Source organism: Pantherophis guttatus, chromosome 5 (genome assembly GCF_059756535.1).
Source record: "Pantherophis guttatus breed Tessera chromosome 5, ASM5975653v1, whole genome shotgun sequence".
Taxonomy (NCBI): domain Eukaryota; kingdom Metazoa; phylum Chordata; class Lepidosauria; order Squamata; family Colubridae; genus Pantherophis; species Pantherophis guttatus.
In genome coordinates this window covers 89,517,417-89,589,505 of record NC_142067.1, presented here as the reverse complement: position 1 = coordinate 89,589,505, position 72,089 = coordinate 89,517,417, and the positions used below count along the sequence as shown (strand labels likewise).

Sequence of the window (72,089 nt, the reverse complement as noted above, 5' to 3'; positions counted from 1 at the left end):
TAATAGAGATGGAAGTAAGACACCAGGTGATCCTTCCTCTGTTTGGAAGCAATTTAGCAGATGGGAGGAATGTAGTAAGGCTGAAGTAAGTGTTTTGGACTAGCTAACAGGAATATGCAGATTGTTTCCAATCAAATGCAAATTGCTGAGTCAGTCTAGATCATCTAGGGAACGGGTGTTGTTCTGTCCCCCTTCCCCACACAGGCAAACACACAACCAGGCACACCTGCCAAGTTTTTATTAAGCAATCAGACTAGAAACCCTTGCAGATAAGAGTTTTGGCAGTAAACTACGAAATGCCTGCCAAGTCAGTTTTCACTCACAGTAAGCAAGAGAGAGTTTATCCTCAGTCCGATTCAGTAGCAAAAAGTAATCCACGAAGCAATAGTTCTCCAAGGTCCAATCCAAATATGCACAAGCCAGATTTCAGGTAACGCGATGTGACTCTCAGGTTTTTAACTTTGACCGTCACAAAGCCTGAAGAGCAATCACACCCACTTTTATTCCTTGTGGGGTGTGGCTCAGTGACCCAGCTCAATCTCTGGCACTCTCATGCCTCTTTTGTTGCTGCACATGCTCCTCCCTCTGACCCTGCCTGGGATCAAGCCAGGATTCATTATCCTTGCTCCCTATCTGTTGTTGTTCTGATATGCTTTCCTTCTGGCATATCCCAGGCTGTTCCTCTTGGCCTTCGGATGGAACCTGAGGCATTGCCAGAAAGGAGGGTCCTGGAGAGGGAGGCCTTATCAGTTCCTCCCCATCACCTTCAGAGTCCTCTTCCTCTCTTAGGTCAGGCTCAGGAGTCAGGGTCACAACAGGTGTCAAACTGACAGCCCAAAGCCAAATGCCTTAAGTGCAGGCCATGCCCGCTCCAACTACGCAATGGCAAAAAAATCATGATACATCGGGATATGTCACATGACACGATTGAATTTTGACACCCGTGATATAGTGAAATTGATTCAAACCAACATTCAATATTCTTGGCAGTCCACAAAGCAATTCTTCTTTAAGATTTCTAGATTAGGTTACTTTAATTTCATCAACTGAATTACTATTGTGATGGCCTTCTGAGTATATTGCTTAAAACATAATGTCAGCACTGCAAAGAATGAACAACCAGGCCCATTAACAATGTACTGAAAATATGTCAGGTAGGATCACTGGAGACATATATTGGTAACATCAGCAGTGCTTGAAAATGGATCCACAATTCGCCAAACTCTCAAATTTATTAACTATAATTGAGATCATATTTCACATTGTTTCTGCTGGAATTCTTTTTATTAGCATTTTGTATTCTTTTCTAATTTCCAAATATTATTACATTGGGCATGATATCTTTCTTGTGTTTCTCTTCCCTTAAAGTGGCATTCCTTATCAAACAATGCCTGAATAACTTCATTTTAAAACCTTATGTATCTTTCCTCTTATTGTGATAGAGACTGCTTCAGTTTATTTTTAATGTTCCTTCTCTCAATTAGCAGTCTGAGTGTCTATTTCCCAGGCAACTGAGTCTTGTTAACTGCTAATGTTCTCCAAAGCCTTCTCCTGAATTCATTTCAGATTATAAAGAATTATTACATTTCCATTTCAGTCAGAGGCATCTGTTTAGGAGTTCAGTCTGAATCAGCAATATGATTTAGAAATCTGTATTTTGTGTGTGTGTATGTATGTGCGTGCGTGCGTGCGCGCGTGCGCGTGCGCTATATCCAAAAGATGGGAATTACATAAGGGAAAATGCCTTTGGAAGAAGTTGATGCTGAATACCCTGGTTTCTGTCCATGGTGGTGGCTCCAAATGACTCCACAGTAAGAAGGGCCTTGGGAAGAACAAGCAGATCTTGGCTTTAGGAAACTAATAGACTGTTAAATTACAGTATAGTTTATTCACCTCTTTGTTCATATTGTCAATATTTTTTTTAAATTCCAAACATGATACCCCAATCTTGCTACCATTCCCCCCCCCCACAGCTTTATGTCATTTAAGAGTCGCGGTGGTGCAGTGATTAGAATGCAGCACTGCAGGCTACTTTTGCTGACTGCTGGCTGCCTGCAATTTGGCAGATTGAATCTCACCAGGCTCAAGGTTGACTGAACCTCCCATCCTTCCAAGGTGAGTAAAATGAGGACCCAGATTGTTGGGGGTAATATGCTGACTCTGTAAACTGCCTAGAGAAGGCTGTAAAAGCACTGTGAAGCGGTATATAAATCTAAGTGCTATTGCTATTTTCATGTTGACTTCAATGAAGAGGCTGGGTTTCCTGGTATTGATTTCAGAATAAATAATAAATATTAATTGTGGTGCCAACCAAAATCCAGTTTCTTTTCAAATTTCTTATAAATATTAATAAGCGTAATTTGTTTTACCCTTTCTGTTGGGAGTTGTGGTTGACAAAGGTTAAAGGGGATAGCCAAGCATGTTTGAGAATCTGACTTCCTTCTTTTTCTTCAACTTCCTTTTTCCTTAACTTAAAAAAAAAATGCTCTTCACACATGTGCATGCTTACAGTGGCTCAGCATTGTTCCCCTACACAACTGCAATTTTGGGAATGAATTAAAAAAACTGCAAGAAAGGGAATATGAAAAGCTAAAAAGGGCAGAGTAAAAGAAAAGGAGAGAATGTTAAAAAAATAAAGGAAAATGTTCTTTGTTGAACTTCCAGATATGGATGCATTTCCTTTTTAAGAATCTTACCCCTCCACATTTCACTTATTTTCACAAATGGGACAAATTAAACAGAGCAAACAGTTTATCCAGTATTAATTATTACTGTTCAGAAGGCTGCAGTCAAATACTTAGAAGGTTTCACTTTTAATTCTAATCCATGTGCTCATATTATTTAGTGGAAAACAGGATTGGCACTGCTAGGGTCAGCCACTAACAATTTAGCATTTGGCAATGTAATTCAAAATCTCATTTGTGTTTGGAGCAGCTACTGCTAAAACTTTGTTGAATATTCATGATTGAATTACTTAATGAGCATGCTAACAAGTTAAGGATAACTGAAGTGTGACTATTTTTTAATCTCATACTAATAACAATAATAAAAAACCCTAAGTGGCAATTTTAGAATCTTGCTTGGCTTCTTAATAGCATTTTAATTTAAATGACAATTTCCAATAATGTCCTGTCAAGACCTTTAAACAGGAATTATCACACATGCATATAATCATAGTCAGTTGATCAACAACAGTCAACTCAATTACATACTAAGGATTTGGCTCTGTTATACAAAAGTGGCATTTGAAAGAACTGTCATACATTTGTGGATATTGAAAACATTCTTCTTTTCTAATTAGTGAGTGCAGCTACTTTTTTTCTGGTTAGTTCTATTGCTACATGTACTCAAAACTAAACAGGAGTCCAAGTTGTATAGAATCCCTTTGTTTTATATGCTATGAGTCTGGATCTAGTAAATCTGATCATAATAAACACAATTTTGTGGCTATAACAAATGGCTGCGAGGATGAAAGTATAGTCATATTGAAAGAAATTTAGAAATGCATACTCTGGGAGAAATACATATTTCAAAATACCATTTAAAATAAATGTAGTGCAAACATTTAGGAAGATTATTTAAAAAGCTGGACTAATATAGATATACTGTAATAAGAAAAAGACAAACAGATGAAAAATAGGTAAACTAGACAATCCATAGAATTCATCACTTCAGCATTATTACTAAGCTTATATTAAACAGTGAAAACTTTAATCCGCAACTGTTGGTTTTTCTACAACAGCCTTTACTATACACAGGATGAAAGCATAGTCATGAACAGATGTGATGCATGCTTGATTATAGAGAACAGCAGACAGAATTCTTTTATTAATCAAATTGTTTCAAACAGAACAAGGCATTGGCCGTGCACAATGGATGGTATAGTTCTTTGATTTAGGAGAGTCATCAGATTTTTTTTCTTTTTCTGTATTATCAAACATCTGCTTTAAAAGAAACCCAACTGAATACTAGGTTAGTTAGAAATGTAATGTTTATGTTCGATTTTATTTTTTTATTTGGTGCTAAATCTATATTTTTGAATTACTCATTTCAAGTGTTGAAGGACTATTCATAGTGTGACAATTCCAAAAGGAAATGAAATATATAGTTGAATTGCAGGGAGAGCCTTAAGATTTTCATAGAAATCAGTACATGGTGGCTTCTAAATAAAATGGCCAATGGTTTGATATAATGGTCATGGTTCTTTAGTATACAGAAATGTAAAAAGAATGTAGAAATTTAAAAAGAAAGCAAACCAAAAATTCCACCCCCAAAACCATTCCAACTCCCCAATTCCTCCAATCCAAAACCAACCATAATTAACAAATTTTTCCTAATAATTTTACTCAATATTATAGAAGTTGTTCCTGTTCCTGCTCTGTCTTTGTTTATTACAGTTTCCATTTTTTATTGATTTTTAAAAAATATTTTTGATGGTTTTAGAGACTTTTAGCCATAATCTAATACCACAGGAAAATATGTATCATAAATACATGACATATACATTGTTTTGAAATGAAATCTTAATGTAAATCAAATGAACTATAATGTAAGATAATGGAGAATATTATATATCAGAACATTTCAAATGAAATATTAATGTATAGCTAAACTTTTTTTTTTTTTTAAAGATGATTATTAGAGAGGATGAACTAACTCCATTCCTATTCTCCAAAGCACCTGAAGGCAGAACAGGAAGCATTGGATGGAAATTAATCAAGGAGAGAACCAACCTAGAACTAAAAAGAAATATCCTGACAGTTACAAAAATTAATCAGTGGAATGACTTGCTTCCAGAAATTGTGGGTGCTCCAACACTGGAGAATTTTTAGGAAGAGAAGAGATTGGACAACCATTTGTCTGAAATGTTGTAGGGTTTCCTGCTTGAGCATGGGTTGGAGTAGAAGATTTCCAAGGTCCGTTCCAACTCTGTCATTCTGTTAACTTGAAATTTTCCAATCACAGGATTTTGCAAATTGACAGAAGCATTTATAAGCATGCTCATTTTGGGTTTTTTTTTAAAAATAAAATTGGTTATTCATTGACAACATCACAGGACATCATGGTTTGTCAAACTGAAAAAGTTGCTGAACCCTGACATATGTTCCTAATTACCATTCATTTCTATGTTAAAATGTATGTTTTCTTTTAAAAAAGAAACTTTGCTCTTTTCTTTTATTGAAGCACGATTGACAAATGTAGTCTGGCATGGCTGATGAATGCAAATATGAATCACTATTAAAGAATGAATAACTGCTGCATTCAGTATGAATCTGCACATATGATATCTTGAGTCGCTAAAGGGAGATTTGCTTGGATGAAGGTCATTGTGCTGATGAATTTAAATTGAAGCCAATTCATTACAAGCCCAATTCTTTGTGATTAGCTTAGACTTTCTCTGCAAATAGAGTCTTTATTTACCACACAATAGAATATATACCTTTCTCCCTTTGACATTATATTGAAGTTCTATGAACCCTTCTCCCATTTTTTTCCAGGAAAATAAAAGAAAATGAAACAAACCAACCAACCAAAAATACTTGCATTCTATTCTTTAAAGTATTCTGTATCCTTGGACGGATAATGCCTTGCTCATTCTCATGCAGTACTAGAATGCTGCTGATTGTTGATCTGAAATCTTTTAATGTCTCTGTTGTCACCTGGGAAATCAAGGTTCATGTCAGGTGTATTGAAACCTGCATGTTTGATCAGAACTTGTGATTGGATATGGCTGAGCTTAGGAGGCAGGGAGCTTTTCAACTAAATAGGAAGGGTATTAAGTAGCTCACTGATACTGCTGGATCTGACAGAGAATGACCCCCATTCTGTCCAATTGTAATTCTGCAAAAGAAAAAGCAAAGGCTCTAAGCTGTGGTTTAAGTGTTTACCACCATAAATAAATAGGGAGGAATGCTCTTTCCAATGTTTAGACCCATAGTTTACTACTCAATGACAATAGCTTTCTTTGAGTATTTCAGTGTAAAAAGAGTTGGTTGGCATCTATGATCTCATAGAAAATAAAAAAGTATGTTAACATTTATAATATTATAAATATATAATATATAATGACTATAGCATAGTCATATTACACCAAATTCTTAATCTAAACCTGACATTAAATTATTTGAAAGATGGAAATATGGTACTGATAAGCATAAGCGTGTTTTTTATAAAGTAAGAATACTAAAATAATTTTCCAAGATGCAGCCTAAGTTTGGTTAGTATTACTTCTGGTTGGTTTTATATCACTCAGTGTATCATGCAAAATTTTCTTTCTTTCTTTCTTTTTGTTAACTTGGAGTCCAGTGTATTTTATGAACACAGAAGAAAGTTGTATTCAATAATGCAAACAGTATCTTAATTGATAAAGCTATGTTCAATTTGAAAATTATTCAGAAGAATGCTTCAGTCCTCATGGGAGCCTAGCTCCATCATTCTGTTAGCACCATGTTTTCCCAAGCTTCTGACGGAACGAATGTCTATGGAGATTCTCAGTCATCGAGGTCATGGTTGTCCCAAAGATGCTTTTTTCAAGAAGCAGCTGGACTTTCTGGGTTTTCTTTGAAGACATTTCAAAGCAAAACGTCTTCAAAGAAAAACCAGAAAGTCCAGTTGCCTCTTGAAAAAAGCACCTTTGGGACTTCTGACGGAGCCTAGAAAAAAATATTGATCCTTTAAAAATTCAGAGCCCTTAAAGCAGTAGCATGTTTTTTTTTAAGAATTATGTAGCATGTTTTTTTTTAAGAATTATGTAGAAACCTGACAGTACTTCATCTCAGGAAATATTGTAAGAAGCAACATATGTAATTATATTTTATTTTATTTTGAAAAATAAATGCAATTAAACAAGATAATGTTTATAATGCTATAAAATCACCTGCAGAAAGTTCCTTCCTTTCATGCTTCCCTCCGTCTCTCCTGTTGTGAAATACTGCAAGCTGTATTTTAGTGAGAATTTTTTTGTTGTTATTGTTGATATGCAAGGCACTTCTCTGAAAGCATGAACTGTCAGCATGCAAGATATCCCTGGATTACAATATACTTGCAGGACAGCTAAATAAAATAGCATGTATGTATTATAGATAAAGATAGTAGATGTAATCATGATAACTTGCAGTACACCACTATGATTGTCAAACACATTGCTTGAAACCAAGAAGGTAGCTCCAAATGCCAGGCATAAAAATAAATGTTTGTATCAGTTGTGAATTAATATTGTCAAGATTGCATAAATTAATCTGCAGAAGGCCCTATTTATATTCTGAAATATTAATTTGTGGTATTCTTTTTGGAAGTGTGTCTTAGCAACAAAGTTACTTTATCCAGACACCAAAAATAAAGAATAGGTGGAACACAGAATTTGAGTTTCCTGTATGTTTTTCTTTCATCTACTGATTATTCAGATTTTTGTACTCCAGACATAGGATGCTTGAAAACAGCTACAGCAAATATTTCAGCAATTAAAAGCATTTTAACAGAGATAGCAAGTATCTATTTCTTAGGTCTCTTTGTGTCTCAATTGTAGTTCTTTTATAATAGTGATGAATATTGAGACAAAGCCCATTTTATAGAACTTGTATTTAAATAAAGGTTTTTCAACATAGTGAAAGAAAATACTTGCATTATGTTGTGTCAATGTTGAAAAAGAAAAAGAAAAAGTAAACCAATCAAATTTGTTGGATTAGGAACAAAGTGGTCCTAATGGAAGCTCATTGAACAATGTACAGTAGAAACTCTGGTCACAACCATAATTCATTCCATAACTTTGGTCACAACCCGATTTGGTCGTGAGGTTGCTGTTGTTTGGCGCTTACAAAAAAAAAAATGGTGTGGAAGGGGAAATCGGCCGCAGCCGTGTTTGATTGCCACCCGAGTATGTGTTCGTGACCAGATTAAAAAAAAATTGTGAATTTTTTGGTCAGAACCCAATTTGGCCATGGTCAGAAGCATTCATGACTAGAGGTTCTACTGTACAGTACCTTATCTTCCCAAAGTAACACACAGGATTTTGGTGGTGGGGAAAAAATACAAGGAGGGAACACCATATAGTTTTGAATTTCTGTTACAAAAAACTGGAGTATACAGTAAATTTAATATATTTATTGCATTCTTATAGTTTCATAGTTTTGCTTTTTTTCCAAGGAAATGCACGACTGGGTTTCTTTACTCTACTTTTTGTTTCTGACATTGCAAAATGAGAAAAGGCAAAAAGAGAATAACATCTAATCTTTCTTAATAGAATTTCCAGCGCCATTATAAAGAGTAGGGGGGACAGGGGGCATCCCTGTCTGACTCCCTTTTGTATCCAGAATGTCCGTGTCCTATCCCCGTTTATTAATATACTTTCTCTCTCTGTGTTATATATATTTTCAATCATCTTTCTAAAATTTGTGCCGAATCCCATCAAATCAATTTGGTTAATTATGAATTTCCAATTTAAATTGTCGAACGCCTTTTGGGCGTCCAAAAATGCTAGCGCCAGCTGTTTTTCCGGGTGCTGTTCATAGTATTCCATAACATCTATTATTGTCCTCACATTATCCCTCATTTGCCTCCCTGGGTGGAATCCTTTCTGATCACTATGAATCCAGCCATTTAAAATTTTTTTTAGTCTCTCCGCAATTATACTAGTAAATAATTTATAATCTGAATTTAACAGAGAAATCGGCCTGTAATTTGCTATCTGTTTTGGGTCAGCACCTTCTTTCAAAATGAGGGTAATATAGGTTTCCTTCCAGGAGTCTGGGATTCTTGTACCGACTAGTACCTCGTTGAATATGTCCAACAATTCTAATAGTAGTTCTTGCTCAAATTTTGTGTATATTTCCCCCGGGAGTCCGTCTGGACCTGGTGTTTTATTTTTCTTTATTTTAGCAAGCGCAGATTTAAGTTCTTCGATTGTGATTTTATTATTTAACATTTCTCTCTCTTCTTCTGCTATCTGTGGCAAGTTAGCTTCCATCAAATATTGTGCAATTTTGTCTGGGTCAATCACTTCCTCTTTATATAAAGGCTTCATAGAATTTTCTCGCTCTTTCTAGCTTATCCATTTCTTTTGTCAGAATGTCCCCATTGATGTCTTCTAATATAAGAATCTGATTTTTTTCCTGTTCTTTTTTTAATCTATATGCTAGCCATCTTCCCGACTTATTGGCGTTTTCAAAGTGATAGTGTTTTATCCTCTTGATTTTTTGTGCCAACTCTTTCTGATCCAGAACATTCAGGTTATGTCTTGCCATCATCCATTTTTGTTTGGCCATCTCGTCTCCCGGGTTTTGTTGTAATTTGCTATCTGCTTCCTCTAAATTCTTATTATATTCGTCTCTAACTTTTCTTTCTTCCTTATTTTTAAATGCTGTATATGAAATCGCTACTCCTCTCAAATACGCCTTCATGGTATCCCATACAATTTCCTTCGCCGTATCTTGCCTGCCGTTCTCAATGAAAAAGCGCTTAATTTCTTCATTTAATTTTATTATGAAATCTTTTTCATTCAAGAGGTTAGATCTTAGACTCCATCTTTGTTGTCTCCTCTTGTTAACGTAATGCCAATGTATTTCCAGAAGTTTATGGTCTGTCCCAGAATTTATACTTATATCTGCTTTCTTAATTTCTAAACCTAATTTTCTAGTAGTCCATACCATGTCAATTCTAGACCAGGAATTCTGTGGGTTTGAGAAGAAGGTATATTGAGAGTCGTAAGGATGTAAAGTACGCCATATATCAATTAAATTGAGTTCATCAACAAGATCAAAGAAGCTTTTTGGCAGCGGTAATCTTTTATTCCTTTTTCTCTCACCACTTTTATAATCTTTCAATGGATTAACAATTCCGTTAAAATCGCCTAACATATATATTTCCAGATGGGCCCAGTTCCCTAATTGTTCGTGTAGTTTTTTATAAAATTGTCCCTGTTTCTCATTTGGAGCGTATACTCCCACTAACAGCATTTTTGCATTAGCTCTCCTAATTTCTACCATTAAGATTCTCCCTTTAGTATCTTTATGTTTTAATTCTGCCTCGATTCCCTTTTTCACATAAATCGCCACACCCCTTTTCCTTTTCTCCGCTAATGACACAAATAATTTACCAAATTTAGTAAATTCTAAGCGATTTGCCTCATCTTCTTTTATGTGGACCTCCTGTAGACAAATTATATCTGGATTCTGTTTTATCAATTTTGATAGAATTATCTTTCTTTTTTTATGGTCGTTTAAGCCGTTGACATTTAAGGATATAATTTTTAGGCCATCCATTTCTTATTTTGTGTCCGGGTTCTAGTTTTTATTTGTCTTTAGGGTTACCGCTCTTACTGGTCTGGTCTTTTTTCCTTGCCCTTCCGCTTCTTCTTTTTTCTTCTCCTCCTCTATATCTTCTTTTGTAGTTTGCTCTTGTGAGGTCTCTTCTTCCGTATTTGCTGTATCGAGCTCTTCTTTACTAATCTGTTCTTCTTCTCCTCCTCTTATTTGTTCTAGGAAGTCTTGTGCTTCAGATAGACTATCGATTTTAACTTTTCTTCCTTGCCATGACACAATCATCCCCTCTGGCAGAATCCATCGAAATGTGACATTCCTTCTATTTAAGTGGCTCGCCAGGAACCTATAGTTTTTCCTCACTTCCCTCACTCTTCTAGGTACCTGTTTTAGGATATTCACCTCCTTTCCTTGGAATTCAATCTTTTCTTCTCTCGCTATGCTAAGAAGAATATCCCTCACTTTCTTCCTGGCGAACTTCACATGGACCTCCCTGGGAAGTCTATTTCTTCTAACAAAGTTCGTTTGAACCCTGTAGACCTCATCAAGTTCTTTAATAATATCTTGTTTGTCCTGCTGAAGGACATCTGCTATCAATCCGGCTATTTTATCACTTAAGTCCTCCTCCTTCTCTTCGTAAATATTTTGGAGGCGAATGTAGTATGAGGCCTTATCCATTTCCAGCTGTAGCAGGGACTCTTCAATTCCTTTGTGTTGTATCGCATATGTTCGGTCCACCATGTCTAATTTTTTCTCACTTTGATCCATCCTCTGTTCTACATCTTGGATTCTCCTTTCGTTATTCGCAATAGAGGCCTGAATCTCAGTCATTTTTGCATCCAGAACATGAATATCTGTTTTAAGTTCGGAGTGACTATTTAGCAATTTCTCCTGCATTGCAAGCATGGTTTCTTGAATCATAAATAGAGAAGATTGTACTGTTTGAAGAGTTGGAGTTGGTGGTGGCTTATCTGACTTTTGCATACCTTCTAAGGGTTTCTGAATTACCGGGGACAGTGTTGTTAGCGTAGGGTTAGATGGAGCTTTTTTAACTGATTTCAAGATTGTCGAAGTCATTGTTGCCATTTCTTTCAATGTTACCTTTTGTTCTTTTATAATTTTCTCAATGTTTTTCCAGATGACCATTCAATGATTTGCCCTATTTACTTTATCGGTTCCTCTTCTTAAATCTATTAAGGAGTTTGCTATCTTAATTAGTTAGCATCGATTCCTCAGTTCAACAAGCTATCTTCCTTAGATCAAGGCTTATAGATATTATAGTTGTTATGTAACTAAATTCAAATCTTTATATAAGGATTAATATAAATCTTAAATATAAATATTCAAAGCTTAATATATGGAGTTAAGATGGATAGATTGATAAATATTGTAAATATTGTCTATAAAATAAGTACTCTATAATAAATAAATGTAGCTAAATATAACTAGATAGATATTAATTTAAATAACTATGTATATAATATAAATATAATAAATGTGATTATATAATTAATTTGTTAATTTTAAATCCAAATTCTTATATATAAATATATGGACAAGTAAATATATTCAATAACAGCAAAATAAGATCAGTGTTTAAATTCTATACTCTATATTCCTTAGCTATTTATAATTAATTCTCATTCATACAATTATTCAGAAGATAATCAAAATTCCAATATTAGAGATCCAATTAATCAATTAATCAAAGGACGTAAAAAATGGAAATCAGAAAGTCACCAATTATGTATATCTTTAGTTATACAAGAATGGTATCAGCCAAGTTATAAATCTTCTTCTCTCCTCTCTCCACCTGCTTCCAATACGTTCCGGCAGTTCTCTATGGTGGATCCTGTTGCTAGATCGTCCTCCTGTCAATCTTCTGCTAACTCCCTCCTCCGACTTCCTGTTTCTTTGCAATACTCACAGGGATAAAAATTCAGAGGATCAGAGTCTCAGTCTCTTGCTTGGTTTTCGCTCCGCTTCCAATCACAGCGCCAGCCACATCAGCACTCGCCCTCCTCTCCCTCTCGCCACGACCTCCAGAGCTCTTTATATAAATGAAAACTGCTCTCTGCGTATTCCTGGTCAGCTTGCCAGGTCTCCGCCAATATAATCCGCTCCCACTCTCCGTCGCCGCCTCACTCGATCGAGAACTCCTCACCCGACTCCACCAACCTCTCTCTCCACGCCAAACGCTTCAATGTATGGAAAGGTGGTAACCAATCTGGCACGGCACCTCAGATCTTCCTCTTAGCTCCCGTCTTTTTTGCTGGCTATTGCGGCTTCAGGCCAGCCATTAAAGGGCCGGCTCGCCGCGTTGGTTCGACAGAGCTGCCGGGTCCAGCGGGGGGTGGTTGCGCCCCACACTCTCGCTCGCCCGGCTCTCTCTCTTGTCCGCAGGTCTCTCCGGGACCTGCGCCCCTAAAGGGTCTCCAAAACGCGGTGTTAACGAGTGAAAGGGAGCGGCGATCGCCCACCTAACACCCTGTCGCCTCAAGTCGCCAAGATTAGAGACAACAAAGAAATTAAAGGATTACAAATTAAGAAAGAAATTTTTAAAATACAAGCCTTCGCGGATGACGTGGCCTTAATAATGGAAGATCCCTTAGAATCTGGTCCCAAGGTACTCCAGGAAATACAACAATATGGTGAAGTAGCTGGTTTTAAACTTAACAAAACTAAAACCAAAATCTTAGTAAGAAATATGGAGGAGATGAACAAGAAGCGGTTAGAAAAGTCCCTGGAACTGCAAATAGCAAAGAAGATAAAATATTTAGGAATCTGGATCACTGTAAGATATTCCTCCTTAAAAGAGGACAATTACAGTCCATTACTACAGAAAATAAAGCAGGATATAGATAAATGGAAGAAACTAAAACTATCCCTTACAGGTAAGATTTCAGCAATTAAAATGAATATTCTTCCCAAAATCATATTTCTGTTTCAAACCATTCCGGTGAACCTGGATAAAAAATATTTTTTAGATTTGGAAAGGAAGGTGCGAGACTTTCTGTGGGAAGGGAAGAAGGCAAGAATTGCATATAAAACGCTGCAAGGGAAAAGAAACATGGGCGGTTTCGGACTACCGGATTGGCAATTATATCAGAACGCGGCCAAATTAGTATGGATTAAAGATTGGGTCACATTACAAAATAAAAGAATTCTGACATTAGAAGGCCACGATCTACAGGCAGGCTAGCATGCTTATCTATGGGGCCCAAAGAACAAAAAGAAACTTCATTTTCACAGACACAAATTAAGGGAGACTCTGATCCAAACATGGGAAGAAATCAGACAAAGATTTTATACCAAAATTCCGATTTGGCTCTCAATTATGGAGGCGCTGCTTGCTGCTAATAAAAGAGACATTGGAAAATTTGGCACGTATAAAGACATATTAGATGGAAATGGTACTCTTAGATCTCGAGAAACACTAAACAATCAAGGCTTTAATTTGGACTGGTGGAGTTACATGCAGATAAGCTCTAGATATCAAAAAGATAGGGATCAATTTGGGATAGAGACGAAGCACAATAATTTAGATAAAATTATGCTGGGGATTGAAAAGAAAATGTTAGCCAGATTCTATAACCTCTTATTAGGCGAAGACAGAGCAGAAGGGATAGCGAGAAACCAACTAAACATTTGGGAAAAAAATATTGGCCACAGACTAAATTTTAATGATTGGGAGGAGGCTTGGAATAGAAATTATAATTTTACTAAATCAGCTACTTATAGGGAGAACCACTACAAACTACTTCACAGATGGTATCTAGCCCCAGCTAGATTAGCAAAAATATTTCCTAATGCCTCAGGAATTTGTTGGAAGTGTGGAAAGGAGATTGGCACCTTCTTTCATATGTGGTGGTCTTGCTCAGAGACAAAGAAGTTCTGGACAAAAATACAAACTTGGCTGCAGGAAATAGTGGAAGAAGATATAAAATTCTCTCCAGAAATTTTCCTACTGGGAATGACAGGAGACGGGCTCTCTAAGGATAAGACACAACTAATAATACATATCATAACAGCGGCCAGATTAACCTTCGCAAAATATTGGAAGGATAAACAAGTTCCTCCAGAGGTGATAATAATAAATAAAATTTTGGAATGTGCAGAAATGGCGAAATTAACCAGTATGCTTAAAGATGAGGAAAATTCAAAATTCAAGGCAGTATGGCAAAGGTGGTACATATGGTGGAATAATAGAATATGATTATAAGGATATACTTATATCTAATAACGATTAATAACAATGATTGGTTTGAAGATACTTGCTGTGTATATACTGTATATATGTAATTGCACGATACCTCAGATGTTACCTGAGATTTGATATTTTCTTTTTTAAAAAAAACCTTTTTAAAAAACTCAATAAAGTATATTAAAAAAAGAGAGAGAGAGAATAACATCTGTATTATGAATTTTTCATATATTGGTTAAAAAGAAAGTTTTGGATCTGGCTGATTTAATTTCAAGTCAAAATAATTTGCTGTGAAATAAGCATTAATTAACTGAAAATTCCTTGTTCTGAAAAAGCAGGAAAAGCATTATTAGTGAAAGTCAGCAAATAAATGTTTGGTTTTAGTCAGTCCTCTTGTCCTCCATTAGTTTATACAAATACTGAAAATTACCTAGAAGCTAATTATAGATTGCTTACCTAGATCTACTACACTCTGTTATTCCATTAAAGAATTTGCCTCAATTATTCTAAGTAAATACTTTAGGAAGAAGCATGGCATATTGTAATGCTTCCATTACTTTATACACCTAAAATCTATAACATAAAAAGTCAATCAAATTACTGCTTAACCCAAATTATGTCATTTGCTGGCACAATATCTTTGAAAGGAAACTAAAGCACATTAATGAAAGATGACCACGTGTTCTTTTTCCAAAGTTGACTATGCTATTCTTTTGCTGAGAAAGCAACAGATTTGTAGTGCTTTAAATATCAACACATTTATTACAACATAAGATAGGTACTGTGTGGAGTACTTTATAAACTCAACAGAATTCATGGTAGACACTCATTCTCTCTCTCTCTTTCTCTCTCCCTCCCTCCCCGTCTCCCTCTTCTATCAGTCATGTGAACATTGTACAGTATAGGCACAGTTTTTGTTGGGATGGAATGGATAAATTGTCAGAGTGCACAGTGTGACTACTTTGAGACAACCCAGGAGCAAAATATAGTAAACAGAAGTTTGTCTTTCAAATAGTGGTTTATCTACAAGGAATATATACATACACATACTAGGCAAAGTCAGGCAATCAATCAATCAATCATCAACGATAGCACGGAAGCTCTTATAAAACAGCCTCTTAAAGTGATAACAGTTAAATAACTTATTCTCATTGCATCATCATTTCAGTATTACAGCATTACAGCAGCTGTTCAGTTATTAAATCATTACCTTAACATAAATGGAGAGGCAAAACATGATAAATACCTATACTGATCCAAAATAGTTAAATGTCAATCAATTAGAATATAGCTGGGACCTTGGAGATCTTCTAGTCCAACCCCCTGCTCAAGCAGGAGATTCTATATCATTTCAGATAGGTGGGTGCCCAGTCTTTTCTTAAAAACCTCCAGTGATGAAGCACCTATAACTTCTGAAGGCAAGCTATTCCACTGGTTAATTATTTCCACTGTTAGGAAGTTTCTCCTTAACTCCAGGTTGTTTCTCTCCTTGATTAGTTTCCATCCATTGTTTTTTATTTGCCTTCTGGTGCTTTGGAAACTAAGTTGACCCCCTCTTGTTTGTGGCAGCCCTTCAAATACTGGAATACTGCTATCATGTCACCCCTAGTTCTTCTTTTCTCTAGACTGGCCGGACCCAATTGCTGCAACCATCCTTCATATGTTTTGTCTCTAGCCTAATCACCTTAGTTGCTCTTTGCACTTTTTCCAAAGTCTCAACATCTGTTTTGTAATGTGGTGACCAAAACTGGATGCAGTATTCCAGGTGTGGTCTTACTAAGGCTTTTTAAAGTGTTACTAATATTTCACATGATTTTTATTTATGCCTCTATACAACCAAGAATTGTATTATCTTTTATGGCTGCGGCCGCATACTGCTGGCACATGTTTAAGTGATCATTTAAGCCAGGTTTTGCTTACTCTGTACTTGTGCCTTTGGTTTCTCCTGTCTACCTGTCTAAAGCCTTGATTTTCTCTGCATTAAATTTCATGTTGTTGGATAGGGCCCATTGTTCAAGTCTGTCAAGATCGTTTTGAATCCTGAGCTTGTCTTCTATGGTGTTGGCTATTCTTGCCAGCTTAGTGTCATCTGCAAATTTGATGAGTTCCCCTTCTATTTCGTCACGTATGAAGATATTGAAAAGTATTGGCCCTAAGAGGGAATCTTGTGGTACCCCACTGCTTACTTCCCTCCATGTAGACTTAGTACCATTAAGGGTTACTTGTTGAGTATGGTTTGTCAGTCAGTTACAAATTCATCTGGTGGTAATGCTGTCTATTCCCTATTTTTCTAATTGACTAAGAAGTAGGTTGTGGCCTACTTTGTCAAATGCCTTGCTGAAGTCTAAATATACTATGTCCACAGCAGTTCACTGGTCTACTAATTTAATCACTTTGTCAAAGAATGAAATAAGACTGGTTTGGCATGATCTGTTTTTAACAAACCCATGCTGGCTACTAGTTATAACTTTATTTCTGGATGTTCACAGATCTGGGTTTTTTTTATTATTATTATTCCACTATCTTCCCAGGAATTGATGTTAGGCTGATTGGTTTGTAGTTTCCATGGGCCTGTTTGTTTGTTTGTTTTCCCTTTTTTGAAGACGGGAACCACATCAGCTCTTTTCCAATCCTCTGGTAGTTCCTCAGTGATTCAGGATTTTTTTTAAAGATATGGTACAATGGTTCTGAGATAACATCTGCCAGCTCACTCAGAACTCTGATGTAATTCATCAGGTCCCAGTGACTTATAATCATCAAGGTCAGACAGGTGTTCTCTTAACCATTTTTTGTTTATTTTAATTTTTATTTCTAGTCTGTCATAAATATTATTGTGCTTTGTAGGTAGCCAGCATTCATAGAATAAAAATACATGAGCTTTGTTCAGTTGTTGATAAGTTGTGTTAAAGCTTCTAATTAATTTTAACTTTGGTGCTTCTGTTGAAATTAGTCCTTCGAATACCTTTCTCAAAATGGTTCTATAAAGTGGCACAGTTTCTTAGCAAACAGAAATGACACCCCGGTGATTGTGAAATATTATAATTTCCAATTGCATCTATGGTTACTGAAACTTTTTCTCAAATAATATGTGTTGAGGAAACAGAACTACTTTGAATCATAACATACTATACATTTTGTTTGTGTCTTAGTATGTAAATATATAAGAGCATTGTTTATGTTCTTGATGAAAAACATAATCTGAGGCAATCTTGAGAATCATCTTTGTTTTACTTTATTTGAGAAGATTCATTTTCAGTATTCTATGCTTAAAGTTCAATAATGATATAATAAAATATGACATGATTCAAAGGATTACATATTTTACTAACACCTCTTATAAAGAAACGGATTATGGAAAATGGAACAGAATTTATTATCATCTGCATCTATATTTGAAACTAGTAGACAGAAACATATATTCTGCTGAAATGACTAAACAGGGCGATCCTATATACTGTATGTTACCACTGTGATATTTTTGTTACTGCTTATTTATTGTGCCACATTCCACCCATATTTATGTCAAAAGGACTCTTATTGATTTAAATAAAACTAATAAACCAGACAAATTATAAGGAAAATAAAAAGGATATTGAAATATTGTGTCCTGATATTTCAAGAAACGGGCTTATCTCTTGGATCTAGGATAACTCGGCATGGCCAGTTTGGTGTGGCCAGTTCACTGTTGCCAGTTCACCACTGCTAAGTTGCCTCTGCCAACTCACCACTGCCAATTCATTGCAGGACAACTCAACATGGCCAATTTGCCATGGGGATAATTCATCATGGGAAGCCAGAGGGAAAGGCAAGGGGGTGAGCAAGCAGGTGGCAGAGCACAGAGTGGCAGTAGCAGCCAAGGACTTCACACCAGAGGGAGGGCCACGCAGGTGAGCAAGCAAGCAGGTGGGCTGAGTATAGAATAGCGGTGGTGACTGGGGGCTTCCTATTTTCACACACACCCACTGCCATCACTGCCACTGCCACTCTGCCAAACTCTGACCTGTTCGAAGTTCAGGCCATTTGTTGTTCGAGCTATTCAGTGACAGCAGCAGTCAGCAGGGTGGGCAGTGATGAGTTGGCAGAAGGACTTGGCAGTGATTTTCTAGCAGCAGATGTTCTAGCCATGCTGAGCTGGCTGTGCCAAGTTGTCCCATTCTATACCTCTTACATAGGCTTTGGTTTCTTTCCTTGTCCTATTACTTTGCTCATTCAAACAACTTATGCATACACAGATCCTATATCAAGTAGTAGCAAGAATTACAGTACCATATCTGCTCCAGATCTTCATTATTTTCTTAGCTACCTCCAACTGTACCACAACCTTACATACTGTTTAATGCTTGATTATCATTTGTTTACTTGTTTACCAGATATACAAACCACTCAACTCCAGAGTGATTTCAGGTGGTTTACATTTCAAATAGACAATCAAAATAACAGAAAGTACCTAAGCATTTGCATAAACTACATAACCCAGGGCTTCATAAACAGAATAGAATAGAATAGAATAGAATAGAATAGAATAGAATAGAATAGAATAGAATAGAATAGAATAGAATAGAATAGAATAGAATAGAATAGAATAGAATAGAATAACAGAGTTGGAAGGGACCTTGGAGGTCTTCTAGTCCAACCCTCTGCCTAGGCAGGAAACCCTACACCATAAATGGTTATCCAACATCTTCTTAAAAACTTCCAGTGTTGGAGCATTCACAACTTCTGGAGGCAAGTTGTTTCACTGATTAATTGTTCTGTCAGGAAATTTCTCCTTAGTTCTAAGTTGCTTCTCTCCTTGATTAGTTTCCACCCATTGCTTCTTGTCCTACCCTCAGGTGCTTTGGAGAATAGCTTTGCTTCCTCTTCTTTGTGGCAGCCCCTGAGATATTGGAACACTGCTATCATGTCTCCCCTAGTCTTTCTTTTCATTAAACTAGATCTACCCAGTTCCTGCAACCGTTCTTCATATGTTTTAGCCTCCAGTCCCCTAATAATCTTTGTTGCTCTTCTCTGCACTCTTTCCAGAGTCTCAACATCTTTTTTACATAATGGCGACCAAAACTTGAATGCAGTATTCCAAGTGTGGTCTTACCAAGGCATTATAAAGTGGTATTAACACTTCATATGATCTTGATTCTATCCCTCTGTTTATGCAGCCTAGAACTGTGTTGGCTTTTTTGGCAGCTGCTGCACACTGCTGGCTCATATTTAAATGATTGTCCACTAGGACTCCAAGATCCCTCTCACAATTACTACTATTGAGCAAGGTACCACATATATTGTACTTGTGCATTTTGTTTTTCTTGCCTAAATGTAGAACTTTACTTTTTTTTCCATTGAATTTCATTTTGTTAGATAGCGCCCAATGTTCAAGTCTGTCAAGATCCTTCTGTATCTTGAGCTTAAGTTCTGGAGTGTTGGCTATTCCTGCCAGTTTGCTGTCATCTGCAAATTTGATGAGTTTCCCATCTATCCCCTCATCCAAGTCATTGACAAAGATGTTGAAGACTACTGGGCCTAAAACAGAGCCTTGGGATACTCTACTGCTTACTTTCCTCCATGTAGATGCAGTTCCATTGAGGACTACACATTGAATGTGGTTGGTCAGCCAGTTACAAATCCATCTGCTGGTGATGCTGTCTAACCCACGTTTTTCTATTTTATCTAGTAGTAGGTTATGGTCTACTTTATCAAATGCCTTACTGAAGTCGAAGTAAATTATATCAACAGTATTCCTTTTGTCCACTAATTTTGTCACTTTGTCAAAGAATCCAATAAGATTAGTCTGGCACGATTTGTTTTTGACAAACCCATGTTTGGTTATTACAATTTCCGAGGATCAATTTATTAAGGCAGTTTCCTATAGCCTTATGTTTCAACATTTGAAAATATTGAAGAACCTGGTTTTTTGTTTTTTTTTTCATTCTTTGCTTCTTTCAATATGTTCCACGTTTATAGTGTTGGCAAAATATTATTCGAATTCTTACTTTTACCATTGTAATCAGGAGACTTAGCCTTTGTTCTGCATTTCTTTACAAACTTTGGCTTGCATATAGTTAATCATGCAATGATTAATTGATTTAAAATATTTCTGTATTGCATACTTATTTTAAAACAAACTCCAATTGATATACAAAGTTGTCATTTGAGAGAGAAGAAGAAAATTAAAATGCACCCAAATCAAATTAAGACTCCCACATACATTTTATAAAAATAGAAAGAAGAAATGACAAAAAATAATTCTTAACATTTACATAGAAAAGTGATAGGTTTTCAATGGGTACTTCAAAACTAAATCATAGGACATAGGATTGTCTTGAAAATATGTTCCCAGAGAAGAGACATTTAAACATAACTAGAGATGGCAATTGGAAAGCTGAAGCAGCAGAAACAGGACTTCTCTAAAAACTAAAGCAACTGTCCAGATTTATATTAGGAAGATTGATTAGAAACTCAAAACTCAAGTTTTTCGTAATTAAAACTTTATCCTGTTTCTGCTGCTTTTAGGGAGCTAATGCAGTTGCTTTGATATTGTTTTAATGCATTCTTGGCCAAATGTTCCACTTCTTAACCAGTCTTCTCCAACCCATGTATGGCCTCCTGGTTTCAAATATTATAGAAATAGTTTTCAAGATTATCAGCATATCATCTTCACTTTTGCTGACTGGCCATAGCTTCATGGGCCAAATAGTGATTTACGATACACTCCAGCATAGTTGCAAGATCACTCATCATGCTGTCCAAGACTGTTTGGGAGAATACAACTGCTATAAGATATTGATTATCTACTCATGTAGATGGTGCAGGAGATGATTGTAGTTACTTCTGTTTCCCACAGGTGACCATCAAACTAACCAAAATAGCCCAAAGTCAATTCTGTAGTCAGACTGTTTCTTACTCTCACTCATTTCTAAGCAGGTTCCTAACATCAAGGAAACCTTTATTTACTATCCATGTGTAATATATGCCTATATAAACATTTTTCTTCTTCTTCCCAGCATTATTTCCACACTATGGCAGGGTCAGCTTGTTGGCAAAACTGTCTCCATTTGGGTCAAACCGGTGTGTCTTCAGGCAATGTCCACGCATTTCATGTCCTCTCTGATGTGATCCATCCATCTTTTAATGGATGTTCACTTGTATGAACATTAGAACAGGCATAAAAGTTAGGGCAATTGTCTAGGCAACTTAGTACCTACCAGTGCAAATCCTGCATTTGAGACCTGAGTGCTGCTGCATGGCAGGGTGAACTTCTGTCCCCACAGGCATTCCCTGGGCAATGGTTATGTCACCGGCTAATCCTTTCAACCCTGAAATGCCTTAAACAGTGCCTCTGACCCAAATGGGACAGGGATATTGAAGACAGCATCTTTTATAATGAAAATTTAAATTATATACACTCTTTACTATCTAGTACTTTTTATATGTGCAGGATTACAGCTTTGTAGCCTTCAAATCATTGGCCATCCATGCAAGGAGTTTTTGAAGTTGTAGCTCTAAGACATCTAAGGTAGGAATACACATACCCACACGTGCACACATCCACACACACACATATGTGTGTGTTTATGTGTGTGTAAATATTATGAATTCTCTTGAGACCAGGGCCATTTGATTGTCTCTCTGAGGGCATCATAGTGGCATGGGTGCCAGAATAAAAAAACATATGCTTCTGAAAAGTGTGCACAAAAACTATTAGCAGACATTTTACATGAATGGTTGTGTAAATAATAATAATAATAATAATAATAATAATAATAATAATAATAATAATAATAATAATAAATTATTATTATTATTATTATTATTATTATTATTATTATTATTATTATTATTATTATTATTATTATTATTTTATTTCTATACCGCCCTTCTCCTGAAGGACTCAGGGTGGTGTACAGCCAATTTAAAAACACAGGACACAACAATAATTAAAAATTAAAATAATTAAATAGATTTGGCCGATTTAAAACCCCAAAAATTTAAAATACCCCAATTTAAAATTATTATGTTGATAGCCCTGCCTGGCGGAACAACAGGGTCTTCAGTGCGCAGCGAAACACCTGGAGGTCGGAGATCTTACGTATTTCCGGGGGCAGTTCATTCCACAGGACTGGGGCTCCCACAGAGAAGGCCCTCCCCCTGGGTGTCGCCAGCCAACATAACTTGGCTGATGGCACCCTGAGGAGACCCTCTCTGTGGGAACGGACTGGTCGGCGGGAGGCTATTGGTGGCAGAAGACGGTCTCGAAGGTACCCAGGTCCTATGCCATGGAGCGCTTCGAAGGTGGTAACCAACACCTTGAATCGCACCCGGAAGACCACTGGGAGCCAGTGCAGCTCGCGCAGGAGGGGTGTCACGCGGGCACAACGAATTGCACCCATAACCACCCGCGCGGCCGCATTCTGGACCAGTTGGAGCCTCTGAGTGCTCTTCAAGGGGAGCCCCATGTAGAGAGCATTACAATAGTCCAGCCGGGAGGTGACAAGGGCATGAGTGACCGTGCGCAAGGCGTCCCGGTCCAGAAAGGGCTGCAACTGGCGGATCAGGCGAACCTGATAAAAGGCCGCCCTGGCCACGGCCGTCATATGCTCTTCTAAAGACAGCCGTGCATCCAGGAGGACACCCAGATTGCGAGCCCTCTCTGTGGGGGGCAAAGATTCACCCCCAATAGTCAGCGATGGCACCTGCTGACTATATCGGGACGCCGGCAGCCACAGCCACTCGGTCTTGGACGGGTTGAGTCTGAGCCTGTTCCTCCCCATCCAGACCCGCACGGCCTCCAGGCAGCAAGACATCACATCAAGGGCATCGTTGGGGTGGTCTGGGGTGGAGATGTACAGCTGAGTATCATCAGCGTACAGATGACACTTCACCCCAAAACCACGGATGATCTCACCCAGCGGCTTCACATAAATGTTGAACAGAAGAGGCGAGAGGACCGACCCTTGTCGCACTCCCCATGCAAGACGCCTCGAGGTCGACCTCTGCCCCCCTGCCAACACGAACTGTGAGTGGTCGGAGAGGAAGGAGGAGAACCACTGCAGAACGGTGCCCCCCATTCCTAACCCTCTCAACCGCTGCAGCATGATACCATGGTCGATGGTATCAAAAGCCGCTGAGAGATCTAATAGGACTAGGACAGATGAGCAACCCCTGTCCCGAGCCCTCCAGAGATCATCCACCAATGCGACCAATGCCGTTTCTGTGCTGTGCCCCTGCCTGAAGCCCGACTGGTATGGGTCTAGATAGATAGCTTCATCCAGGTGCCCGGGCAGTTGTCGTGCCACCACACTCTCAACAACCTTCGCCACAAAATGAAGTTGGAGACCGGACGGTAGTTAGCTAATTCAGCCGGGTCCAGGGAAGGCTTCTTGAGGAGGGGCCTCACCACCGCCTCTTTCAAGGCAGTGGGAAAGGCACCCTCACTCAGAGAAGCAGTTATAATCCCCTGGAGCCAGCCTCGTGTAACCTCCCGGGAGGCCAGTACCAACCAGGAGGGACACGGGTCCAATGAACATGTGACGGCACTAATCCTACCCAGAACCCTGTCCACATCCTCGGGAGCCACAGGATCAAACTCCTCCCAGGTAATATTCTGAAGACCTACCCTCGTCTCCTCCCCTGGACTCACCTAGTCGGAGTCCAAGCCTTCCCGAATCCGAGCGACTTTATCGTGCAGGAATTGCACAAAATCCTCAGCTCGACCCTGCAAGGGATCTTCCCACACTCCCCCCCAAAGAAGGGAGTGGGTCACCCTAAACAGGGCGGCTGGGCGGTTCTCTGCAGATGTGATAAGAGCGGAAAAATGGTTAGATTTCGCCGCTTTTATCGCCACTAGGTAGGTCTTGATATAAGACCTCACCTGTGTCTGGTCGGAATCAGAATGACTAGTCCTCCAAATGCTCTCTAGGCGTCTTTTCCAATGCTTCATCTCTCTCAGCTCCTCAGAGAACCAAGGAGCCAATTGAGATCGGCATCGGGTCAGAGGCCGCAGAGGCACGACACGATCCAAAGCTCCAGTGGCCGCACTCTCCCAGGCGGCCTCCAGCTCTTCAGTCGAGTCGTGTGTCAGAGTCTCAGGAAACGGCCCAAGCTCCGTCAGGAATCTTTCGGGATCCATCAGGCGCCTGGGATGGAACCATTTGGTTGGTTCCATTTCCCTGCGGCAGGGGGAAGCGGTAGAAAAGTCCAAGTGAAGGAGCGAATGATCTGTCCATGACAAGGGTTTAATATCTAAGTCCCCTCTACCAAGATCATTCAACCACTGACCAGAGATGAAAATCAAGTCCAGAGTGTGTCCCCGTATGTGAGTGGGGCCTTGAACTAATTGGGTCAGGTCCATGGCCGTCATGGAAGCCATGAACTCCCGAGCCACCTCTGTCACCTCACCCGCAGATGGAAGGTTGAAATCCCCCATGACAATAAGTCTGGGGGTATCAACCGCCACCCCGGCAATGACGTCAAGTAGCTCGGGCAGGGTCGCTGCTACGTGGCAGGGAGCCAGGTACGTAGTCAGCAAACCCATCTGCACCCCACGGCCCCACTTCACAAAAAGGGACTCACATCCGGCTATCTGAGGAACAGTGGTCTCCCTCGGACAAAGACTTTCCCTAATAATCACCGCCACTCCCCCACCCCTCCCCTGGGCCCTTGGCTGATGAAATGCATGGAAACCTGGTGGGCACATTTCAACGAGGGGAACCCCCCCTCTTGGCCCAACCAGGTCTCCGTAATACCTGCCAGGTCTGCACCCCCCTCCAAAATAAGATCACAAATGAGGGGGGCTTTATTAACCACCGACCTGGCATTACACAACATCAGCCGCGGACCCTGGGCCTGAAACTCTGCACCACCCAGGCCACGATTTGCACATTGGGGGCCGGAGTGCGCAATTGCTCGTAAACAGCGTGTGCGCACCCCCGACACATGATATGGCCCCCTGCGCCCGTCATACCTGCCCCTCCCACTCATTATTTCAATTTCATTGCCCTTCCTGTTACTCCCCTGTTTCCCGGATAAATTTCCTTTCCCGACCCCTCTGCAGCAACCAATCAACCTATCGCCCCGCTCAGTAGCTATCTGGACCCCCCCAGGTCCACTTTTACAACCCCCTCCCTTCCTCCCAGGTCCCCTTAAAATTTTCATTAAAAATTTAAAGAAAAACCCCCTCAACCCCCTTTTCGCTGCACGCCATCCCTCGGAATTCCAAAATCCGTCATCAAGATCGGCCCTCGATAACATGGAGGGCCAGGCCTGCAAGAGGGGGGAGTCTCGCAGCGCGAAGAGTTCAGCCAGTGAATACATCCTATAGTCTGTCTGGGGAAGATGAACGAGTCCAAGGATTCAATGGTGCTGATTAAAAAAGGTCCAGGAGAGAAAAGTTCACCATTCCGGCACGGGTCAACCGGACTCCACTGTCCTCTCACTACAGTGGAGAGGAGTCTCAGGCCGCTGCCCCGGGAAAGCAGTGACCAAGCCACCCTCTCACGGCAGCTGATAATAGCAGATCTTCTTCGGTGACAGCTGCAAAGTAAAGTAAAGGGAAAATTGTGAATATCAATATACTTCTGGTGTTCATGGAACTCTAAAAGAGGGGACTTTTAAAGGCTGAAATACTTCCGATTCAAATTTATAGGGAAGATTTCATTATGTAAGCATCTATTCTCTACTCTTTCTTCTTTTTAATTTACTTCATGAAAGAGCCTCTCATGTTCCAGAAATCTTCTGAAAGTTCAAATATTTCAACTTGTCTTTCATAGCCATGCAACATTGTATAATCATGAGAACCCTTTAAGTAGGAAGAAGATGGAAATAGTGAATTCTTAATTAGAAACACTTGCTATACTGACATTGAGAACAGAACCATCTAGCCAGTAAAAACTGACATGCCTTTCCAAGACCTTTTATGGAATTTGGAGACCTAACTCCTTTAGGATCATGCTGCTCACAATTATTCATAAATTGGAACAAAATCAAAATACAATTTTATTTTTGTTAATTCCATTATAATTTAATAAATAGGAATACAACTATCTTGCTACCACAGACTTCTAATAAATTATATGCCATTTTGGGGAAGATAATCTCATCAAAAAGGCTATGATCAATATGACAAACAGCACCATAGAAATATGAAAAATATGGATATTTAATTAAATAATAGAAGAAAAGAGGATTGCATGTTGTCTGCTCCCTGTATATTTATCATTATTTATAAAATAAGAGTTGGATACCTTAAACAGCTACTGAATGTTTTGAGAACACAAAACATTTCACTAGGCAAAATTATTCAAAGAAGGGATTTTAGCAAATACCAAAATGACTAAAAAAGATTTCTAGGGTAGCAAAAGAACAGGTGAATACATCTATATTTGGATATGATCATTTTTGTATCTGTATCTGTGCTAGTATTTATAGTGCAAAGACTAATAAATAACCTAATCAACATTTTCTTGTTAACTTAACTTTCATGTTAGAAGTCTGTCTTCCCCTGTCCCACTTTTTAAATTTCTAATTGCAGTAATTTTCTTTGGTAACCAATCTTATTCAAGTAAAATGTATCATTGGTGCTGGTTCCAAAATTAATTCTGACTTGACATATTTCTCAGGGTAGCAAGAAGGACACTAGAAACTATATCCATTGACAGGTTTAATCAATATCTAATTACCAGCAGCATATTACAGCATTCAGCATAGATGAGAACCCGCAGCATTGTTTCTAAGGAAATTCCAAGGGTAAATTCAATAACAGCATGAAGATTACTTTTGCTTCTCATTTGCATGCTAACCCTTTCGGAGTCTTCTTTTTTCCAAACTTTTAAAATGATACAAATGTACTAGGGGCCAATCCTTTCAGCAAAACAAAGAATTTTTATTCATATGTTGATTCATCTTATTATTTTCACCTCATCTCTTTCCAAAGCCACAATTAAAAAGCTTAGATGGTGTTTTCAAACTGTCATTCATCTATGAAATAACATAAATAAAATAAATCTAAAACCCAATGGAGGTCCAAGAAACAAAAATCAAGATATTCACACACACCCCACTATCTCATACACAGAGAGAGTGTGGGGGAGAGAGGGAGGGAGGGAAGGAAGGAGAGAGATGACTCAAAGTTTTTAAATGTCTTTCTTTGGCAACTAGATAAATCTATTTTTAACAGTTACTTCATAATTTTTTTCCTATTCAGATACAGATTTCTCAATAATTTCACAAATTTCCTTTTCCATTCTAATATTATATAATATATAATGCATGTTCTTGCATACATTCATTATGCAAGGAACTCCTTTCTAACCAGAATTAAGCTGAGCGCCTAACACTGACTCCCACATATGTTATTATATACTATTGTAAAATGGTTTTTTTTTTTTCTAAGAGGTATTTTCTGGTTACATAAAAATTATCCACCATGCAATATACAACTTAGAAAAATAACTGTTCATATAAGTCTAAAATTTTATTGTTAATACGGAATACATTTGCTTGCAAATGACATTTAATTTTATGAAAGCAAAACCAAAATTTTAAATACATTCTTTTCCAGAAGAATATACATTGAAATCCCTCTATTTATTTCAGTAGTATTTCAAAGGTTTTACCCTATCCAAAAAGTCACTGAGGCACAATTTTAATTAAATTATATTAGAAGGAAAAGGTTACAGTTTTTGTGGACTTTTAAAATAGTTGTTTGGAGATATTATGCATTGAATTATTGAATCTCCTTTCACAACTCACCTAAAGTCTAATCAGATGGTCTCTGAAATGGTCCATATTAAAATCAGTCTTTCTTACAAATCACGAAGGAAAAGTCCAATCAAATTGGGATCAAAGCATATATTAATTTTTACCAGTCATATATTAGATCTGTGGCTACATTCATATGCCCTCTATACACCTTTGAATTAATAAAATAGATGCCTACACTCTGCAAAAAATATAGTATTTTGAATATTGCATAGCTCTTGTATTCTCAACTATGAAAGTAATAATTGCATTTTCATAACTATATTCATAGTAGGGTTGCCAGGTCTGCTTCCAAAAAATAGTGGACAAGCAGGGGGGTGGGTGTTAAGTAGTAAAAATTTTTTAAAAAATTACAATTAAATTATATATTTTCTTACAAACATTTTAACACGTATTAAAATAATCACTTCAAAACTTTACTTAAAATTCAAAACATCAAATATATTATAATAATATGTAAAATATTAAATTACATTTTATTTTGCTGTCGTGTGTATTTTTTATTTGACTGCGCAGCTTTGATCAATTCTTTGTATTTAAGGAATAATTCTTTAATTTCAGTACAACGTTGAGAAATATTAAAAAATATACAAAGTTCACTTCGAACTGATGGTACAAGCAGTCGGTTACATTCGTCAGTCCACAAAATTCCCATGACACTGAAAATGCGTTCAACGTTTGCATTTGATACCGGAATTGATGCACAATATTGGAACAGTTTCAGTAAACTCGGAGCTGGCTCTTTCTTGAAAAAGTACGTCCACTTATCAAGGGATGAATCGCCCTGCAGATGAACATAAACTTTGGTGTATTTGCACACTCCTCTCTTTCGTTTTAAAGAATTCGAAATCTCGCCGCTGTCACTCTCATCACTCGACGCCATTTTAGGTCAGTCGACACAAGCTACAATACATTTTAAAAATGTGAACTGTACATAATTTTATAATATATTTTTATTTTAATCTCATCATTAATTTTTTCGGAGAATCGAGTTCAATGGATATTCGATCTTTGTCTCATTCGAACTTATGAAAAAAAAGACAAAACGCGATTCTCCTATCCTTATTCTCTTAGACTGTAGAGCTTTAGATTATGTACCATTTCATCATAAAGCTTTTGTGAAAAAAAATAGTGAACATAATGTGAAAAAAGCGGACTGTCCGCTCAAATAGTGGACACCTGGCAAGCCTTATTCATAGCAACTTCAGCAAAATTTGTTTCCAGTGGCAATGAAAGCTTTGCTAACCAAAATGTCCTTCATTCAATGCACTGATTTTTCTTTCTTTTAATATTAATTAAAGTGTTAAAACAGAAAAATAAAATATGAACTATTATTGGAGAAGATACATATCATAGACAGGTAAAATCCTATAGTGAAACCCAGATTTCATTTTTATTAGGGTTAATAGAATTAAATTGTGGTGATGCACCAAAATGTCAAATATTTCCTTTGTCTAATGAGTTTGTGAAATCTTGTTTAATAACAATTATCTCATTTACAACTGCAATGGGTGGATGATAAAATGATTTCTCTGAAATATTGAGCTATTTTCTGGAATTTGGGAATGCAACACATATCTCTGTGTGCATTCTTAGGGCACGCTAGTTATATATATAAATTTAAAGAGCTCCTCTTTTACCTGACACATTAAGCCATAACAATCATACTACCCTTCATGATTTCTGGTAGTTGAAGACTATCAATAGATGACTACCTAGTAGTTTTGGTAGTTGAATCCAGGAACATAAATCCCATGCCTGACTGAGAGCAGGAATAAACTATTCAAATTAGTCTGTGAATAATAATGAATTGGTAAATACTAAGATTGTGCAAAACTTCCAAATGGTGGCTTGTTTCATTGAAGCCTTCTGTAAAGCATCTCTTCAAAACTCTTCATGAAGCAATGCCTCCACACTTCTCAAACCAAAGCAGATGCATTGCTTTGCTTCATAGGACTCTAAGCTCCTTGTCCAGCACTTCAAGTAGCTAGAAGTGGCTTCTGTGAACATCCAGATCATACATATAAGTCTCTTCCAGCTATTTCAGCAGCTAATAAAGTGCTAGATGAGAGACTTGAGATAACACAAAAAGTTTTGATGGGGAAAATCATTTGCTTCTACAGCTGCCTAATACAGGCCTAGTAATTGGTGAGCTGATGTTTGGGGAACTGCTTATGCCTCAAACCTGACTGTTCATTCACATTCATTATAAATATATAATTGGTAAATATATACATTTTAGAAAAATAAGCATTGACCCTACGTCTTTAGTGCTTTCTGTCCTTAAAAAAAAGTCCTTCAGAAAGTCTTTTTATTTTATTTTATTTATTTCATTTATATTTTTCCAGTTCTTTTTACTGTTTGAGGATATAAAGAATGACAGTCCTGATCCAGACAACCAACTATATTTTTGAACGGCACTTCAAAAATGAGTACAAATTCAGTTTGACCCTAAAACATGAACACTAAAGAAAGGAAAATGCATTCATGACCACTACATTTCTATTTGAAAAAGAGAGGGAGATTTAATTCTCCCTGAATAACAACCTGTATTGTTTTAGCGAGAGATCTAAAATTAATTATTTGGAAACGATAAGCATCTAGAAAAAATCCATACAGCTATTTCTATGCATGCTTTTCTCCAATTCTTCCTCTTTTATTTTTTTAAGGTCATTTTTATATTCAGCTTGCATGTTTAGATATAATGCTGTTCTAGATCACAACAATTTATGGGGAATTGAAAAAGCAATTTTCTTGGGATAGCTAGCTATTTTCCCTAATTTTCATCTGCCAGAGCCACTGGTATGAATGTTGACTCAATCAGATAAAATGTAGGCTTTAAAGATGTTTGATTAGCTGCCTGGTTTACATTTAGCTATTCACTTAGCATATAAACATCCATATATACACAGTCTTCTCTTCCCATTTCACTGACAAACTATAGTAGACACCATAAGTTAAATTCTATCCTGATATTACTGCATTTCTTCTATATAGCAGAGAACAAAGTTGACATATTTTCCATCTATAAACAGTTTTCATTTATGATTTTCAGAAGTTTAATTCTGTTATATTAAACTAAATTGATATTGGCAATAAAAAAATCTGGGTCTCTCTGTGTATACATATGCATGCAGAAACATAGCAATGGATAATCATACTTTTATTTGGGCAGACTGTTTGGGATTACATTATGGAATGAAATTAACATGTGGAAAGGCAACTTGACTGAATCTTAAATGGCAAAATCAATTGAAAAAGAGAGCAATGGTAGGTAATCTCAAATCCTCTCGCTGTCCAGAAAGAGATTATTTGCTGTCTCTTCATTCCACCATGGACATGCTTTCTTCTTTCTTCAGTCCGCCATTTCTTCCCCAGATGTGTTCCAAGTCTGCCTCTTTTTAAAGATGCCCATTAACTGTTCTATTACTATTCGCACTAAACGTGATTTCAATATTTTTTACCTATCCAGGATGCATTTTAACCTTTAAAAAAGTTAATGGGGTCAACTAAATATTGCATAGTTATTAAAATAATTCTTTCCATAACTCTGAGCTTTCTCTTTTTGAGTAAGATAATAAGTTCTTTTGTGCCCAATACATGAATTACATGTCATAGGCTTATACTCCATTTCCTTGAGGCTTTAAATAATTACCTCATTATTGCAATGCAAAAGAAGAAATAATAAGAAATAAAATGTAATTACTAATGCATTTTCTTTTGTATCCTTTATGTACTTTTACTATTTCATGGATATCCTCCTGAAAAATAACAGCCTCTGAGAGTCTTAAGAAGCAATATACAGCTCTTCATACTCTAGAGTAATTTTTCAATTTGATGTGCAGGAATTTAACCTCACAAGCCCTCATTAATGTTAATTGGAGTCAGTGAACTAAATCCCCATGAACTGTTCTGAATGTTCACCTTCCTGTCTAATAAACAGAAAATGGCTGCTGTGATATTAGCATTAATGTGTCTTTTCATTAAAGGATAGACAGGCATCTGAAATATATAAAACTTGTCTTATAAGCTTCACCCTGGAAAAAAAATAACTGAAATAAAATGTTCATTTCAAAATCCTAAAGAGAAAGCAGAGATTTTTTAAATGTGACAAAGTAAACTAAATGGTACGAGCTGGGTGTTATAGAAAGGTAAAGTGGAAACAGACAATGGCAAACTCATACTGAAATTTTGCCAACAAAACTATTAGGCAGTTGCCAGGAGGCAAAACTGATTCAAAGGCACAAACTGAACCAAATAGGAAAGGGAAGGGTATTTTAAATTACAGTTGGGTGATTTGGAGCCAGGCAGTCTCTCTCACCCTAGACCATCTTATATGGTTGTTGTTGTGAGAAAAATAGAAGGAGGAAGGAGTATTAGGTATGTTCCTCCACTGAGTTATTATAAAGAATAATAAAGATGGGATAATATGTAAAATAAATTTAGGGATTCCATGGCTAGTTACTTCTAATACAAGGGGGTTGGAAATTGTTTATTCTTTACCTTAAAGTTTTTTATGATTATATATTCTCATGTCCATTAAGTTGTCTTTGTATTCAAATGTATCATTCACCATCTTACAATGTTTTCTGGTTGTGGAAAGGAAGGTGTTCATGTTAAGCTCAATTAAAAAGGTCTAAATAACAACAACAACAACAACAACAACTTTATTGTCATTGTACGTGTATACACAATATACCCATACAACGGAATTCATTTAACACCCAAAGATCATGTCCAACACACATAACAATTCCCAAACACACTCCCACCCACCACAATTCCCCACCCCTAAACCACCCAAACATCGATACAACAGACCAAGTAATGCTGTCCAACAGCTCACTGATGGTGGCCCTTTAGTTCATTGTTGAGTGCAATTATAGGATAAAAACTATTCAGAAAACATGTGGTCCGAGTTTTAATACAGTTATAGAACATAAACACACAGACACAAAACCCTTCATTTTCCTGTGAATAATTTCTTTGCAGTACATTATTCATGTTTACATTTTCACATCAGAAAAAAGTACAATGAATCCCACAATCCACTAGAACAAAAATAGAACTAAGTATGTGCAAGCTTGCAAAGTGCAAGAAGAGAACTGAACGTATCTCCAAATAAAGTATGTTTTAAACACAGAGGGTACCATTGGAAAGGCTTATCGTGATCCTCATAGATCTCTGAAAGGGAGGAGATCCTTAAAATTCTAAAGCTGGTTGGAATTGCATGTTGTTATTGACTTTGTTTCAGCTTATTCAAGAGAATGACTTATTTCAGAGATTTTTTAAAAAAACCTGTAGCTGATACATAATCTTAAAAGCTATAGTCCCTAAATTGAAGTTTTTCTTTATATTAATATAAATAAATTAAAATATTATATGCAATATATTTCCCCACAGAAATCTGCTATAATGCCTTAATCTCTTAGGTTGGTTCCTTTGAAACAAGCATCGCTTAGCAGTTCAAAAAATGCCTGATGCTTAGCAGAACAGAGAACTCTATCCTTCATGGAATGTTAATATCTAATACAGAGGAGCAGAACGTAATATTGATCATTTATATCACTTTTAAAAAAGCTATACTCAGGGGACAAGTAAGTTGCAGCCATAGATATTACTGGCTCTCTTTCCTGCTGGCTTATTTATTTCAGTAAATGGAAGGATGATTTACACCTCATCGATGGGCATAAAATTTCTGTGTAATAAGGTTATACAAACTTATTATTGGTGTACTCTTGGTGTGAAGGTGAAAACAAAGAGACCTTTATATCTGTGCAAAGGGCAAAAACATGCTTGCCAATTTATGAATGGCACATGCACTGAATTAGCTTGTTTGCTTGATATTAGCTTCTACAGAACATGTTAACTCAATAATAACTGTCCATCACAGTCACATTTACTAAGGCTTAGCAGTGTTATTCACTTTTCCATAAACTGTCAAAACATGAGTGACAGCTGATTCCTCAGATAATTTTATTATTTTTTAATTATCACATTTTATTTTATTTTTTGCTTTAAATATTCAGAAAACTATCAAAAGGGAGGGGGAGATGAAACCAAGATTTTCATTTATAAAAGCAGCATGAATGCTTGATAATTGCTTTTATTGTCTTTGTTGTTGTTGTTGTTAATATGGCTTATCCAGCATTCAAAAAGAAAGTCAATAAATAGTTTAAAAGCTATTTTTAGAAAATAAATAAAGCCACCCTTCCATGCTCATAAACCCTCCCAAATATAATTAAGTAAAAATGCATCTCAGTCAGCTATAATTTAAAAAGTTATTCCTGTAAAGCATTGCAAACTTCACCTAAAGAAGCTCTGAGTAAAAAACAACAAGAAGAATTGCAAATATTTAAAGGAGTGCTCCGTTAGACCCATTAACATGGATAAGTACATCTGCTATAGGATTTGGAACCACCAATGTTTCAAATGTGATAAAATTATATATTTAATACTAAATAATTGACACTAGAAACACAATTCATTTCTGTTCTGAAAGTGTCTATGGTTAGTCTCCACAGAAATACAAACACAGTAGGCTTATCTCTGGCACCTTCTGAAGGATCATTTGTTGCAAATATCTGAATGATCATTTTGCAAATGCTGTTCAATTTATCTTTGTGTTGGGCATTTCATACTTTAACCAATCTGTTAAAGTATATTCTATACATATGTATAGAGCCCAAATAATTTTGGGGGCTCCCCCTAAAAAGTATCTCAAAGCTTCAGCTGATGCAGAGAGCAGCCACATGAGCCATACTGAGTACCCTTGCTCTGCAAACTGCACCATGTACCAGTTTTCTTCCAGTCCAATTCAAGTTGTTGGTTATCACTTATAAAGCCCTACGTGATCAAGAGCTATAGAACTGGTATTGCCCAACTTCACCAGCCCATCTCACTCAATCAGGCAGAGAAGGTATGCTATAAAAAGAGATTCGACTGGTGGGGTCTAAGAAGAATCCTCTGTTTTGTGGAACATCCTTCCCCCACAGCTGAGGAAAGCCCTCAATCTCTTGGCCTTCCACAAAGGGGTCAAAACTTTGTTCTGCAGTCTTGCATGGGGGGGGGGGGACAAAAGACCACACAACCATGGGACTGGCTAGTTTCTTGAGAGCCCTCCCCCAGTCTGCAATAATCCAATGTTAAATGGCCATTTTAGGATTCCCCCCACTTTTGATGTTTAATCATCATTATTCTATAATTTTAAATATTTTACCCTAATTTATTTTTTTAATGTTAAATCAATTTTTCTACATTGTTTTACTTATCAGTTATATTATTGTAAACTGCCCAGAGCCTCTCTTTGAGGGGGGGAGAGTGTGGTGGTTTAGAAATATGAAATATTAACAAATACATTTTATTCTAATGTTTCTTATTCTAATTTATTCTAATTTCATTCAAATGTTCCAATGTTTCCTATTCAGTTTATCAAATAGGAGGTATTATTATAACTACAAAGGTGCATTATTGTGGATTGCCATCAGTGTTCTATTTGTGTCTCATTTTTTTCATGATCAGATTTTCCCCAATGAATATAACACTTCAACAGTGTGTATGATGAAAAAGTCTGCAGAAAGAAATGACCAAGCAACCATATGTCTCAGTAAAATGAGCTTCTCAGATCCCTACTTTTTATGGAAACTTCTCCAGAGTTACGAAACTTGGTGGTACCTTTTTCAGGTATAAATGCTATAATATTATAAATATTATAAATATTTCATATTTATAAATATAAATATTTGGACTAACTAACCATTAATAATAAACAATAACTTATCATATTTGAAATAAGCACTTCCCCATAAACCAATTTTCTCAGATGAAAGGAAAATCTTGACCCCATCCATATATAGCAGTATTGTCCTGTATTTTGCAGATCTCTGTCATCCTTGTAGCTCACTGTACAATTTCTGGATATTATCCAGTTTCTTCAATTAGCTTTATTACAATTCCCTAATTCAGTTACACTATTGTTTTCTTATTATGTTCTTGTCAAGAAAAGAAAATTTAGAAAGTTTAATAGCTGATCTGAAATGTAGCAAAACATTTACATCTTGGAGAGTGATCTATGGTTACTGCACCAGTACTAGAAATAGGTATGTGTTTTGTGGTACCAAATACATACCTATTTTTAGTACTGGTGTAGTCAAAACCATACAAACTTAAACCATGTATTCAACCAAATATAACATATACTTCACTCACTGTGCAGAAAAGGATTTATAATAAATGATGATGATACACATAAGTGGAACTCTGCAACATATCATTATACATTATACATATTTTCCTTTAAGAGTTTGAAGATCTGTATCTTCAAACAGTATGAGTGGGTTGGTTTTATATATTTTAATTTCATATAATAGGCACCTTTGGCAATCTAAGCTGTTCACGTTTCTGTCTGATAAAGAGCATACACTTCTATGTGCATGTCTCTCTATGAAATTAAAAAGTGAAGAGTCTGCTAAGAAGTTTTGCCTTTGAGTCTTTCAGAAAAGATAAATTTAGCTCCAAAAAAAGGAAGAAAGAACAAATATGTGAATTTTCTGGCATTTTGAACTACTTGTAGAAGCAGTAAGTAAACAATTGTATTAATCTGATTTTATTTTAGATCAGTGGTGGGTTTCAAATTTTTTTACTACCACTTCTGTGGGTGTGGCTTGGTGGGCGTGGCATGGTTTGATAGGCATGGTTTGGTGGGCGTGGCAGGGGAAGGATACTGTAAAAACTCCATTCCATCCCCAATCCAGGGGAAGGTTACTGCAAAATCCCCATTTCCTCCCGATCAGCTGGGACTTGGGAGGCAGAGAATAGATGGGGGCAGGGACAGTCAGAATTTTTACTACCAGTTCTCCAAACTACTCAGAATTTCTGCTACCGGTTCTCCAGAACTGGTCAGAACCTGCTGAAACCCATCTCTGGTTCAAATCCTTTCCTAATTCTTTTTGCTATTTTCCCTGAGGTTCAATCTTCATTTTGGACTATCCAATGTTCTTTTGTTCACACCATATAATTGTTTGCATGTAAATCTAGCATCCATCCCTCTTTGGAGTTGTATGCTCTCTAATAGAGTAAACACTGTTAAACAGTTTTGGTATCAGTTTGTGTCTTGGGGCTTGTAATCGGGTAACAACACCTCAGAAGGCATAGGTCTCTGAAGACTGACTACCAGCATCTGTGCATAAATTTTCAATTAACACAAAAAGAAAGAAATTTTTGTTTCTGTCGGACCACACTTCTATATCCTTGGTTGGAGAGAAGGAAAAGGTTGGCAACTGTTAATGAAAACAGTTGTTGCTGCATTCATAGATAGGCAATTAAAGGACAAACTTCTGAGTGTAGAGGGAAATTAAGAAATGAAGAGAGAGAAGGGAAATTAAAAGTCTACAGTCCTGCTCTATATTAAGGATCTGAATATTTCTTTCAAGAAAAAATAAAATAAGCAGAATCTGCTGCATACCAAATTAACAATGGAATCTGTAGTTTGATTCAAACTGAGTCCAGGAAGGTAAATTTTTTCTTTTGTATGCACTTGAAACTGAAAACAAATAAGAATCAAGTACTGTTCAACTTCTTTGTTATTTTGGAATACTTTTCGAAATGTTGTGAAATTCCTTCTACTGATACTCAGCTTTAGATTAGGAATTATTTTTGTAATTTATTTTCAAGAAAACAAGGTTAACACTTGATGAAAATGCTCTGATTTCCAAAAGCTATATTATGGCATAGTGATAATATATATTTTTTCAACAGATGCATGCCAAAATGCATACGGATGTTTATAAGTATAAAACATTGACTTACAAAACTGGTGTTCATGTACATATTATGTGTATATGTATATGTGTGTCTGTATATATAGTAAACATCATCCTTTTCAAGTCTATAAATCTAATGGCATTGATAACATCAATATAAGGTTAAGCAAATTTGCTTCTGAGTATTAAATGTCATCTTTCATATCTTGATCTTAGGCATATTGATTTTCATTTGATTTATTTGTCTAGGGAATTCATATTTCATTTTTCAGACAGTTTATAGGTAGGGAAGGTGTTTCAAATATTAAACAAGAATAAATTCTGTATGTTAAATCAAATGGCAGATACCAAGGACACAGCCTATTACACTATTTATTTTTTTAAAAAAATATAGGTATGTAACATGATTTTCTAATTGCAGTATCTTTAAATTAGGCTGAAAATTAATGTGTATGGTTTCTGCAGAGAATTCTAAATGGCATTTGTGTTGTTATTTATTTAATTTTAAACATCCCATGGCAATAAATTAATTCTATCAACAAAAAATAAACATTTTCCCCCAGATAAACAGGGACTGAATAACACATTCATGCACAGTTTAATTTATCTCCAAGTGAGATAATAACATTTGAATTACTGAGGCTACAATGTTGCAATTTCATTGCTTGCTCTGCATTAATTTTCCTTCTGCAATTTCTACATCTCAGTGGTTTTCACATTGGGAAGCTCTCCTTTGTTCTATGTACAGCCTTTCCATCCATTCCTTGTTAACAGCAATTCAAATTTTGAATTTAGTATTTATCAAATGGAAACTGCAAATGATATAGGCCTCATGCATCTTGATAACCCAAGAATAAAAAGTTGCATAATTTGGCAAATCTCTCCAATTCTCTCCATATCATTCCATTAACAACTAGTGTAGCTAACACTGTCACACTGAAATTGAGATGAGTGGGCTACAAATGTGGTGTGAGAAGAGTTCAGCCTGGGGAGTGAAAAAACTGTGGGTGAGAATCATGTTGTTTCTTAGAACAGAGTTTCTTAGAATGACAGAATGGGAATGGAGCAGAGCATCTTCTAGGGCAGGGGTCAGCAACCTGCGGCTCTGGAACTGCATGCGGCTCTTTCACCCCTCTGCTGCAGCTCCCTGTCACTCAAAATATGCATCACAACCACCAATGTGCAACACCCACCAATTTATTGGGCTTTTCAACACCTGGTAGGCCAACCATGGATAAATCCAATAAAAGAAAAGTTTCAGAGAAAACAGAACATTTAATTCAACTACATATGTTAGTTTTGTGGCCGCTCAAGAAATAGTCAGGCACGGGAAGGGTTTTGTGGCTTCCGGTGTTTTCTTTTCTGTGGGAAACGGGTCCAAATGGTTCTTTGAGTGTTTAAGGTTGCAGACCCCTGTTCTAGGGTGCAAAGTCAATGCCAGAGAAACATTCAGCGACGGCACTTAAAAGAACAGGGTATGATATGTGAGGAGCCTTGTAGAGGAAGGATTTATTTATTTAAACATTTACAGTATATATCCATCTATCTTTCAACTAGCTTTGGGTGGCTACCTATCAAAAAACAAGAGACATACAAAATCATGTTAAAACCATAAAACTCAACTAATAAAAATATTCAAACATTAAAAACAACAAAAATCTCGTACCAATCAGTTTTAATGTATGGTAATCTAATCTTCTTCCAATGCTTGCGGGGAAAGCCAGATCTTTAAAGTCTTAAGGAAGGTTAAAAGGATTGAGGCCTGCCAAATGTCAGGGGTCAAGGGGTTGCCATGAAAAAGGCATGAATATGATGAAAGATGAGTATACTAAAGATTATAAGTATGTTTTAGTTATCAAGCAGGTGTTTGGAAGGGAGGATATGTATATTCTACAGTTTCTCTGTTTGAAACCTTATAGCTTGAGAGACTGAAATGGGGGGCTGTACCCATGGTAAAAATGAGTGATGATCAAAATACAAATAATATTAAATAAAGCAAATATGGGAATACAAATAAAATAGAAAAAAGAAGAAGAAACTCTAAGATGATGGAGAAAAAAGACTGTGACATTTAGATAAAAAACCCCCACAGTAAAAAACAAAAAACAAAAAGTGGATTACTTCTTCCCCTTTCCTTCCATTTGTATCGCCAAATGTGGGCCCTGGTTTAGATAATTGAGCTTTAGACTAAACATTGATAATTATTAGTTTTTATTTTATTAGAAAGTATTTTAGACATGGCTAAAATTAACATTCATGCATGACTTCTTATTACTTATTAATATTTGTAGATATTTTTATAGAATTAATAGATATTAAATGGTTTTAAATTTCAGGTTTTAATGGATTTCAGAAGGGAGGGAGGGAGGGAGAGATGAAGGAAGGAAGGAAGGAAGGAAGGAGGGAGGGAGGGAGGGAGGGAGGGAGGGAAGGAAGGAAGGAAGGAAGGAAGGAAGGAAGGAAGGAAGGAAGGAAGGAAGGAAGATTCAACCTTAGCATAGTTACAAAATGTACTGTCCTGTATAACCAATGCCTCAGAGCTAGGTTCTATATCATCTTCATTATTCAGAAGACACTAAGGATAATTTTCAATCATGGTGAATTTACTTGTGCACAATAAATTTTAATTCTGTCATTACATTTTGAATGCATAGTTATGTGCCAATTTTTAGTGGATTTATGGTGACCCATAGAACAATAGTATAATGAAGTGGGTGCAGGGGTGAAATTCAGCAGGTTCTGACAGGTTCTGGAGAACCGGTAGTGGAAATGTTGAGTAGTTTGGAGAACTGGTAAATACCACCTCTGGCTGGCCCCAGAGTGGGGGCGGAATGGAGATTTTCCAATATCCTTCCCCCAGGAGTGCGGTGGGAATGGAGATTTTGCAGTATCCTTCCCTTGCCACACCCACCAAGCCATGCCCACCAAGCCACGCCATGCCCACAAAGCCACGCCCACAGAACTAGTAGTAAAAAAAATTTGAATTCCATCACTGGTATATCTATATAGATAGATAGATAGATTATAGATAGATAGAGAGAGAGAGAGAGAGAGAGAGAGAGGGAGGGAGGGAGGGAGAGGGAGAGGGAGAGGGAGAGGGATGGAGGGAGAGGGAGAGGATAGGTAGGTAGGCAGGCAGGCAGGCAGGCAGGCAGATATTCACATAGATTTATGCAAGCACAATTGGCATACTGAATTATTAAACTTCAGTAAAATTATTCCATTTAACTTTGTTTTATTAGCAGGTTTTGAATTTAAGTAAGAACACATAGAGTCCTTAATAATATATTTAACAATGCTTGTTGTATAACTCCAATCACAAAAATGCAAAATGATCAAATATACCATGAGAATAAATTTCAGAATACGTTCCAGGATATTTGGCAGCTGAGAAAGAGCTGTATCACCAAATACTCTTTGAATAGCTTTAGCTTTAGTTGCCAATTATAAGAAGCATAGCTAAATATATTTCTTGGAGCATGTTTTCATGCAAAATAGCCTCTTTTAACTGAAGAAAAGTCTTAACGTTTCAAATGTGATAGTACAATTCTTATTCTCCGAGGGTGGAGGAGAAAAAATATGAACCACATACATAATTGCATCTGGGATGAATGCCAAATACTCTGCCTATAAATTGCAAATATTAATTTATATTATTTTTGCTTGATATTATGTTAGCAAACTGGATATATCTCACAACCTACAATTCCTTAAAGAATATTGTGATCAAAACCTAAATATTTTAATTGCAACATAATGATAAAAACCAAACATATTTCTGATTATTTATCTATGCAGTTCACTAGGTAGCTAGCTGAACTGTCAGCAAGTCTGGAAAAATCTGTTATGAGAAGGAAGACATGTGAAGAAGGAATTATTCAAATATTACTTTCTGTAGGGCAGGAGCATCCAACCTTGGCAACTTTAAGACTTGTGGGCTTCAACTGACAGAATTCTCCAGCATAGCCAGCTGAGGATTTCTGGAAATTGAAGTCAACTAGTCTTAAAGTTGCCAAAGTAGATCACCTCTGCTGTAGGACACATGGGTCTATTCTTCATATTCTGTTCCTCCCAGACCAGTGGTGGGTTGCTCCCGGTTTGCATCGGTTCGCAAGAACGGGTAGTAAAAATTTCTAGTAGTTCAGAAAACTGGCAATAACATAGGATGGCCACGCTCCCGAACCGGTCCCCGCCCCGGTCGCCGCTTGCTTACCCCACCCACCTCTTCAGAGGCTTTTTTTTTACTTTTAAAAACATTTTTTCTACAACCTCTTCAGCCGAAGAGGCTGTAGGAAAAAATATGCCTTTAAAAGCCTCTGGCGATCCCAGCTGAGTTGCCTGATCATCAGAGGCTTCTAAAAACATTTTTTTCTGCAACCTCTTAAGGTTGTAGAAAAAATGCTTTTAAAAATAAAAAAAAAAGTTGGCCATGCCCACCCAGTCACATTACCCCACACCAAGCCACACCCACAAAATAAGCCATGCCCACAGAACCAGTAGTAAAACAATTTAGAACCCACCCTTGCCCCAGATATACATACACATAATTTCACTTTAAGATCATTAGGGCAAATTGTTGCTACTATTTTTTCATATATTGATTGCAGTAAGTTTATGTAAGCAGTGTCCATGCCTTGGTTGAGCAAAGCACTAATTATTGCTTTCCGGAATACTGAGTCAAATGCCTTTTTTTAGTCAATGAAAGCCATGCACAGAGGCATGGTTTTCTTGTTGTGTCTTTCAATAACTTGCTGAACAACCTGGATGTGATCCATTGTGCTTTAACCACTTCTGAATACTGCTTGCTCCTTGGGCTGTACATTCATTCATTTAATGTTCTCAATATTCTTTTTCCTATTATGTTGGGGAAAGCCTTGTAGATGACTGAAAGAAGGCTTATTGGGTGATAGTTTTTAAAATCATCCTGGGCTCCTTTCAAATGGCACAAAATGTCATTGAAAGATACATGCTTAGCATTATAAGACAAGATAGAAAGACATGCACATGGATTAGATAACAAACAAAAGTATATGATATCATCAAGAGAGTAAAAGAATTGAAATGGAAATGGGCTGGTCACATAACAAGGCACCTGCCATCGGTTATCAAGTAGAATAGATTCAACTTGATAAAAAGTGTCCACAGAAGATGGACCAATGACATCAGCAGGTATTGTGAGTCCAATTGACAAAAGAAAGCTCAGGACCATATTGGTTGAAAACATGCAGAAGAGTCCTTCATCTTGCAGTGGATAGACAATGGCTAAAATTGATGATGATGATATGTATTTAGAATCCTTATGCTTAGCAGTCCTGTGGTGCTTAAACTAAGATTGCAAACAGATCAAAAAGGAACATGTGAATATTAATATAATATGAATATTAAATTATACTCTGTAGGGATTATCCTATATTGAAATTTATCAATATAGGAGGAGGGGGAGGGGGAGAGGAGAGGAGCAGGAGTGGGTTCTACTTACCTTTACTACTGGTTCACATGCACAGAAGCTTCTGCACACGCGCAGATCATCCATTATGACATCTGAGCGGGTGGGCAGAGCCTCCTGCTGCTTTTATTACCAGTACACAAGAACCGGACAGAACTAGGAGCAACTCACCACAGGAGAGGAGAGGAGAGGAGAGAAAAGGAGAGAATTAAAACAGTGTGACAGGAGGTAGGTGAAATGAGAAAAAAAGGGCAGAAATGTTCAGGAATTACATTTCCCTCCACATTGCATGTGTGTGTGTGGGGGGGGGGAGGATTTTATATATATATATCTCCCCATCATGATCGTGTTTTCCATTCATTTATCTTCAGGCCAATTTCACTGCATTACTGGTACCAAGCTGGGCATTTCCCCATTTTTTAAAAAGTAACAACAATGCAGAAAGAGAATTTTAGGTAAGTTCTCCTATCTGAGGAGCAGAGTTTTTGAGATAATTTTTTGTTTGCTTGTTTGTTTGTAAGTGGCTGACAGTAGGGGGTCCCTGCATTTTCTCTTTCTATTACACAACTTTCCTGCATTCTGCAGTATCCTCATCTGACTTGACTTCCTGATATAAAAAGCACTCATGGGAATCCTTAGCCTATGATTCTTCCCTTGAGATTTAATTAAAGAAAAGATGGGACCAGTAATGAGAGCATTTAAAATGCTTTTCTCAAAAAGAAAATCAATGACTACATCAATTTCAGACACTGATAGGCAGTTTTCTGCATCAATTAAATCATAGGGAGAACAACATGCTACTCTATCTATGGTATATTTTTAGATCAGAAAGTACAGGTATACAGAGGCTCAATAACAAGGACATTTCTGAAAAGGAAAAAAAACCCATATCACATACTGTCAGATCTGCCATCTTCAGCCTCTATGCTTCGCTGGCATCCTGCCATAAAATGAGGGGGGATGGAGGGGCAAAGGAATATAGAGTACTAAAGTTGAGCATGGGAATGTGAAGATTAATGGTGGGAGGTAGATACAGCTTTGACAGAAACCAGATGTGCTGAGACCAGAATAAACCAGTTGCCAAGTACACCTGGCCTGGGAACGGAATGAGAAACTGCACTGAGTAGTGCCAAACATCCAAATGGTTCTCAAAACATCTAAGCCACCTACTCTTAGACACTGATGGACTGGACAAAGAGGGAAGGGCCATAGAAAGAGGAAAAATATAATCTTTGTGTGGGAATATTCAGATCTAGCCTTGCTTTCACTGCAACCATTAATCCTTAGTAAAAGATCCTATCACATCAACCAAATGGAGTCAAGGGTCTTTCTTTCCTAGGGACCTGAGTGGGGCAAGTCTGACACATACATTTGGTGATCTCAGAAACCTCTCTCGGCTTGCTAGGACAAGCCCGAGCTTGACACAGACAAAACCTTTCATGCTTGATTCTAAAGCATCTTGCAAATGAAATAAAAGACTGGAAACCTATTTTCCATGAAATCAATACTTTTTAGGATGTTTCAGCACCACACATGATGAATGCTGAACATCCATTTGTATTAATCAATTATATATCTTCATGTTTAATACTAAGTACTTACTTAGTAGTAAGAGGTTTGTGGGTGTCAGCTGATGAGCAAGTTAGCTTGGTCATTCAACAGTGAGACATTGGTGAAGCGGGCACAGCAGCACCTGCATTTTCTACATCGTACGAGAAAAGCAAATCTTTTTTCCCCTGTCATTACCACTTTTTACAGAGGAAAAATTGAAATCATCCTGTTGTGTTGTATTACTCTGTGGTTTGGAAGTATTACTGTTTTGGACATGTAGGCTATGCAGAGAGTGGTGAGGATAGCAGAAAAGATTATTGGAAGTTCATTTCCTTCTATCCAAGATATAGTATATAAGCACTGCTTGACCAGGGTCCACAGTATTTTCATGGACAGTACACATCCTCTCCATGACTGGTTTTCTTTGTTACCTTCTGGGATGAAGCTTTGTGGTATCCAAAGCAGAACAACTAGATTCTGTAATAGCTCTGTACCAGGAGTGGGTTCTACTTACCTTTACTACTGGTTCGCAACAGAATCGTGCAGATCACCAATGATGACATCCGGGGTGGTGGGTGGGCCCTCCCGCCGGTTTTACTACCGGTTCTTGCAAACCAGTCCGAACCGGGGCAACCCACCACTGCTCTGTACCATATAGTATAAACTTTGTTAAGTCTCAAGACTTATTTTTCTGTTATGTATTCAAAATGGACTGTGATTAATATATTTGCACACACACATAGACACACTATTTAGGCATCAAGTTCATTTTTTTAAATGTGTGCGAATATGTTCACAGAAAAAGATGACAATAAAGGTTATCTTATCTTTTCTCATAATCAATCACTGTCTACATTATTTAAACCACTAAATGTAAGGATACAGCTCCTTCATCAGGAACAGTCCAAATCCGCAAGGTGTGAGAGAGGGAGTTACGATGCAATATGGTTCTTTTTGGAACCCAGGAGACTTTAGCAGATACAGTATATAGAAGTGGCTTGCATCATAATGCTTCATTTGCCATCTTGCAAATTTTGACCACCCCTTTAGGCACTCTGCTGTTTACATTTAATAGCTTTAATAATCTACTCTGTGCATGATTACTTTCATGGTTTGAAACATATTACATTGTGGGGAACTAAGGTTCTAAATTTTATTTGTGTCATTTATGGTAGTTGTAATGAACAATAAATGAACAATCTGAAAGTAGTTCTTTTTCCAAAAACAAATTGCAGGGACACTAACAACTGTGTTCCAAATATCTGAAGGTGGCCATGCAGAAAATAGAGCAGAATTATTCAGAACTACTTCAAAAGACAGAACAAAAAAAGTGGATTTAAATTACAAGCAAATAAATTTCAGTTGGACATCAAGAAAAAAAATCCCAATGTATTTAAAAAATGGTGTTCTTCACTGGAGGTGTTTAAACAGAGTATTGTTGGCAATTTGTCAAGGATATTGTAAGTTGTAGATTGTTGCCTAAGGAAGATTTTTAAATTAGATTATTTCAGGACATTTTCATTTTTTTCCAAATTTTATAGCTATTAAAATTTTTCATGATTTGACAATGTACATAATTTTCTCAAAACAAACAATATTCCTTGTTTTTTGTGTTTGCAGAATGAATTTAATAGCTCAAGAGAATTTAAATTCAGGTAGTCCTGGATTACCAACTGCTTGTTCGGCAACCATTGGTGCTGAAAAAAAGATTTCTGATCAGTCCTTGAAGTTATGATTGTTGACACATCGCCGCTGTCAGAAAACTGTGATTTGGATGCTTCACAATCGGAACACATTTATGGTGGTCTCAGCATCCCACAGTCACATAATCTCCATTTGCAACTTTCATGGCTGGCTTCTGAGAAGCCAAGTCAATGGGAAAACTGACAGTAAGTTGCAAGTTGATGTCATGTGGCATTGTGCTTAATGATGGCGAGTGATTTATTTGATGGACACAGTATAAATTGGCATAGTCATATAATGTTTCACTTAATTACTGTATCAGTTGCTGAGGTCAGTTACTGAAGACTACCTGTAAGCACAAAGATAATATATATTTTAATATGAGTTCAAAAAGTTAAAAAATAGCATAATAATGTAGGTTACATTTCTGGACTGACTCAATTGTTCTTTGAGATTTAGTGAACTTTTGGGAACTTATTTTAAGCAATTCACCATAACAAAAGCATTATTACTGGCTTCTAAATATCAACGTCATTGACTTTCAGTACTGATGCCTTTCAAAAATTCTGTCTTCTATAGCTACTATAACTAATGTCTCTATTTAAACAGTCACATCATCATAACCATACAGTCTTTGAGGGATTTAAGACCTCATTAGTTACACTTTTACTCTTTGCTTTATTTTTAGTCAGTATAACAACCTGTGCCCAAAATATGTAACTTTTAATTCTACATTAAATAATGTAGAATTCTTTAATGTCATGTAGAATTATGTAACGTTTTGACATTACATAATGTCAAAATGTTTTGATTGGTAATATAGATGATATAATATTTTTGGATACATAAAATTTGTTAAGAAATTATTTAACTGCTTAGTTATTATTCTCAAAGCTAAGGTAGGCTAAGATATTGCAATACTCTTTTACTTACTAAACTTGCAATACAGATTGGTAAAATTAATTCTCCAAAAAAGAGATTTGACTTGTCTGGTAAATCAGATATTTAAAATGAAGAATATAGTGAACAATTTATTGTTCCTATTTTGCAACCCATCCAGTGCCATTAAAGAAGTAGACAGTATGTAATCTTTCTAAACTAATAAATATGTGGGAGATGAAAGTTCAGCAACATTTAAAAAGGCAAGTGTCTACTGTAGATCTTATACTGTTCTCAGTTGCCTCAAGTATATTATCTCTATATATTGGTACACTGTTCTCTGCTACATTAGAAAGAACACTATGAAAAAAAGACATGTACTTTTAGGAACATGCTAATTGTTTAAAGTTTCTGCAGTCTCAAAGATTTCTAAGTATATTCAACATAGCATGATAGAGACATCTACCACATCTGAAATTCTGTACATGAGAAGATGTGACAAAAACGACTTACAGCAGTTAGTTTCTCTGCCATGCATTGACTGTTAGTTCAGTAATTATAACTTCAGTCCATCTTGTAAAATCTGGCTACCATCATCTTGCAATTTTTAAAGTCTTTAACCCTTTTCTTTGTGAGCCTCCCAAACATCCACTAATATGGACAATAATAGCCCAATTGCGTGGTTTACAAGGCTACTGAGAAATTTATTCATGATTTATGGAAGTATTTACTTTCTTAAGGATTTACCCATACATTAATATATATATATATATATATATATATATATATATATATATATATATATATATATATATATATATATATATATATATATATATATATATATATATATACATATATATATATATATATATATATATATATATATATATATATACATATATATATATATATATATATACATATATATATATATATATACACATATATATATATATATATACATATATATATATATATATATATATATATATATATATATATATATATATATATATATATATATATAGGTCTTTGGTTATTCGGGTCTTCTCCCACGTAAAATTGGAAGTGTCTTGGCGACGTTTCGACGAAGTCTCATTCGTCATCTTCAGGCTGGTGTTCTCGGCTTCGTGCTTCCAGGAGCAATGTGAGATCGCAGCTGTCTCTTCCTTTTAACTGCTAGTGGGGGGGTGAGCTGATTGGGTGGGAACTTGGCTGTGTTCTGATTGGGTGGAGGTGTGTTCTGATTGGTTAGGGGCTTGGCTCTGCTCTGATTGGATGGGGGGTTGGTTGTGCTCTGATTGGCTGGGGGTGTGTTCTGTTTGGGTGGGGGCTTGGTTGTGCTCAGCTTAGTCTGAGTTGCAGGGGGATTTGAGCTGGTGAGCTGCGTTGTTGTTGTTTGGCTTCGTGTTTGTGGCCGTGTGAGCTCTTCATGGTGGGTGTCATTCTGCTTCATGTATGGATTGGAGGGGTTTAAAGTGGCTTATGATGCAGCTGCGGTCTGGCTTCTGGTCCTTGGTCGTGGCTCATTATCAGTGTGGGTTAGAGTCTGCTTTCTGCATGGATGTGTGGTGGTGACATCCTGTGTGGCTCTCGTGAGTGTGGGTCTGGTGTCATTCGTTGTGTTAGGGACTCGTTTGTCAATAAGGGCGGGTTTCCAAATGGCTGGTAGGCGGGAGGTATCGTCTCGTTTGTTCATGCTGTGTGGGCGGTTTTCTATCTCGATGGCTTCTCTGATTATTCTGTTGTTAAAGTGTTCAGTTTTGGCGATAGTTCTGGTCTTTTTAAAGTCAATGTCATGTCCTGTGGCTTTAAGGTGTTGGACCAGGGAAGAAGTTGGTTCCTCTTTTCTGACTGAGTTCTTGTGTTCTTCTATGCGTGCACTTATTTGTCTGTTGGTTTGTCCGATGTATGTGGTGGGGCAGGCGGTGCATGGGATTTCATATACTCCTTGATTTTCTAACTCAATTTTGTCTTTGGGGTTCCTTAGGATGGTGGATATTTTTCGGTTTGTGCAGAATGTTGTCTTGATGTTATGTTTGTGGAGGATTTTGCTTATTCTGTCTGTGGTGCCTTTTATGTATGGGAGGAGGGCTTTGCCATTTTCTTGTTCTCTGTCTTGGATTTTAGTGGGGGTTTCTTTTTGGATTAGGTTGGTGATCTTATTTCTTTGGAATCCATTGGACGTTAGTATGTTAGTGAGGGTGTGTAGTTCTGTTTTTAGGTGTTGTTCGTCAGCTAAGCGTTTTGTTCTGGAAATTGGGTGCCCACATCTTTTCCCATGAAACACCTTGATTATGTGAGCTGTCCTGGCTTCCTGCTGATTATTATTTTTAAATAACCTTCTGGTTATTAAATCTGTTATTTTATTTCTTGCTGGTTATTATTTTTAAAACTCTTCATTGTGTGATCTGGTTATTTATGGGATCCCCTCACCTTAGAAATACCTGCCGTCCCACTACGTCAGATAGGGTGGATATACTCCAGGTCTCCACTCTGAAATCTTGCCATCTAATGGGATCTTGTAAGCATGCTTTTTCCATAGCTGTCTGTTCCTTGTGGAACACCTTCCCACCAGCAATTCAACAGGACTCTGCCTTCTAGCTTTTCAGAAGGCTGTTCAGACTGAGGTGCTGGGGTATGATTGGATATGTAGATAAAGGAGGGCAATTTATGAAAGGAGGGCAATTGACCTTGCTGTGGGGCATCCCAAGGGAACAATTATGGCACAGCATTTTTTATTTTATTTACTCTTTTAGGATTGTTTTATTAATTAGTTTTATTGTTGTTGCCGGCTGTTCAAAATTGCTGAAGTTGCGTGGCCATATAAATGTTTATATTTAAGCTTCATTTAAATAATGTTAATGCTATAACATGAGGTTAACATTCATGATGGTAGCTTTTATAATTTAGACCTTGAAATGATTGCAGAGAAAAAATGCAGACAGATGAACCCACACAAATATGTTGATCAACAAACAGGGTAAGCATTGCTTCTTTATTCATATGTCCATGAATCATTTAAATTATCCCACATGCTTAAGAGCAGAAAGTACCAGTCAGTATAACAGCTGTTTATCTGCCTATTTTCTATTCCTATCCTATTGTCTTTTCTGCTCACTAGATAAAGCTCAACATATCATGCGAATAGGTTTTGTGTCAGGGCTCTTTTGTCTTTGTGGCACTGTTTGAAAGGCAAACCTTTCACCAAATGAAAACTGGCCTTGTCAAGGGCAAAAGAAAAAAAATCAGATTTCTTTACCTTGAGAAGGACAAAACTAGATATAGCTTCCAATGGAAAGGTCCAATCCATCAAACACAAAAAACTGAAGCAGATATGGAAGAAGCCATCCTTTACCTTGTCACACCAAAGGAGTTGCACAAGATAGTCACACATCTCCATAAATCTTGCTGCTTGTGCCACAGGGAGTTGTAATATAAAGTTAAATAATCCATCACGACAAAAGAAATGGTTCCTGCTACCATATCAATAACTAGCTATCATGTTTTTTTAATTATACACAGACAATGACTTAGTTGTTTTCTTGGAAACAGCTCTCTTCAAATAGAAGCACACATTGGCAGACTTTATAGTTTATGCCTTGTATTTATCTGCTACTGGAAACAGAAAAGAAAATATAGCATGACTCTCAAGTTCTCAGAAAGCTAGCTTATCAGAATAAGCATGAATTCTGACAAAATGTACTCTGTATATGAAAGTCTGCTAACAAGTGCTGATTTAAGTATCAAGGGCTGCAGACAATAGCGGCTACTTATAGATATCTCCTGTATCTCATATGGGGAATTAGAAGATAAAGCACAGCTAGGAATCCATGAAAGTGCAGACAATCTACCAACAATGTATTATGAGCTTATTTGACAAGATTTGTGCACCTTTCGTGGTCTGCAATAATTAGAAATGCTGCCAAGCACTCAGAAGCCATAATATATTTGCTGTGGACAATAGTGATACTCATTCTGCATACCTAAAGAAGACAGACAAAGAATTGCAACAAACCTTATTTGTTATAATCAAACTTTTTACAAAGTAGTCCAGATACAATACTAATTGGAGGTTATAATAAAGTTTGAATTTGACATTTGTATAGAGTTTACTCAAAATCAACTTGATTTGATTTGATCTGCTTCAGGATTTGATTTGAAATAAAATTTACCTTTAAGTATGAGAGGAAAATTTCAAAATGCCTGAAGCTGTTTCACATTTTGGCACAATGGGAGGAAGGAAGCAGACATGATTTACCCTTCTGAAAACTTTTAACTCTCAAGTTTCAGCTGGACATTTTCAAAAGTCTGACCTCAATTTTTTAAAAATATCTTTTCATGTGACTCTTTTAGATCAGAAGAGATAAAGAAATGATAGTACAACTATCTCTGTAGTGTTTAGCAATGATCCCATGGAGAAATTGGTTGAATAAATGCAGAAAGAGTCCTCCTCCAATTGAAAAATGCACATTTGCAAAAACTATTTTTCTTTTAAAAAATGCTTATCTTTCCATTTGCTTTTTTGAGGTTCCACAGGCATCTAATCATTCAGTTTTCTAATATACCAGGAAAGCTGGCATAATTGGTTGGCAAATCTGGCCCTTCCTTGAGAGGACACTTGCCCAATCACTAGGGAGATCTGATTGCATTAGAGTTGTGATTTTTGGCAATACGTTTGAGTTAGGAGATTCAGAAGAATCAGGATGGCACAAACAGTGTATTATTTGTAGCTTTTCTGCTTCACCCCTAATTTTAAAACAGTAAGTGCCTGGTCCAAATTCTTTGTTAACTAGATAGCCATTCCCCTTTTGCCAATCACTTAGGTAAGAAATACCAAATGTACAGGTATAATATAGGTGGTACCTGGCACAGTAGTAGTAACTGTGAGGGGGATCTTGGCGTACTAGTGGATAATCGCCTAAATATGAACCAGCAGTGTGCTGCAGCTGCCAAAAAAGCCAATGCAGTTCTAGATTGCATTACAGAGGGATAGAATCAAGATCAATTATTAGTCATAATGTCTTGGTAAGACCACACTTCGAATACTGTGTTCAGTTTTGGTCATCATGATATAAAAAAGATGTTGAGACTCTAGAAAGTGTACAGAGAAGAGCAACAAAGATGAGTAGGGGACTGGAGATTAAAATATATAAAGAATGTTTGCTGGAATTGGGTATGTCTAGTTTAATTAAAAGAAGGAGTACATGTGACATGATCCAATATCTCAAGGGTGTCATAAAGAAGAGGGAGTCAAGCTATTCTCCAAACACCTGAAGGCAGGAAAAGAAGTAATTGGTGGAAACTAATCATAGAGAAAAGCAACCTAGAACTAAAAAGACAGTTAGAACAATTAATCAGTGGAGCAACTTGCTTCCAGAAGTTGTGGATACCATAATATTGGACAGGTTTTTAATAAGAGATTGGACAACCATTTGTCTGAAATGGTACAGGATTTCCTGTCTGAGGAGGTGGAATAGAAGATCTCCAAGGTCCCTTCCAACTCTATTTTTCTGTTATTTAATGAACTTCAATCTGTCCCATTTATGCAAAATTGAAAAGTAAAGGCAGCCTTTAGCCATATTTAGGATGTTGAAAGTCAATTGAGTTCCCACTTGTATTAAGGGTAAATGTCAGACCTGTCCCAATTTGATCCCTTAGGAAAGAAAAGCCTTCGACTCCGTTTGGTTAAAGCAAAGGGTTCTTTTACTAAGAGAGATGGTTGCAATAGCACTAGCAATAGCACTTAGACTAATATACCGCTTCATAGTGCTTTTATAGCCCTCTCTAAGCAGTTTACAGAGTCAGCATATTGCCCCCAACAATCTGGGTCCTCATTTTACTAATCTCGGAAGGATGGAAGGCTGAGTCAACCTTGAGCCTGGTGAGATTTGAACTGCTGAACTGCAGCTAGCAGTCAGCTGAAGTAGCCTGCAGTACTGCACTCTAACCACTGCGCCACCTCGGCTCTTGTCTTGTAAAGACAACCCAGCTCTGAAAGTATCTCGCTTGCTGAATACAAAACCTAATGTGTAGGTTTATGCCCATCTCATCCCCACCCGTGACCAGTCCTTTTCCAGCCAACTGAAGCTCGTCAAGATGTTTTGAGAACTCTGAGATGTTTGAGAGGTAATCTGCATATTTCTCAGGGTGCCTGGCTGTGGGATGTTGGTACAAACAGGAACTGGCTGCTCCCCCCCTCCTGATTTCCTGATTTCTTTATTGCCGTTTCATCTCTCTCTCTTTCCCTCCCTCCCCCTCTTCTTTTTATGGCAGGATACCTGTGAGGACTCCCATGCTGAGCCAACCAGATCTGACAGTAAGTATCAAAGCATAAGATTCAATTAGCACAAGATTTAAAAAAAGTCAAGTCATAGTTATAGTCAAGAACTACAAACTGAAAACTACAAACTGAGAAGTAAATGAAGTCTGAAATAAAATTAGCCTTGCCACCATAAAAGAGCTTTGATAAAGAAAGATATTGATGGGACTGTGTGATCATGTCAATTCCAGAGAGCCCATCCTAGCATCCAGAATCCCCTCCGTGTTCTCCCAAGAAAGCCGCAACCTTCTAAATTGTCTGTAAAAATCCCCAAACATCAAAAGAAAAAAAGAAAAGAAAAGAAAAAAGAAATCAAATCTCGGAAGTGCTTAAATATGCCCCAATTTTTAAATGTTGCTTTAAAACACAGTTCTACTTGGATTAGTGGATCTTTTTCAATGGAATGATTCATATGAAGCTTCATCAAATTATATTTCCTATTCAAAACTTCTTGTGGCCCTAGGACAGCTATGAGAATCACCTGGAAAGTTTCTGTTGCTGTTGAGATTCCACATTTTCCATATGCAGCCTATTGAATGTTACAATAAAAAGTACCAAAACAAAAACAAAAAAAACCCAATTCAATGGTGAGAATACAAGTATGAGATTTGTTTCTATTTTAGCTGTTAGGAAAGGGTATTTGGGTGTTTTAATTTTAGTTTCCTTTTAAAAATTCATCTGCTTTCATTTCCCTGTTTCCCAAATCTATTATAAATAAAATATGAACTCTAGCATATTTGAACTGAAATTCTGAAGCCCATAAAGATCAGCTATGTGATAAAAGAGTGCCTTTGCTTGTTGAAAAGACTAGATCTTGTTTATACCCATCAGATAATGTGAATGTAATTCAGGGGGAAATGATGCAATATATGAAGAGGAAAGAAGAAAGGGACTCTAGGCATCAAATTGGATGCCAAGAAAAAAGAGTGAAACTATTACAAGTTTGATTGGCTGTATCTCTTTACTACAGATGGAGAATGTAATAGACATTCCCTTTCCTACTTTTCAAATATACTGCATATAAAAATATCAGCCAATTGTTAAAAAAACTCCAGAAATATACAGATCAGAAAAATACTGTTCTTTGTTTGAAATTCATTCATCTTATCCTATAGAAAATTAGTATTTCCAAGAATTTTATTCAGCTATGTAAAATATATATAGATACTAGCTGAATACCCGTGGTCTGCTACGAAACTATGTGATCGGGTTTGATAAATCGATACTTACAGCTTGAAAATTAATGAGTAGTTACAATTGGCCTCTCCTCTCCCCTTCTCTCCCTCAGGCTTGCCCCACAGAAGCCTCTCCTCTCCTCTCCTGTTCTCTCCAGAATTATTTTCAGGTTGGGAGGGGAAGTAGAATGTCTAACTAATTAGCATCAGACCGTGTTAATAATAATATAAGAAATACTAATGATCTGATGGTCATTTCAAAAAATCTTTTCTTATCAAACACCTAGAAGCCAAGAGGAACATACGTGCCAAATTTCAAGTTTGTAGGCTTTATGATTCTGGAGATTTCGTGATCGCAGTGTGAGTGGTTTTTGCTTTTATATATATATATATATAGATTTGTTTATTTAATTACTGGAATATTTAAGTTTCTAAGCTGCCATTTGGATTTTGACTATCAGTTAAACATATAGGAGGATATATAGAAGAGCCGCGGTGGCACAGTGGTTAGAGTACAGTGCAGGCTACTTCTGCTGATCACTGGCTGTCAGCAGTTTGGCAGATCGAATCTCACCAGGTTCAAAGTTGACTCAGCCTTCCATCCTTCTGAGGTCAGTAAAATAAGGATCCAGCTTGTTGGGGGCAATATGTTGACTCTGTAAGCCCTTAGAGAGGGTTGTAAAGTCTTAGTGCTATTGCTATTGCTATATATCATTCCATCTGAGGTTGTATGATTGTTTTCTATATCACCAAATCAAGCCTTACATCTATGTGACTTCTAGTTATGTTGTCTTTGTTGTACTGTATGCCAGACTTAATATAGTAAATAGATTAAATTTAGACATTTAAAACCTGGCACATCTGTCCCTTAGGTAAAGGATACATGATCATCTCTCCTTTCCTTCTCTAGGAGATAATTTCACACTGTAATTTAAAACATTAAGAAAAATGTGACCTTCTTGAAGTTTTTTTTTAAATAATCAAAAATAAAATGAGTTGTATTTGCAGGAAGAAAGTTTAGGAAAGTAGAGGACAATGTTCTGCACATTCAAATTCCAAAATGTTTACATTAGATCATTTACATATTTTGAAATAAATAAATATTTGTTGTTACCAAGGTCCTACTTTGCAACAATGTAGATATATTACTAGTTGCTAACTTCACTGTTTTCACTGTAGGCAATTAGTTCATTGACTGTATGACCCTATGCCACATCATCTTCTTTACTGATTTTGGCATTCCTCTTAAGAGCAGCAGACTAAAGTACTGTTATTAACTGTTCTTAACATCAAGCTCCTCCGGGTGCCATCGGCCAAACAATGTCGACTGGCGGCCCCCAGGGGGAGAGCCTTCTCTGTGGGGGCACCTACTATCTGGAACGAGCTCTCCCCGGAGATACGGAGGATCCCGGATCTGCGTACCTTCCGTCGTGCACTCAAGACTTTCTTATTTCATCAAGCTAGCCTGACCTAAGTCTTTCCCCTTTTTAAATGGAAATTTTAAATTTGGTTTTAAATTATTGGGGTTTTAAATTTGTTCAGCCAAATTATTTAATTCGTTTTATTTTATTTTAAATTTTGTATTTATATGTTTTATTCTATGGCTGTTCACCACCCTGAGTCCTTCGGGAGTAGGGCGGTATATAAATTCAATAAAATAAAATAATAAATAAATAAGTTGTCTGCAATTACTGTAAATTCAAATCTCACCAGGCTCAAGGTTGACTCAGCCTTCCATCCTTTCTAAAGTAGGTAAAATGAGAACCCAGACTGTGGGGGCAATAAGCTGACATTGTATAAATATACAAAAGTATGAAGGCTATTGCTTAATGCATTGTAAGCCGCCCTGAGTCTCCGGAGAAGGGCGGCTTATAAATCAAAATTTAAAAAAAAGAGAGAGAAGATGATATGTTATTAAAATTGTTTATATTTGTGATGAATGGGAAAGTCATTTGTTATATGTTTCTTTTATTATTTTTTACTATATTCTTATTTTTCTTTTTCTATTTTCTATTGTCATTTTTCCCTGAACTGTCTGTTTGTTTTCTTTTTGTTTATAATAGGCTTTTAATTTTCTAAGTGTAATTTTTAATAAAATTTTAATAAAATTATTATTTGGCTAATAGTTGTGGCACCTATCTTCCATAGCCCTCCCAATCCCAAACAAATGGATAGGGCTAGTGATCACGAGCTCAATAAATCTTAAATATGTTGATCTCTATAGGTAAACAGTGAAGAAAGTTGGCACTACTTGTGAAACCTGTAGCACAAGTCATACGAGTTTCTATTGTCAAATCATTTTGGTTTCTATTTTTAATTGTATTCTCTTATAGCTGCTTTAGTATCAGGTAATTGAGCAGAATTCACCACACCTACTTGCTTCACATTATGGTTTCTTGAATTTCATGAAAACCTGCTGTAATAGATGTGTAACTCAAAGGAGCAATATAGATCTTGAAATGGATGAATGAGGATATATAGGATGATTAGAAGGGGTATATGTATGAGCCAAATTTATTAGGATTTTTTTACTATTAAGTAGAACCTGACATCTGAACCTTGCATCCAGTTAGTAATCAAAAGCATGTTGTTTGATTCAGAAAATCTAAAAGGAGAAATCGTTGTGTCTTTTTTTCAAACTGCTCACAGAATGGCAAAGCTACAGAAATTGCACACTGGTGAATCAGTCAAGGTGGCAGAGGTACTTAATATTCCTTCCTCCTCCAATTTTCCCCACAACAACAATCCTGTGAAGTAAGTTGGACTGAGAGGGAATAATTCACTCAAGATTGCCTAGTCGACTTTTATGACTAAGGTGGGATCTAACAATGGTCTCCTGGTTTTTAGGCCAGCACCTTAACCTCTACATCAAACTGTCTCTCTACACCAAACAATAATATAGCATGCACACAGGAAGCCATGCCCACTGTGGTAGGTAACCTCATTCACAAACCTATGGTCTACTAAGCATAATGTTCTACTAACACACCCAGTTAGCTTAAATGGTATGACAGTGCACTGCATTTTTATTCTATAATAACATAAAAACAAATAAGGAGATATATATACCCTATATCCTTAAAGATAAAAGCAGCCTTTGTCCCAAATTCAATGTTATTTTAATACATTTGCATGTCTCCTTAACTTAATACTCTGCTCTCTGATATTTTGATATGCCTTCATTAACACCGTTATTATTATGCATTGAAATACATTCAGTTCAAGAGGAAACAGATTTGGATATCCTCATAAAGCAAGCAGGCTACAGCAACTGTGACCTTGTCTGAACAATTTCAGAATCTAATTTAAAAAGAACAAGCAGCCTTAAAGAATTTACAACTATGCCAAGTATGCCTTTCTGGTATCAAAGTGTCCCTTCGAGAATTTTTCACCGACTGCTTGCGTATGTTAAAGGAAGAAAATCATTGTCAATTCTATAAGGAGTGACATTAATTCAAAGACTTACTGTTTTGCAGATAGAAAAAAAATGGATCAAAATTGTGTATGTCATTACTCAAGTTACAGTCATTCAATGTCAGTTGAGGCCCATAATCCAGATTTTGATGTGCCTTAGAGCCTTTAACGTATTTAGAATCTTAAAATGACAGTGAAAACTGTGGCACATATTGCTTTCAAGAGATGGGATTATTCTAAAACTCCTTGTGCAATATAGGAGATAATCTGAAATCCTATAAGGAAGTTGGAATTCTTCATGCTATTTTAAAAGTACAAGTTGCTAATTGTTTTGAATTTAAAACTACTATTAAGGAAAGGACTGCTTGATAAAATCCACAAGTAGCAGTACCCTTGGAGTGACCTTTCTGTGTTTAAATTATAAATTATGTCACCATTGCCATCTAAAACTACCTAAAGTATATACAGAATATTAAGCAAATGTCCTATATTTCCTTTTGTGAGTAAAAGTTAATAAAGAGCTAAAAAGTTTTAGAAGTGTGTATTTAAACAAAGATACCTAAATACTCCTTGTTGGGAAAGCCAAGTAAGACTTCTCTTTTGTGTGGGAAAATTTATCTAATGCCTTCCTGTAGAATTATAAAATGTATGAGTTAAAAGAGATGTTATAATTTATCTCATGCAGTTCAGAATCTACTAAACCATCGCCAAGGTTTCATTTTAAAGTCTCCAATAAGTATGAATTTACCATTATTCTAGAGAAGCTGTTCTATACTCCAAGGCTTTTTCCATCAATATCTTCCGCTAAACTTCAGTCTCAAACTGCTTTTTTAAAACATGAATCTATTGGTCCTTGATCTGCTCTCTAAAATCAAATCTGTCCAATCATGTAAATTTCTACTTTCTGACAAATGTGTAGGCTATTATCAATCTCTTTTGCAGAATAAACATGTTGAGCTCCTTTATTATATTAACCCAGTATATTATATGTATATCCATATATTATATCCATATAAACTGGAACTACCACATCTCTGAACTGGACATCATGTTTCAGTTTAATGCAGTTTATGCCTTTAATGCGTTTGACCTTTTCAATTGCTACCTCCCACTCCAAACTGAAGCCTTTTATGTATACTTTTCTGCAATTTGTGTTATTTTCTATGCAACATTTATATGTTTGAGAAGGGAAGAAAGGAAGAAGTTTTAAGTCATATAAAACACAGATTTAAAAAAGTCAAATCTAAAAATAATCTTACCTGTTACATCTGATTGTTAGATAATATAAAATTTAGGTGCATTTTGAAATGTACAAAAATTAAAATGGAAATTTGGCTCATATAGCAGATTATTGGCTCATATGGCAGATTATTTTTCAAACTTATTTTTTAAAAACCTTTCCTTTTCATTTAGACACACTTCTCTGAACATATCTATTTTTGTCAGTAATTATCCCTATTTTTATACTTTATTTTCAGTAATATATGAATTTTAGAACACTTTCTTTGATTCCCATATTTTTGTATGACATTTATTTTTTACAAGGTAAAATATCCCTAAAGTAGAAAGATTAACATATATTCAGTTCACATATTTGTTTAGAAAATGTTCAGAATGAACATATGAACCATATGAATTTTTACTCCATTTCAAACAATCATGTCTCAAATCCTAACTGTCCCCCCCCCACAACATTTTTAACATTTATTTAAAGAACATTTTACATTGAATTAAAATAAAATACAACATATTCAGTGCAATAGATGAGTTCTTTACTGTGGGAGTGAAATATAAACTGGCTGCATGAACTTGGAAGCTTCAACTGATCCAAAATGCAGGGGCATGGAGATGATGGGTGTACTTCTCTAGGTCATTCTGCTTCATGAACCAGTATGCTTTTGGGTGATTCAAGGTGCTAACATAGCAATAGCACCTAGATTTACAGCACTGTCTGTGCAGTTTACTGTGTCAGCATATCAATCCCAACAATCTGGATCTTCATTTTACTGACCACAGAAAGAGGGAATGCTGACCAAACTCCAGGCTGTGGGCAGAGTTAGTCTGCAATACTGCATTCTAACTACACACCACCAGGGCTCAACATAAGGTATGGTTATTTGAGGAACTGCCTAACTTCTGTAATATCAGCCTGGACATTTCAATCCAATAGGGTTGGTATGCTCCATGTGTGCTTTAATTAAACAATGTCATCTATCAAGACCCAGGAACTGTGTCTTCTTTGTTGCAGTACCTGTCCTTTAGAAAGAGATTCCCTCTGATATTCATGTGACATCCACCCTGATGGTATTCTAAAAAGTCTTTAAAATCTGATGGTTCTTCTAGGCCTAAATATAAGGTGGTTAGGGTCTTCATCAAATTATTTCAGGATGCAGGTGTTATTAAACAAACTCACCATTGGTTCTTGTTCTTTATTGCATTATTATTATTCTCTTTTATTCATTAAAAATGAAACTCAGTCAACTGGACATTTAAAAATGCGTCACAAATACCATTGACTGGTGCTAATGGTTGATACGGGTTGCTGCCAGTATCCTAGGTATCAACCAAGTACCTTCTTAAAATATATGATGTTCCGAGTAGCACAGTTTTTTGCAGTTCCACTGGTGTTATTACAGGAAGCTGCAATTTGTTTATGTATCTTATAAAAGTTTTGGACACGGTATCAAGTGCCCCAATGATAATGGGTATCACTGTTACATGTTTCATCCATAATCGCATAGTTTCGATGGCCAGATTGCGATATTTCGTGATTTTTTCCAGTTCTTTTTCTTCAACTCTGGCGTCTCCTGGTACCGCAATGTCAATAAATTGTACGTTTCGGTTTTTGACAACTGTGATATCTGATGTGTTGTGTTCGAAATAATGATCCATCTGTATTCAAAAGTCCCACAAGGTCTTCACCTTTTTTATTTTTTATAACTTTTTCCACTTTATGTTCCTGTGACTTTTTGGATACAGGTAAGTCGTATTTTTTACATAATGACCAATGGATTAATTTAGCAACGCGGTCGTGTCTAGCTTTGTAATCAGTTTGTGTGATTTTGCTACATTCACATATTAAATGTGAAACAGTTTCAACTTTGTTGTTGCAAAGTCGACAGTTTGGATTGTCGGTGGATTTTTGTATCTTTGCTTTCATGGCATTAGTTTGTAATGCTTGCTCTTGAGCAGCGAGTATTAAACCATCAATTTCTTTCTTGATGGTTCCCATCTTAAGCCATGCCATTATTATTATTATTATTGGTTAATCTTTGGTGAGATTCACAGCCTTTGAGGCTGGTTAATAACTCAGCAGCTCGAGTCCTAACCAAGGACCTAGGAACTTAACCTAACCGAGGGAGGCCACTGTTCCTCAGATAGCTGGATGTGAGTCCCTCCTTGTGAAGTGGGGTCGGGGGATTCAGATGGGCCTACTGATTGCATACCTGGCTCCCTGCCACGTAACAGCGGTCCTGCCTGAGCTGCTCGACATTATAGCCGGGGTGGCGGTAGAAACCCCCAGACTTATTGTTATAGGGGATTTTAACCTGCCATCCGCTGGTGAGATGTCGGAGACAGCTCAGGAGTTCATGGCTTCCATGACGGCCATGGACCTGACCCAGGTAGTTCAAGGCCCCACCCACTTGGGGAATCACACTCTGGACTTGATTTTTGTCTCTGATCAGTGGCTGAATGATCTAAGAATAGGGGATATAGACATCAAGCCCTTGTCATGGTCTGATCATTCTCTCCTTCACATGGACTTTCAAGTCACTTCCACCCACCGCAGGGAGACGGAACCAATCAAATGGTTCCGTCCCAGGCGCCTGATGGACCCCGAAAGGTTCCTGATGGAGCTTGGGCCATTTCCTGAGACTCTGGCTCACGACTCGACTGAGGACCTGGTGGTCGCCTGGGACAGGGCGGCTACTGGGGCCTTGGACCGCTTCGTGCCTTTGCAGCCTCTGACCCGATGCCGATCTCGTCTAGCTCCTTGGTTTTCCGAGGAGCTGAGAGAGATGAAGCGTCGGAAAAGACACCTGGAGAGCGATTGGAGGACAAGCCGATCTGAATCTGACCGAACACAGGTGAGATCTTATATTAAGACCTACCTAGTGGCGATAAGAGCAGCGAAGTCTAGCTACTTCTCCGCTCTTATTGCATCTGCAGAGAACCGCCCAGCTGCGCTGTTTAGGGTGACCCGCTCCCTACTTCAGGTGGGGGTACAGGAAGATCCCTTAAAAGGTCGAGCTGAGGATTTTGTACAATTCCTGCATGATAAAGTCGCTCAGATTCGGGAAGGCCTGGACTCTGATTGGGTAGATCCAGGGGAGGAGACGGGGGCAGGTCTTGAGAGCGTTATCTGGGAAGAGTTTGACTCTGTGACTCCTGAGGACGTGGACAGGATTCTGGGCAAGCTTAATGCTGCCACATGTTTATTGGACCCATGTCCCTCCTGGTTGGTACTGGCCTCCCGGGAGGTTACACAAGGCTGGCTCCAGGGGATTATAAATGCTTCTCTGAGTGAGGGTGTCTTTCCCGCTGCCTTGAAAGAGGCAGTTGTGAAGCCCCTCCTCAAGAAGCCTTCCCTGGACCTGGCTATATTATCAAATTATCGTCCAGTCTCCAATCTTCGCTTTGTTGCAAAGGTTGTTGAGAGTGTGGTGGCGCAACAACTACCCCAATACCTGGATGAAGTTGTCTATCTGGATCCATTCCAGTCGGGCTTCAGGTCACGATACAGCATGGAAACGGCATTGGTCGCGTTGGTGGATGATCTCTGGAGGCCTCGGGACAGAGGTTGCTCCTCTATCCTGGTCCTATTAGATCTCTCAGCAGCTTTTGATACCATCGACCATGGTATCTTACTGCACCGGCTGGAGGGGTTAGGAATAGGGGGCACCGTGCTTCAGTGGTTCTCCTCCTTGCTCTCTGACTGTTCGCAGTTTGTGTTGGCAGGGGGGCAGTGGTCAACCTTGAGGCACCTTATTTGTGGGATGCCGCAAGGGTCAGTCCTCTCACCCCTTCTGTTCAACATTTATGTAAAACCGCTAGGCGAGATCATCCGTGGTTTCGGGGTGAGTGTTCATCAGTATGCTGATGACACACAGCTATACATCTCCACCCCAGACCACCCCAATGATGCCCTTGCTGTGATGTCCCGTTGCCTGGAGGCCGTGTGGATCTGGATGGGGAGAAACAAGCTCAGACTCAACCCCTCCAAGACCGAGTGGCTGTGGCTTCCGGCGTCCCGGTATAGTCAGCTGGTACTATCACTGACAATAGGGGATGAGATCTTGCTCCCCACAGAGAAGGCCCGCAACTTGGGTGTCCTCCTGGATTCACGGCTATCTTTAGAAGATCATTTGACGGCTGTGGCCAGGGGTGCATTTTATCAGGTTCACCTGATCCGCCAGTTGCATCCCTTTCTGGATCGGGACGCCTTGTGCACGGTCACTCATGCCCTAGTTACCTCCCGTATGGACTACTGTAATGCTCTCTACATGGGGCTCCCCTTGAAAAGCACCCAGAGGCTCCAACTGGTCCAGAATGTAGCCACGCGGGTGATTATGGGCGCAGCTCGTTACGCCCATGTAACACCTCTCCTACGCGAGCTGCACTGGCTCCCGGTGGTCTTCCGGGTGTGATTCAAGGTGTTAGTTATCACCTTTAAAGCGCTCCATGGCTTAGGACCTGGGTACCTACGAGACCGTCTTTTGCCACCAATAGCCTCCCACCAACCAGTTTGTTCTCACAGGGAGGGACTACTCAGAGTACCGTCAGTCAAATTATGCCGACTGGCGACTCCCAGGGGGAGGGCCTTCTCTGTGAGGGCTCCAACCCTTTGGAATGAACTGCCCCCGGAGATACGGAATATCCCTGATCTCCATGCTTTCCGCCGTGCCCTCAACACCCTGATGTTTCAACAGGCGGGGCTAAACATATGAACATGTGAATGATTTTTTTAAAAAAAAAATATTATCTAATTCTGGGTTTTATTTAATTGATCAAACTAAGTAATAATTTTAATTAGCAATTTTATGATGTTTGTGTGTCTATATTTTTCTTGACTGTACACCGCCTTGAGTCCTACGGGAGAAAGGCGGTATAGAAATATAATAAATAAATAAATAAATAAATAAACTTAAGGTATCGTTGGAGGATGTAAGCTGTTCCGAGTAAAGTGGTTTTTTGTAGAGTCAAAATGTTCAAGTCCGGTAAATTTAGAATTTCTAAATAGCGAGGTAGCCTTTTGGCTTTTGCTTCAAGGGCTCGAATTACAATCGGGACAACACACGATTTCTTTTTCCACAGTCACTCAACTTCAATTTGCAAGTCCCGGTACTTTGTGATTTTTTTCTTGCTGCTTATCTTCAATATTATTATTATTATTATTATTATTATTATTATTATTATTATTATTATTATTATTATTATTATTATTATTACTATTACTATTATTATTTATTTTTATTTTATTATTAAATTAAATTTATATCCCGCCCTTCTCCCCGAAGGAACTCAGGGCGGTGAACAGCTGAGAATTAAATAACATACAATATAAAAGTTAAAATAATTAAAAATAAATTAAATTAAATGGCTGCCCCAATTTAAAACCCCTAGCAATACAATTAAAAACTAACCCATAAAACCTATTCAGGCCAGGCCGGCTTGCTGAAATAAAAACGTCTTCAGGGCATTTATTATTACATTGTACTGTATTTCTATTCTGTTTGGTTTTATTGTGTACCACCCAGAGTCAGTTCAGAGTCAGACTGTGCCTAAACTGAATAAATTAAATTAAACTAAGGTGAATGAACTAAGGTAAGGAAAGTATCAAGTAATGGCTTATTCTCTTGATTTCCTTCTGGCCATAATGCATTTTCTGTAAGAATATTTAATGAATCTTTAACAAATTAATGTAAAAGAGATATAACATGCTTGCCTCACTCAGCAGCATAATGTAGATATGCATAATACATGTCCCAAAGAAGATGCACTGTATCCTTACAATTGTTTTGGTTTGCATCAGGGTTCTGAGGAGACAAACTGCCTCACTTCAGCTACTTGGTCCATAATTCCATAATGTAAATTGTTTGCTGTACTCTTAAATACCGGTACTTACTGATCCCTTGATCAGGTGAAAGATTGATAGCTGATATATGACTTTATGAGAGTTAGCAAATTGATTTATGACTATTCTGTTTATTCTAGGTTAAAGCTTCATTAGGTTCACACAAGTGTGTAAATGGTTCACCTACCTTGATTCTTTCTGATTTATGGCAGATCTCTTAATATCTGTTTTCCTTCCCTCTGTATTGTGGAATTTTTTTGTAGCTCCAGCTCAGTAGAATCACATCTACTCGGTTCTGGGCTTTTTTCCTTTCTAACACCTAGCAAGCTCTCACTGCTAGGTGGGAGACCTAAATAGATCCATTTCTAGCTCGTTAGCTGTCATCAGTAGGCCACACCCATATCTTATGTATCCTCCCTGTAAAGGTACAGTATCAATTTTCTTACTTCTTCGTAGGGTTTATGTGTGTTTTTCTTCTAGCCAGGTTTTCCCTACGTAGCCAAGGTTTTTTTGTAGCTCCAGCTCAGTAGAATCACATCTACTTGGTTCTGGGCTTTTTTCCTTTCTAACACCTAGCAAGCTCTAACTGCTAGGTGGGAGACCTAAATAGATCCATTTCTAGCTCGTTAGCTGTCATCAGTAGGCCACACCCATATCTTATGTATCCTCCCTGTAAAGGTACAGTATCAATTTTCTTACTTCTTCATAGGGTTTATGTGTGTTTTTCTTCTAGCCAGGTTTTCCCTACGTAGCCAAGGTTTTTTTGTAGCTCCAGCTCAGTAGAATCACATCTACTCGGTTCTGGGCTTTTTTCCTTTCTAACACCTAGCAAGCTCTAACTGCTAGGTGGGAGACCTAAATAGATCCATTTCTAGCTTGTTAGCTGTCATCAGTAGGCCACACCTACTGTAGGTGTGTGGGCCACACCTGTCATCAGTAGGTGTGGCCTACTGATGACAGCTAACGAGCTAGAAATGGATCTATTTAGGTCTCCCACCTAGCAGTTAGAGCTTGCTAGGTGTTAGAAAGGAAAAAAGCCCAGAACCGAGTAGATGTGATTCTACTGAGCTGGAGCTACAAAAAAACCTTGGCTACGTAGGGAAAACCTGGCTAGAAGAAAAACATATATATATATATATATATATATATATATATATATATATATATATATATATATATATATATATATATATATATATATATATATATATATATATATATATATATATATATATATATATATATATATATAAAATAAATAAATCAATATAAACAATATAGGTTTTTTTTCTTCTTTTTTGCAATATTCCATAATTCAAAAGAAATATATTAGAACAAAAACATCCTGGTACACTTTGAATCTAAACAGGCAGGATTAGATGTATCCGTTCCATGTTGTAAGAGAATAAATATATTTGAATTTGAATTATATTTGAATGAAGATTGGTATTTTATTCTGATTTCAAGGACAGTCTTTGTTAATTACTCCAAAAATAATTCCTACAGAAAAGAGAGAGAGTAATTTCTAAAACCTGAAAAGAAATCCATAATATCAGTGTTAAATGAAAGGACATAGATGGGACCTGGTTTAGAACAAAATTAATAATATAAGTAATTTAAGAACCTTGTTGGCACAGTGATGCAAATGAAGTACTGCAGGTTAACTTACTGCTCACTGCCAGCAGTTTGATCCTGACTGACTCAAGGTTGACTCAGCCTTCCATCCACTAGTGGGTTTCAATTTCGTTCGCTACCTGTTTGCTCGTGTGCATGCGCACACGTGATGCTTCTGCACATGCGCAGAGACATCCGGGTGAGTGGGTGGAGCCTCCCACCGCTGCCGCTACCGGTTCACCCAATCTGGGGTGAACCGGTGGCAACCCACCACTGCTTCCATCCTTCCAAGAACAATAAAATGAGGACCCAGATTTTGGGGGGCAATACACTGACTCTGTAAACCTCTTAAATAGGCTGTAAATCTAAGTGCTATTGTATATAAATCTAAGTGCTATTGTATATAAATCTAAGTGCTATTGTATATAAATCTAAGTGCTATTACTACTGCTATTAATCACAAGCATTTGTGTTTAATTTAGGATTATCGTATCAGAGCTTCAAAAATTCCTTGGCTCTCCATGGCAACAAATGTGGTCTAGGGATCATTAGGATTTCTGCAGCTCTTATATAGTAACCTGAAGTTATTATAATCATTACATGGTATTCATTAACAGGTTTTCAGTGTAAATAAACTGAAGTTTTGCTGCAGTTGTCTTGATACTATGATACATCTTCACAAAATGGGTCTCCTGAATGTTTTTATTGTGGCCGGAGAAAGATGAGAGAGGAAGGCAAGAGGTATGATTACACTGGTTTATCTATTTTTATGGTTCATAGTCTGAAAATACACTGCATAAAAATAAAGACTGTAATCTGGATAGCTGGATGAATTAGATGAATTATTGTGTTATCAGAAGAGCAGAGAATTGGAGGCAGTGCAGTATTTCAATAGAAGTTATTATCTGAAGCTCTGAAAAATTCAAGGTGATTCAGATGCAGTGTAACTCTAAAAAATAAAGAAAACCTCTAGGTATTATTCCAGCTTGTCTTTGGATCTGGTTCACTTATTATGCATTTCTTGTACACAAAAATCACCATTAGCTACCATGAAAAAGCAGCAGGCATGTTAATTATAGTACTAAGAATTGCTCAGAATCAAAAGTGCTACTACGAGTCTCCTTTCATATAAAGTATAGCTGCTGCTACTACTGTTACTACTACTGTAAAAGACAATGTAATACCGTGTTTCCCCAAAAATAAGACCTCCCTGGATAATAAGCCCTCCCCCGAAAAGAAACCATCCCCCGAAAATATTTAAACACATGCGCAGCCAGTCCCCGCCATTTCCTCTGGTTTGGGTTAGGGAGACAGAGCTGGAAATTAGGTAAGATGGCAAGAAGAGTCCCATCTTGCTCCACGCACCCCAAAATAATAAGACCTCCCTGAAAATAAGGCCAAGCGCTTATTACAGGGTTCAAAAAAATATAAGACAGGGTCTTATTTTCAGGGAAACATAGTACATTTTGAACAGTGTAGTTAAGGCATTTGCATGACTTTGATACTGTCAACGACTTCATATAAATATCAGATGAAACAAAAAGGCCCCATGTTCTCTGCAAAATATACTGCTAGCCAGTTCACTTTAAAGCAAGTTATCACATGACGAATTGATAAATGAACCTGGTGGTTATCATGCTCTCTAAGACTATTATTATTATTACCAAATCTGAGTTGCAACCAAATTGAATTTTGTTAATTCCATCTAGTGGTCAACTGTGTTTCTGCAGCCTGGATCTGACAGCCCTACTAATTATTTCTAGTAACTGTAAACAGCTGGAGATACAGCTAAAGTATAATTCCTAAGCAATATAATCAGTGATGAGGGATGTAGTAATTGTAATTTATCAACATTTAGCAGGCTGTAGGTTTTCCACCCATATAAACAGTAGAAAGTTATTACATATTACCATTGGAAAGATATTATGTATTCATTTTTATGATTTATAGGGCTTTAATTTTCATACAATTTGTATACCTTTTGCCATTGAGGTATTTTATGAGCATACAATGCAAAAGTGTATGTTTAACTAATTTAACATTGTGATTGTGTCTTAGGGAAAATGGAGACTTATCATGCAGAAAAGAAGAGACAGAAGGGTTTGCCAGATGTGCCAAAGGCTGAAGATAGTCAATCAGATAATAAAACGGAAGTTAAATGCATGCTTAGAATACACAGCAGATGCACTTTGCTATTACAATTTCAACACAATGTGTTTGTTTTGGTATTATTCCAATAAAACTCTCATGATTGAATTCTGTCCTTTTATAGTCAATCTTTTAGAGTTATCTGCTGCCATGTGGTGCTTACCTCAACCCAATTTGTCAGCAATCCTAGACTGGATTCAGTGGAATTCACACTAATTTGCACTTTTAAATCAGGGAAGAGTGATATTCAACTAAGCTTTCAGATATTTATGATCAAGCATTATTTTCTCTTCACAATCAGAAAAATCCTGCCTTTTAAACAAATCTACTCATTAAAGTTAATGCACCTCTTATAACAGACACCTAAAAAAGAGAATTCTTTAATGAATAGCAGAAAGTGCTGTGTTAAAGTGTACACTGGTCTGACACTCAAATGATTTTCAAAGCATATAGAGGCCTTTTTGTGTTATCTGTTGCTGCAGTAACAAGTAAAAGCTGTGTCCACTGTTCAGGAACTGGAGAGGGACCTGGATGATGAGCTAGCAGAAAGGTGACTTAATATATTCTGAAATGTTGGACCCAAGAGATTTTTCCTTGAAGGCATAAGAGCTCTTCAATTGCTCTAGACTTTACTCTGAAAAATGGTCTTCTGAATCAAGTATAATCCAGTAAAATAGTCAGAATGTGGCAGATAAAATTCACCACAATGTTCTATGCTATTTAATCCAAACAACCATGAAGAACAGCTAAGAATTAACTGGCCAATAACAGCAGATATGCGTAGGCAAGAGATGAGAGGCAGCTAATGCCAGACCTGGAAAGTGCTATTCAGTCTAGAGGAAATGACCAAATTTGTTTCTTTTTTCCATGCAGCTATATGGATTTAAATATAGGTAGTCCTCGATTTATGACCACAATTGAGCCCAGAATTTCTGTTGCTAAGTGACACAGTTGTTAAGTGAATTTTGTCCTATTTTATGACCTTTCTCGCCACAGTTGTTACATTAGTAACATGGTTGTTAAGTGAATCTGGTTTCCCCATTGACTTTTTTGTCAGAAAGTCACAAAAGGAAATCATACGGCCCTGGGACATTGCAACCGTCAAATATCTGAAATTTGATCATGTGACCATAGGGATATTGCAATGGTTGTTAAGTGAAAAAAAATTAAGTCACTTTTTTCAGTGCTGTTGTAACTGTGAAAGGTCACTAAATGAACTCTTGTAAGTCTAGGGCTTTCTGTATAGACTGGAAAGGTATCTGAAATACAGATGTGTTTGTTTCAAATGATTTAAGTATAGGGTTTAGGTGGATAGTTATTTGTAATATGGGTTTTCAGGGCAGGTGAACTGGATGAGAAAATGATCTAACAATCCTGTGCATACCCCTATGCATCTAACAACACTATGCGTATCACATAAAGACGAATGCTTAAATATTCTGAAAACTAGAAAACTCACAAAACATGCAGCTGGTTAGGTACAGTATGTCCCGTTATTCAGAGGACATCAATTTGGTTTCAGACATTTCATCTGTTAATGCTGAAAAAAAAGTGACTTTGCAAGATAAAAGTCTGCATGCATAGGACACCATATTTTGGCTTAGAGTCTCTGCATTATCAAGATACTAACTCACATGGAAGTCAGTCTGAATATAATTGTATTCACAAAGGCTTTCCTGCTGAAGACATTTGCTCTAAATGAATTAATGCTGAAGAAGACACCATAGAATATTGGTGATGGGGGCAAGGATAAATCAAAATGCACATAGAGAGAGCTCTTCGATGGGCCAAAGATGTTAGGGATAATAATGAAAGGTTGGCAGTAAAAACATAGCTTCTGGGCTTGTTGGCAAAGTGGTTCATTGTCTAGAATTGCTGGGCTTTATTACAAATAAAAGAAAAAAGGGGAGGGGGACACTTTTACTAATAACTCTTCAATGATCATTTCCTTGTAATTATATCATAATCTGGTGTCTTATAAACAACAGACAAGGAACATAAAGGTTCCAGGCAGCATCTTTTGCCAATGGCAACACTATATGAAGCTATATTTGATTTGATTAGAAAATAGATTATAGAGCAGATTACATTACAAAACAACGGTCCTGTTTTAATTGAATTTAGCATCTGACTCATTTGGAAAATGCCAAGGAACTCGTGTGTATGTTGGAAATTCAATCCTAAATCCATTTTGTAATTTTACAGATGTATAACTATACCCTTTTCCCAATAGCATCTTAGCAGTTTGCTCTTTAACGAAATTATTAAAAGAAGCATTCAGGGAAATTAGGGTGGAAATAATAGAAGAAGCACATCATTATAAGGTAAAAGAAATACCTTTTTGGATATTTGGATTTGAAAGAATGGATATTCCAGAAGCTTTAAACATTTACATAATTTCACCATGATAACCATCCCTTATTCACGGTTATAATAAGTAACTTTACATTTCCGTCTACTGTCATTTAGGCAACTAGTCATTAAGATGTTAAGAGAAGAATGTAAGGAATGAGGGTAAGTGGCCTTCAAAATCTAAAGAAAAGAGATCGGAGAGAGATCAGAGAGAATGGAAGACATCATAGCACAAACAAATGTGGCATATGACTGAAACTCCTTAAAGCAGTTGTTTCATTTTTTTGAGATTGTGTTGTTGCTGTTTCAGAAATTAGGTACAGGAAGTCTTCAACTTACAACCATTCGTTTAGTGAACGTTCAACGTTACAGGGGCACTGAAAAAAGTGACTTATGCCCATTTTTCATATGATCATTGATGATCATGTCCCTATGATTGTGTGATCAAAATTCAGGTGCT

General features: G+C 37.1%; 1 long non-coding RNA gene across 2 annotated transcripts; it reads left to right on the top strand.

The window, feature by feature from the left end:
- Positions 1-36,661: 36,661 nt before the first annotated feature.
- Positions 36,662-69,385, top strand: LOC148113515 (uncharacterized). Of its 2 annotated transcripts, XR_015728308.1 has the most exons (6): positions 36,662-36,783; positions 43,785-43,868; positions 53,806-53,848; positions 55,314-55,386; positions 67,747-67,870; positions 69,188-69,385. It is a non-coding gene; the product is annotated as an uncharacterized LOC148113515 (long non-coding RNA). The 2 variants fall into 2 exon arrangements; XR_015728309.1 differs by lacking the exon at positions 55,314-55,386.
- Positions 69,386-72,089: the final 2,704 nt, after the last annotated feature.